The sequence below is a fragment of the Rattus norvegicus genome, chromosome 9 (assembly GCF_036323735.1).
Source record: "Rattus norvegicus strain BN/NHsdMcwi chromosome 9, GRCr8, whole genome shotgun sequence".
NCBI lineage: Eukaryota > Metazoa > Chordata > Mammalia > Rodentia > Muridae > Rattus > Rattus norvegicus.
In genome coordinates, this window is record NC_086027.1 from 113,981,114 (window position 1) to 114,053,202 (window position 72,089).

The 72,089-nt window shown below is 46.5% G+C and overlaps 1 protein-coding gene across 1 annotated transcript; it reads right to left on the bottom strand.

The window, feature by feature from the left end:
• Positions 1-8,575: 8,575 nt before the first annotated feature.
• Themis3 (thymocyte selection associated family member 3) lies at positions 8,576-46,607 on the bottom strand. The gene is made up of 4 exons (XM_003750754.5): positions 46,396-46,607; positions 45,182-45,316; positions 15,098-15,571; positions 8,576-10,446 (listed from the first exon to the last, which is right to left on the bottom strand). The coding sequence occupies exons 1-4, from the start codon at positions 46,484-46,486 to the stop codon at positions 9,425-9,427; spliced, it is 1,722 nt and encodes a 573-aa protein (XP_003750802.1). The 5' UTR covers positions 46,487-46,607; the 3' UTR covers positions 8,576-9,424.
• Positions 46,608-72,089: the final 25,482 nt, after the last annotated feature.

Consider the following 72,089-nt stretch of genomic DNA (forward strand, 5'->3'; position numbering starts at 1 on the left):
ATGCTGTGAAGTGGCGAGAGAGATTCACGAGTTCCCCATACGATGTTCTGGCTGGAAATGTTTGACCTAACTCGGATCACAAGGAAAGGGTCAGACAGGTTTAGAACACAGCATGATTTGCAGGAACTCTTCAGTGACTTCGCGAAGAGTGGCGGGGAGGAGGTGGGAGGTGTCAGAGGAGATGGGAGGTGTCAGAGGAGATGGGAGGTGTCAGAGGAGATGGGAGGTGTCAGAGGAGATGGGAGGTGTCAGAGGAGATGGGAGGTGTCAGAGGAGCGAGGAGGAGGAGAGAGAAACTGCTCAAGTGTGAACCCGTGACTCCGTCCTCAGCCAGAGCCAGAGACGAACACACAGGATATGGTTGTGGTTGTGGTTGCGGTTGTGGCTGCGAGTGGCGCTGTGCCTGCTGCCCACAGTTCGGCAGGAAGCAGCTGTGTCTGCTGTGGCAGTCGAGACTACGGCACTTGTTATTATTAGTTTGGAAATATTAAGTAAAAACAAGTAAAATAAGTGATTTAAAAAAAAAAAACAAGTGAAGAAACAAACTGAAACACGGCTTACTTTAAAATTTCAGAAACTAAACTGCTGGAAGGGTTTTGCTTTGTGGAATAAATGACCGAGGAACTCCGAAATAGAAGGGGAAGGTGGGGAGCCTGTGCTAAACAAATTATTTCACTTAAGAAACGCAAAGCCGGGTCAGAGAGATGGCTCGGCAGTTCAGAGCACTTGCTTCTCTTTCTGATGACCCAAGTTTGCTGTCCTGATCCCGAGAGAGAGCACAGAACTACCTGAAACTGTGGTTCTGGGGAATCTGATGCCCTCTTCTGGGCTCTTTGGGTAACTGCACACACATGGGGTACATAAACTCATGCTCACATGAATACACCTTTTTTAAAAAATATATTTTGATCATGTTTTTCTTTCCCCGAACTCCTCTCAGATCCTCCCTGTGGTGTTTTGGATGGGCACAGCACCCTCAGGCTCATCATGTATTTGAGAGTTTGGTCTCAGTTAATGGAACCATTTGGAAAGGATTAGGAGGTGTGGCCTTGGAGGAGGCGTGTCCCGGCGGGGAAGGGATCCTCACACTTGCACTAATCCCAGTTAGTTTTCCTTCTCTTCATGCTTATGGGTCAGATGTAAGCTCCCAGCTCCTGATCCAGTGCTATGCCTCCCTGCCCACTGCCCACCATGATCAGCATCCTCTAAAATTGTAAGCAAGCTGCAAATAAACTCTTTCTTCTGGGCGTTGCCTTGGTTATGGTGTTCTTGGCTATGGTGTTCTTCACCACGACAGAGAAGTACCTAGGGCACCCCCCACTCACTATTCACCCAACTCCATGTTCTCTCTCTCTCTGTTTGAAAGAAAAATCCACAAAACAAAAATCTAAACAAACAAACAAAAGGCCAACAAGACAAGAAATGACCCCCAAACCAAAATGTCCACCTCCCCTCACAACCAATCAACACCATAGAGTTTGATTTGTATTAGTCAATTACTCCTGGGCATGAGGTCCTGAAGTGTGATTGGTCAAATGCCCTGAGAGAAGAGAAGGGATGTTTCCCTTTGCCAGTGGGGAGCAGGTGCCCATAGCTTCTTGGTTAGGGCTGGTTGGGACCCCATGTCTCCATTTGATCTGAACCTGTGCGGATCCACAGAGCTACAGGCTCTGGAGTTCAGATGTTCATCAGTCCTCTGTTACCTGGAAGACACGTTCCCTTAGAGACACCCTTCATGATGGGCTCGTACAATCTTTCCGCTTCCTCTTCCCAGCAGAGAGATGCCTGAGCCGTGAGGGGAAGGGTTGGATGAAGACCTTCCATTTAAGACCACATGTTCCAAAGTCCACTTTCTCTGCTCATGTGTGGTTAATTTTAAAAAGTCTTTTTTTTAAAAAAAGAAACATAAAAATACTCTTTAGCTGTGAGGATGTTTGCTCAAAGATAACTGACCTTTTGCAGTCTTCATCTTCTGGGTTTTTTGTTTGTTTTTGCCTGAGACAGGGTCTCCCTCTGTATCCCTGGCTGTCCTAGAACTCACTCTGTGGACCAGGCTGACTTCTAACTCATAGAGATCCTCCTACCTCTGCCTCTCAGATGCTGGGATTAAAGCTGTGCACTGCTCACACATCTTTCTAACCCCCAACCCTGTTCTGAGGCCAGGAAGCACGGACATCTTACCTCTTCCTTACCTGATACGGACCAATTAGAGACTCATCCTGAGAAAATCCTGGCAAAACTCTAAATTTTTTTACATTACAATGGACGAAAGATTCATTTTCTAATGCTTTCACTCCCACCTTTCATAGCGAAGCTAAGCACTGCTGGATATATTTATTGGCCATTTCTCTTACAGCTCCTCTGATTTTCCCTTAACCTCCCTATCTTCCCCCACCCCATGACTCTTTGTAGTTGCCTGGATGGCATTCTATTTAATAACCTCACTGCTATCATTGGCTTGTCATAACTGTTAGTAATATTTCCCCAAATTTGGCACGCGGCTTTTCATTTTTTTCATTTTTTTTTTAGGATACATTTTGTTTTAGCAGATGTTTTCAGTGTGCTTTACTTTTAGCACATAAAAAGGCACTGATTTAGAAAAAAAAGGCAAGTATTTCTGTGCTTTTTTTTTTTGCAAAGCCAGACAACTCAGATGCACATTTCCCAGTCTAAGTAATGGGGCGTTTAAAGCGAGCCCCTAGCTTCTGGCACCGTCTTGCAAATCACAATTGAACTGGACTCCTCTGTGTGATACGGCTCTTATCAATCAGAGGGACGGGAGACAACTGGGCTGTGAACAGCAGAAAGAACAGAATGTCTTCCAAACCTCCTGTCAGATCTCTAGGACTGTGAGGTTCTGACAGATACAGAGTCGCCCAGATGCACAAGGTCTCCTGTGCTCAAGAGTTACCAAGGTCCAGGGTTAGAGTCCACTTTGAAAACAGTGAGCCGGAAGATCCAGGAATGCTTGGGCATGCCTACCATCCCATCCCTCAGGAGTCTAGGGTTCGAGGATGGACAGTTCAAGACCAACCTGGGCAGTACAGCACGTCTCCGGTCAGCCTGGAGTACGGTGAGACTCTGTCTCAAAGACAAAGTTGTCTCAGAAACACACGACTGAGGTGGAAGAAAACGACCTTTCCAGCTCAGTATCAGAAGGGAGTCAGTCAGGGTGTGAAAAATCAGGTCATTTTGTGCCACTTCTACGCATGGTCCCGTAGTATTCAAGGTCTCCCAAAAAGGCGTCCAGCTACTCCCTCTTAATCATCTGGCCAGTGCCTATGCAGAGAAGAAAACGGGTCCAGGGCCGACTCTTGTGATTTCAAATATGGGATATTTCTTTGGCTTCTCATATATCACTGTACTGGCTGGTCTTGTGTTTCCACTTGACACAAGCTGGAGTTATCACAGAGAAAGGAGCCTCCCTTAAGGAAATGCCTCCATGAGATCCAGCTATAAGGCATTTTCTCAATTAGTGATCAAGGTGGAAGGACCCAACCCATTGTGGGTGGTGCAGTCCTTGGGCTGATGGTCTTGGGTTCTATAAGAAAGCAAGATGAGGGTTGGGGATTTAGCTCAGTGGTAGAGCACTTGCCTAGGAAGCGCAAGGCCCTGGGCTCGGTCCCCAGCTGGGGGGGGGGCGGGGAAGAAAGCAAGATGAGCAAGCCAGGGGAAGCAAGCCAGGGGAAGCAAGCCAGTGACTAACATCCCTCCATGGTCTTTGCATCAGCTCCTGTTTCCTGTCCTGTGTGAGTTCCAGTCCTGACTTCCTTTGGTGATGAACAGCAATGTGGAAGTGTAAGCTGAATAAACCCTTTCCTCCCCAACTTGCCTCGTGATGTTTGTGCAGGAATGTAAACCCTGACTAAGACAGCCACTTTCCAGAACTTTAAAACCACAGGATTTTTTTTATCTCATTTTGTTTTGTTTGAAAACAGTTTCACTGTGTAACCCAGACTGTCCTTAAGCCTGAGATGCCCCTGCCTCAGGCTCCCAAGTGCTGGGATTAGAGGCATTGCTTTTGCACCCGTTTGGCACATGGGGGTTTTGCCAGAACATCGGACGCAATGTTATTCTTGCCATCTCATGTCTGGGGCATCAGCTACCTCCCTAATCCATTATCAATGTCTTACTTTGATATTCGTGTTCTCCAAGAAAATGGTCCAAGATTTCCTTTGATATTAAAAAAATGGCAACTGAAATTATAGCCCTTCATTTTAAAAGTGTGTGTGTGTGTGTGTGTGTGTGTGTGTGTGTGTGTGTGATGGCTATTCTTGGGTGTCACCTTGACTATACCTGGACCTAAAACCCAAGAATGGTGGGCACAGCTGTGAGGAATTTTTAATACATTGAGGTGGGAAGATCTACTTCTAATCCAGATCTTTGAGGTAGGAAGACACACCTTTAATCTAGATCTTTTAACCAGTAAAACCCACTTTCAATCTGGCCACACCTTCTGCTCGAACCCTATATAGCAGTGGCTCTCAACCTTCCTAACACTGTGACCCTTTCATACAGTTTCTTCAGTTACTTTTTGCTGCTTCGTAACTGTGGTTCGATGCAGGGTGTCTGAAATACGGCCCTTTGAAAGGGTGAGAACTGCTGCTATAGAAGGACATACAAGATGAAAGCTTTGCTCTTTGCCCGCTTGCTGTCTCCTTGTTAGCAAACCCATTCCTTCACTGGCCTTAGATACTAAGGCCAGTTGGGACACCCAGCCTTGTGGACTGAGCAACCACTGGGTTCTTGGACCTTCTATATGTAGGTGCCATTGCTAGATTAGCCGGACCATAACCTGTAAGTCATTCAAGTAAATCTCATAAATGAAAGAGCTGCATGAACATGATGTGCGAGGGACAAGGGACAGGAGACCACGTTTGCTTCTAGTTCCGTTGCTGGAAGGCGACCTCCCCCATTCTCTTCCAAGTCCTCATTTACATCGAGAGAGGCAGCAATATCTGCAGTTTCAGGCAGAAATTTGGGTATCCCAGCCCTGCATTCCTCATGTTGGCAAAATCCTGCTTTCCTCTTCATGCTCTCTCTGTGAAAATTTTAGACATTAGAGGTTTGAGCCAGGCAGCTCAGTGAGCAGCCAGGTTCCCAGACCCTGGGTCTAGACCCACGGCTTGTCTTTCTGACACCCTTACTTGCATGCACGGAGCTTGCTTCTATGAGTCAGCTTCTAGCACAGTCTCTGAAGCTCATCCTGGTCTCTCTGGGAGTGAAAGTACAGTGCACTCACTACACGGGGCCTGGCACGACTGTCCCCTCTCTAGAGAAGATGTTCGTAACAGGACAATCTCATTATAGACAAGCTAGTTTCCACGATCGCTCCTTCCCATGAGTGTTCACACGAAGCTACCTCCTCTGACACCACCACTGATGCCTACTCAAGATGAGCATACTTGGAGACGCTCCCCTGTAGCAAGAGCTGTCTGCGCCCTGCCTGGCTCACGCCTGCACCCACTGCTACCTAAATATGCAATTAATTTCTTACTCTAAGAACCTGTGACTCTGCGATAGGGATTTCAAGAGCGTGCCTGACCGAGGGAGAGGCAAATTAAACTCCTCAGATTTCCTAGTCATAGAGGGGTTCTTGTTCTCTGGTTGGCACAGCTCTGAAGTAGGTCCAAACCCGAGTTGGCAAGTTTTTCCTTTAAAAGGGCCACATAATAAATTTTAGGTTTGGTGGACTAAGCCTCCCTCACGAGTGTTCCTCTCTACATTATAGGGCAGAGGCAGCCATAGAACAGACATAGACAAATAAATGGTTACGCCCTGCTACAAACACAAATTCTATGGGTGTCTATTAAAATGAGAACTTTTTTTTTTTTTTTTTTTTTTTTTTTTTTTGGAGCTGGGGACCGAACCCAGGGCCTTGCGCTTCCTAGGTAAGCGCTCTACCACTGAGCTAAATCCCCAGCCCTAAAATGAGAACTTTTAAAATAACTTTCATGCCACAATGTATCTTTCTTTCTTGGAATATCTTCCAACCATTTAAAATCACAATGACCAATGGTACCTCCCGGGTCATAGGAATATGACTGCCTTGGCTCACCTGCTGTAGTTTGCTGACCCTAGTCCAAGTGGCTTCCTAGAGTTGGGCCCTGTGGCCCACAGCAGGATCTGCCAATGAGACTGTTTCTCTCTCTTCTATATCCCAGGGCCACTTGTCTCCAAAGACCTTCCAGATTCTTACTCTGTTCTCACACCAGACTGGCAAACGGGGTTTTCTGTTTCCCTTTCTGCCAACGGGAACCTCCAGCAATCACACATAGCACTAGACATAGTGACTGGCTGTGCCAACTGGATAACCCTCTCTCCCATTCACTCGTTGCAGAACTGAAGGAGACAGTCTGTAAGAGCGCAGCACAAGGCCTGTGATATATGTGGGCAGTCACTAGGCAGGTGCTCAATGACTGTGTCCCCACTGCTTCTCCATGGTGTTGGGAATGAGAAATGAAGTCCTCCACAGGCTCAGGTATTTGAGAAGTCAGAGAGGGGTTCTTGCTCTTTGGTTGTCACAACTCTGAAGCAGGGTCCAAAATAGAGTTGGGCCCTGGCTCCACACTCCCAGGTCCACCCTACCCAAGCTTCTGACTCTCATCGTACTGCCATTAAGATACTTCAGTGAAGGCCTTTGCGCTACTGACTAAGCTGGGAGTGAGTATTCATTACTTTTCTGTAGTGATAAGAGGCCACGACCAAAAGCAATCTGTGAAAGAAAGAGTTTATTTCGGTTTACGCTCCCAGAGGACTATGAGTCTGTTACAGCAGGAAAGCTTGTCAGTGAGGGTCGGCAGGAGCAGGGAGCTGAGATATCACACCTTTTACCTGTAGGCATGATGACCGGAGTGGCTGCATCTTATACTGCAAGTAGGAAACACAGGAGGCAAACGGGAAACAGGACGGGGCTCTACATTCCCAAAGTGTGCACTCAGTGACCTGCTTCCTCTGATGCTTCCTAAAGGTTCCATGATGTCTCCAAACAGTGCTATACAAACTACCTGAAACTGTGGAGGACGTTTCTCATTTCAACCACCACAGAGCACCTGTCTTGTGACTGGCCACATATACAACAGGCCTTGTGCTGTGCTCTTACAGACTGTCTCCTTCAGTTCTGCAATGATGAGACAATGGGACTCAGGGTTATCCAGTTGGCAGGGTGGACACAAAGTCCCAGAGGGATTGCTGTCACTGTGGAGGGTGTAATCATCATCTATCAAAATGATTTATTGATTTTACTTACACATATTGGTGTTCTGCCTGCATGTATGTGTGTGCGTGTGAGTGTGTCAGATACCCCGGTACTGGACTTATAGACAGTTGCAAGCGGCCACGTGGGTGCCGGGGAATTGAACCCAGGTCCTTTGGGAGAGCAGCCAGTGCTCTTAACTGCTGAGCCATCTCTCCAGCTGCCAGCACTGTCCATTCTTATCGACCGGGCTCTGATTCTGAAGCAGGCAAAGCAGAGACTAAGCTGGACTTGAAGCTCAGAGAAGTCGGTTGGAGAGATGCAGTGTACAGTGAGTGTTGGAGAATGGGCAGAAGTTACGATGCTTAAGAAAGGAGAAAGAGGGGCTGGAGAGATGGCTCAGCGGTTAAGAGCACTGCCTGCTCTTCCAGAGGTCCTGAGTTCAATTCCCAGCAACCACATGGTGGCTCACAACCATCTGTATTGAGATCCGATGCCCTCTTCTGGCCTGCAGGCCTACATGTAGGCAGAAAGCTGTATGATGTATACATAATAAATAAATATTCAAAAAAAGAGAAAATTAAAAAAAAAAAAGGAGAAAGAGAAGACAAGCCTGTGGTGTGACCGTGGGTTCAAAGTCATGCCAAGGAAATCCAGAACTTGTCTGGTATGGATGGAACTCAGAGTGACAGAGAAACAAGTTAGGGTAGGGGTCAGAGGCGAAGGTGCAGGCTACAGGACAGTGGATGGACAGACCTAGAAATTGTTCTAGATGACTGGACTTAATCCTAAGACAACAGAGACAGGTATCTCTTTGCTAAGAAAGGAGAACGGTCAGGAAAGTGGTGGGACTCGATAGACTAACAATGAAAAAGATGGGTCTGAGATGGAGCTGGGCAAAGGCGAGAGATTGAGAGGAACTGTGGAAATTGGTTGGACATGGTGACCAATTGATGAGTTGGTTGGGCAAGGGAAGGTTTTGAGCAACTGGGGGCGGGTGAGGGCACCTTCCTCACAGAGGGGCGAGGAGGGGGACACAGTACAGCGTAGCAACTAACAGATCAAAGAGCGCTTTTGGTTATTCATCCAGGAGATTTACCTGAGCGTGTACCACACGCCAGGCACTCTTACAGCGGAGGCAATGGGAGCAGGTGGCTCCAAACCTGGGGCCGTAGGATAACCACGCCTGATGGCGAGCACACGTTCCTGCCGAATAAATAGACTCTCACTTTAACTGAAGGAAGAGCGCTGTGGCCGTGCACAGTACCCGAGCCTTGCTTCCCATCCACATGGATGAAAAAGTCTGTCTCCTAGGCAGCTGTGATGGTGTCTTAGTCAGTGTTTCTATTCCTGCACAAACATCACGACCAAGAAGCAAGTTGGGGAGGAAAGGGTTTATTCAGCTTACACTTCCACATGGCTGTTCACCACCCAAGGAAGTCAGGACTGGAACTCAAGCAGGTCAGGAAGCAGGAGATGATGCAGAGGCCATGGAGGGATGTTACTTACTGGCTTGCTTCCCCTGGCTTGCTCAGCTTGCTTTCTTATAGAACCCGGGACCACCAGCACAGGGACAGCACCACCCACAATGGGCTGGGTCCTCCCCCTTGATCACTAATTGAGAAAATGCCTTACAGCTGGATCTCATGGAGACATTTCCTCAAGGGAGGCTCCTTTCTCTGTGATAACTCCAGCTTGTGTCAAGTGGACACACAAAACTACAACCAGTACAGATGGTTTTAATAGGAGTCCCCCAAAAGCTTGGTCTCTAGTGCACAGTGCTTTTGGGAGATCATGGAACCATTAAAGGTTGATGCCTTGGTGAAGGGAGTTATTTTCCTGGGGACATACAGAAAGAGCTATAGGAACCTTTCTGCTTCCTGCCAATGGTGAGGTGGGCAGCTTTGATCCACTGCATGTCCCCACCACGATGAGTCGCCATGCCACAGGCCCAAAGGCAGTGGGGCCAAGTGATCACGGACTGAAGTCTCTGAGCCCAAAAGGAACCTTTTCTCCTCATGAGTTGATTATCTCAAGCATTTTGTCACAGTGACAGAACAATAACACATCTTATAGCAAATGTTCAGGGGTGATGGAAATAGTGTCTTGTTGACACCTGTGATCCGGGCTCCCACCTCTGGGGGCTCCCTTTCAGCTCTGGAAAACTCCAAACATTCAGCTGATGATTCTGTAAACAAAGGAAGGGATGACAGTCACGTTTTTCTGTTTTTAAAACAGACTTCTGGGCTTTGGAGCAAGTGGCGGAGGACGGGGGATAACCAAGCAATTACTGAAGGCCAGAGACTTTTCGGTGACTTCCTGGATGCTCTGGAGAGGCGTGCATTTCTCTTTCTCGACATCAGCTATCCAGGAAGGCTCTTCTACCACTGAGACCTCGAAGCTTGACTTCTCAATCGGGATTGCAAATGTGGCTTCTGGACACTCCCTGTATATGTCTCCTGAGGCGATCATGTCCTCCAGTGACGGTTCATCTTTGGCTATGAGGCATCGTTCAACGACGACATTTTCAATTCTCAGCTCCTCAGTTCCGTACAGGGGGTCCTCCTCCTCCTCAGTCACGGAGGGATCTGGGCTGGCTACGCTGACGTGGCACGGCAGTTTTGTGACTTGGCATAGCTCCTGCAGGGTCCCTGGTCCAGCGCCATCGAACAGCTCCAGGAACTCTCCTACTGCGAACAAAGGCAGTTTGACCTGGTCTTTGGTGGCAATGTTCAGGCACTTGAGGACTTTCACCCTGTGCAGCTCACTGTGAAACTTGGCGAACACCACAGTCTTCTTCAGGGCCAGGAAGCACTCGTCGGCTTCGAAAGATGCGGAAGGCCCCAGGAAGGAGGTGTAGTCCCTGGAGGCCTGGAAGTAGACCTGTCCGTGTTGCATGGCAGCAGCGACATCAGAGACAGCATAAAAGTAACGACCTCTCCTATGTACCAGGCCCTGATAGGTGTACGGGATGAGAAAACGCCTCCCTTTCTTTCCTTGGGAAATCTCAGTGGCAACGAATTTCCTCACATTCTCTGTCCTGAGGATGGTTAAGAGCTGCCCACACTTCAGAGGCTTTGGGCACACCTCGTTCTCCGTCAGGACCACGCTAGTTATTTTGATTCTCACTGGGAACTTGTTTTCTTCCATGCTGAATATTTGCCTCATTGTTGTCCTGGGCTTACGATCTAAGCCGGTGATCTCAGTTACACTGATGTCCAGATCGGAGGGGATGCTAACCTGGGTCTCACCTGGGAAAGTCAAGAGGGAGGATAGCGTAAGGCTTTTGAGAAAGGCGTGAGTTTGGAAGGAATCGCCGCGCATGGAATCATGGGGGTTGTTCATGCGTCCACACTTTACAACCCTGTAACTTTCCACCCAATAGGTTTGCAGGGGATGCTAAGGTGAATCCAGCGGCAAGATGGCTCAGGCCCTTCACTGCTGTGTGTCTGGTCCTAAATGGAATGGTGAAGTTGCCTTCTTTATGAAGGACACTAGGGGTCCTTCTCCAACAGCTGAGTGTGCTGTAGCTCACGGTTCTACTCCCAAATCCATGGTCCTCACCCCAGGAAGCAAGGGAAGCTCTGCCTGTCTTTGTCTCTGGCTAGGACTTGGAGATCTAGCTCTGGGAAGAATCAAGTGCATCCCAGAATAGGACACTTGAGAAGAATTTAATACAGGATTGACAACAAGAATCCACACCGTTCTTCAGAGCTGGAAAGCACTCACTGCAAAAGGCATCTCTAGACAGAATATGGGAGACAGCCGCAGAAAAACAGTTACCCTCCCTTGTGCAATTAGCAGAACCCAGGCCAGCCTGGTTGGAGCACACAGGGCAGCAATGTGGTTGGAACTCCACTTCCTCCCTCACGTTCCTAAGTTCAATCAGAGCTACCAGTTTTTGGCTAGCTATTCTGTGAAGCAAGGAAGGTGGGTTGATACCCTCTTCACGGGTCAGACCCAGCCTCTGGGACTGGATGATGAGAGAACAGATTGGTGGGTCCTAGAGAGGGATGGGGGATGGGACTGGCCTGGAGCCAGACGGGAGGGTGCAGGCATATGTGTTTCTACATAACTGTGTTTCAAAACAATGAGGAGAAGCCCATCAGACGGTGGCTGTGGCCTTAACTCAGCACCCTTCTGCCTCGGTCTCCCGAGGGCTGGGATCACAGACTTGCAGAGATTTTAAAAAAATATTCACTTTATTTTTACTTATATGTATGAATGCTTTGGCTGCATGTATAAATATGCCCCTGTGTGGAGGCTGGAGGAGGGCATCGGGACCCCTGGGACTAGAGTTCCGGACCGTTGTGCACCACCATGTGGGTGCTGGGAGCAGAACCCTGGTCCTCAGCAAGAACAGCAAGCGCTCTTAGCGGGCTGAGCCACCTCTTCAGTCCCTTTGCTTAGATTATTGCTGAAGACGCACCTTACTGGTGTGGAAGCCTTAGTGGGACCTCCATGTATTCTTTTAAACTTTGGAGAGTCCAAGGTGGCATTGAGCAGGCAGTGAAGAGAGGCAGCATTTACACAACACAAGGAGCGAGCCTCCGCCTCTCATTTCCCTTAAAAATTAAAATGTGGAAACGACCAGAAGGTTTAACGATGTGTGCTTTGCTGCATCACCCCCAAGCCGTCTTACTGGCCTGCCAATTATTTTTGAATTTATTTATTGTTATTCTGAAGTGAATAGAAGCAAACGTGTTTATCAAACTCTCAATTGATTTCTAACACAGGCGCTTTGAGGGATCTAAAGTGGCTTACTTATTTTTATTCATGTTTGCGTGTATGTGTGCATAGACGTGTCTATACATCATGGGTGTGCGTGGCCCCGCAGAAGCCAGGTCTTGAATTCCTTGGGTCTGAAGTTCCTGGCAGCTCTAAGAGGCTTAAAGTGAACACGGGGGATCGAACTCAGTGTCCCTGGCAGGGCAGCCGGTGCTCTGAGGTTCTTCTCTCTGGCCCTCACTACCTGGTAAGTTTAATTAAATGACTGAGGTATACATAACCTTTAGCCACATTACAACCTAAGCCACAAAATCCTTATGTCGCCCTCTCCGAACCGTGATCCAGCGAAGAAGGTAATACTGGCCTTAGCCATGGTGAAAAAAACGCTAACCAAAACCAAACCAAACCAAACCAAACCAAAACAAAACAAAACAACCAGTTTCTAAGTCTGGATTTATTGCCCAGAGGTTTCTATCAGTGAGGATATCAAGTGGGGTCACTTCCAAAGGCCACAGTAAGAGCCTTGTCTTAGTCTGTGTTGAACCTGGTCCTTCTGGGACTAACTCCACAGTTAACTGTGTTGGGCCACGGCCTGGCGCATGAGTTCATGGTCACCTGGATACCTTCGTGGGTAATGTCGGTAACCCACAGGATTTAAGGGCTGGCCAAGGGCAACGTGTACTTACCGGTCAGGAACATTAACCACTTTTTACTTAAATTAAAAATATTTCGGGCTGGAGAGATGGCTCAGTGGTTAAGAGCACTGACTGCTTTTCCAGAGGTCCTGAGTTCAATTCCCAGCAACCACAGGGTGGCTCACAGCCATCTGTAGTGAGACCTGATGCCCTCTTCTGGTGTGTCTGAAGACAGCTACAGTGTACTCATCATATATATTAAATAAGTAAATAAGTCTTTTAGAAAATACTTTAAAAGATCTACTTATTTTACTTTACATGCACACACAACTGGTGCCCGCAGAGTTATAACCAGAGTTGTAGATGGTTGTGAGCAGCCCTGTGTGTGCTAGGAATTGAACCTGGATCCTGCAGAAGAGCAACCGGTGCTTTTAACTGCTGAGCCGTATCTCGAGCCCCAAAAGAATATATTATTTTTGAATTAGACTCTTACTGGTTTCCAGGCTACCCTCAAATGCCTGGGCTCAAGTGAGGCTGTTGTCTGAGGGTCCCAAGCAGTTAGGCTCAGGGGCATGTACCACTGCGCTGGGTAGAGTCGAACTTTTAATAGTGTTTTTAATAGTGTTTCGATTTAATTGACTCTTCAAAATGAGTTCCACCTTTTTTTAATTGAAAATTTTAAACAAAGTTTTATGTATATGTGCTTCGCTTGCATGAATACCTGTGTGTCGTGTGTGCAGTGCCCGCCCGCAGAAGGGAGAAGAGGGCATCAGCACTCTTGGAATTGTAGTTCGGGCTGTTATGGGTTGCCACGTGTGTACCGAAAACTGAACCCAGGTTCATTGAATGGGCACCCAGTGCTCTTAACCTCCGAGCCATCTCTGTGGCCCCTCCCACCCTCTCAGTGCTAAGGATGGGACCTAGGGCTTCATGCATGCATGCTAAGCACGTGATCTACCACTGATCCAAACCTTGGTCTTGCTTGTTATGCTTAGCCACAAGCACTTGTCACTCATCTCAGCAGAAGCTATAGGCTATAAGCCTCAGAAGGCAGAGTAAGACAAGGGGAGAAGCTGCTCGCTGAGAATCGATTGGGAAGAGGACTGAATCTTAGATGAACAGGTCACAGAGCTGTTTCTGGGGTCAGCCTCAGAACTATACACAGGTAGCACCCTCCTTACCCTGGCTCCCTCGGGACTGGGATGCTAGAACCATCCAACCCCTTCCGTCATACTCACAGCTATTGTCGTCTTGTTGCTCAAAAGACCGAGTGGATTGAGAATAAAAGACAGAGATGAGCTATGGAGACAGCGTGGAGTGGGAGTTCGGGGAACATGTCACAGTCGGTCTGAATATAGCCAATGAACAAAGTCATAGCACAACAAATTGAGGCGAGGTTTCTATTGGAAACCCAACAATGGAGATACTCATACCCAACCATGGAGCTCAATCGGTCTTTTACAAACATTGCCTACTTAAAGGGATCTTCCAGCGAGGGAAATTTTAAGGCTGCTGTAAATTCCTGCTTAATATAACCAGGCAGCATTTCTCTTCTGCCAAGGACGAGAAAGTAACGGGGTCTGTAGGAAGATGAAGGAGTGCGCTGGAGTCTGGCTTTCACGTGGACCATAAACAACACCGTAAAACTAATGGGTGGTGAGGGACTAGCTTTTATGATAACATATAAGAAAATACATCAATATTACGTTCTCTCAGAGGAGAGACTTTCTTTTTTATCTGCTTACAACTCCACCTGGCTGTCACCACGGTATGGATATTTATTAAGGGAGACAAATTAAAGCATCTTAGGTCTGCTCCAGGAATGTTTAAATATATATGGCGGTAAGAATGAGTCGACGGCGGATGGGAAGGAGTGGGTCTGAAACTCCGAGGATAAACCACCTCTCGGGGCAAGTGGGTCTCCAACATCTAATAGTTCTTCATAAATCAAGGGGCGAGGCCAGAGAGGTGAGACCTAACCAGTTTCCGAAATGGGATCTTTGCAGCAGTCTCTGGGGTTCCTCACCCCACCAATCTACAAATGTTTGTGCCTTCGCAAGTTGCCTGCCCAGCCCGAAGACAGGGCTTTTTACTCCATCACAAGTCCTCGAGGCAAATACCTTTCTATGCCTGTAGGGGGCAGTATCCTTGCTTTCATTGCCTGTGGCACCCGGGCTTGAATTTGATCTGAGCCGGTCCTGCAAGATTCCTCTTCTAAAAACCTGGTCCCTCGATGGGTGGTGATGTTAAGACACGGTGGGATCAGGGAAATTCTAGTAGCACACTGGCTAGTTCTTTTCTCAAGAGAAGCGGCTTAGGACAGCTATACTGCCTCCCTGCTGTGGCTTCCTGTCTTACCACGTGATCTTTCTCACTTGCAAAACCCCTGCGGTGACCCCACCCACCGTGAAATTCTTTCATACTCCAGAGCTGATTTATAAAACCTCATTTCTTTTTAAGTGTCCCCGCCTCAAGGATTTTTGTTCTAGGATCAGAAAACAAGACTTACACATGCTCCAAACTATTTGGCCTTACTTACCTGGCAGATATGCCATCACTGAGAAATAGGGATGCAAAACTAAATGTCCACGAAAGTGCTCTGGAACCAGGGGGCTAAGAAGCCTCAGGCGATGTCCAGCTTGCACCCTAACCCTGCGCTTCCTCCCTGCAAGCAGCTTCCACCTCACGATGGTGTCAATGGAGTAGAGCTGGTCATCCTGGCACTCCAGGAAGTGGCCCCTGCAGTCCATGGGGAGGAGCAGTTTCAGGGGGGGCGTCTTCCTCAGCACCTCGCATCGTAGCAGCCTCCTCCCCTGACTCTCTTCAAAGCCAATTAAGGACAGTGTTTCTCCTTTCCTGAGCTTCATGGGCACATCATCTGTGGAGATGGGGATTAAGTTCTGGAAGCGGGGAGGACTTCTGTGGGCCACAGGATTCTGGGGAAGTCGGACAGAATGGATTAAATCAGCCACAGTTTCAAAAGAAACCGGGTCTGCAACCAGTTGGAAGTTCCCTGCAGAGAAAATCAGAAAACAGTGCTCAGGGTCTATGATGCAGGAGAATAGTGGGATTGTGACTCCAAACCCCTCCCCGTTCGGAAGTACCCTATTGTTACCCTTTTAACACAGCTCACCCACCGGCTGGATTCCATGAACATAGAGCCCCTTCCTGAGAATCAGCCCTTCTCCATCCTACAGACTTGGTCACAAATCAGGTCTTAGATCTCCACTTGTCCTCCCCATGTTCAAACCACCTGGTATCTTCTTGTCACTCAGAGCACACCTGTCCCTAGCTCTCTGTTCCCTGCAACACTGTCTCCCATTACTGTTTGGGCAGCTGGTTCCAAACACACACTCTTCTAGCAGTTTCTCTCCAACATGCTCCCCTTCCCTCCTTTGCTTGCCTGGAACTCATTCAGTTCCCCCTGTAGGGAAGACTCTATGCCCTCCAGAGCGTACTTCTCCCCACCCAACAGTTAGACCTTTCTGGACTTACATACTACTTATCTCAACTTCGGTTTAGCTCAAATTAACAAAATGATTAGGCTTCCTGGATCCCACAGTTTTGGACCTGCACCCTCTGTCCCCGCCCTGTCTGAAGATTGCACTGTTGGCCGTCTTTGCAGAGAATGCCAGCACTTGCTGACCATGTGGCCATCTGCCTCAGCAGATCCCACAGGCACTGTAACCTGAATCAAGGTCCCACTTCTCTCTCAGTGTGTGTGTCTCATCGTGTAGCCCTGACCTGCCTGCCTCTGCCTCCTGAGTGCTGGTGTCAAAGGCCTGTGACATAATACCAGCCTTCTGACTTTCCCTTCTTAAACACACTCATTACTATTTTTGCTTTCTGAAAGATTAAGCCATGAGCACTCTTACTTCCTGGTGGCATTTCTTACTCGTTCTATTCTTGTCCTACTGTGTGCAAACATAAACCTTCTTCCTGTCTAGAAAGCTACTATCCCTCAATGCCAGATCCCATCAGATGCTTTTTTAAAAAATTTATTTGTTTTATTATATGAGTTCACTGTAGCTGCTTCAGACACACCAGAATAGGGCATCAGATCCCCTTAGAGATGGTTGTGAACCACCATGTGGTTGCTGGGAATTGAACTCAGGACCTCTGGAAGAGCAGTCAGTGCTCTTAACCACTGAGCCATCTCTCCAGTCCTCAGACGCCTTTTCTATTGGAAATTCTCATGGATGAAAAAGTCTTTATCTTATAAAAGCATAATGTTTTCATACACACACACTCACACACTCACCCACACTCACACACACACACTCACACACACACTCTCACACACAAACATTCACACACAAATGAGAAACATCCCACCAAATTTAACAGAGAATGATACCACTGAAAGAAACCAGGCACATGTAACGTGTTCACAGTGTCTAGGGCATGTTCTGTGTGTCTATGTTCTGTGTGTCTATGGGGATTCACTGCACACAAGCCATCCTCCAAGCCAGTGACCCACCAGTCAAGAGTTGTTCATTTACCAGGCAGTAGAGGCTGATTCAGAGATGGACACATGACCCGAAGAGGCCTCATCGGCTTCCCTGGGACTTGGACAACAGTATAGTAAGATAAAGCTATGCAAGGTTCTGTCTCATGACAGCTCCCGGCCCCAGCCACACAAAGGAAGTTACACACAATGCGCAGGAATGGAGCCAATAGGTAACAGGAAGTCTAAAGCAAAACCAAACCATTCAGAGAATGAGAGAGACAGATGGGAGAGTGTTTTCTCTGTCGGTGCTGTAATAAACCATGTGGTTTATAACCACGGCACACGAGACTCTATTTCTAGCTCCGGGGGCTGAGAAGTCTTAAATCAAGGTGCCAACAGACATACTGTCTAATGAGAGACTGCTTCCTGGTTCATAGGTGGTCATCTTCTCCTGATAGCTTCACTTGAAAGGCAAGGGTACTGTTTAGGCCTCTTTCATGAGGAAACAAATTACTGTCATCAGGACTCTGACTAAACACCTCTTGAAGGCGCCACCTCCCATTACTTTGAAAGCTGGGGTTTCAGCATTGGAAGTGGGGGTGGGGAAATAAACTTTCAGGTCACAGTGAAGACAGAAAAAAATGATCGAGAAGGCGTCGGGCTCCGCATTTTGGCCACACGAACCTGTAATTTCCCTTTCTGTCTGAGCCGTTATAAACTGCCTTTCTGTCATTTGGAACTGAAAGGACTCTGGAATGAGCAAGTGCTGGGATCTCGGTCTGCCTGACATGCTGACTGGTCTTACACTCAGGAGCCACAGCCACTGCTGCTTAACCCATGCCAAGAAGTGCGGTGGAAACAACGGAATGATTAGAGAACTAAGTCTGGAGAAACGATTGATTTCCCGTTATGACGTCAGGTGGTTTTGTTTTCCTGTTTGATTTTCATACATAGGGTTTTGTCCTTTGGATTTTTAAAAATTTATTTGATGTATGCATGTAGGTTTTTCTTTTTAAAAAAGATTTATTTATTTATATAAGTACACTGTAGCTGTTTTCAGATTCACCAGAACAGGGCATCTCATTACACATGGTTGTGAGCCACCAAGTAGTTGCTGGGAATTGAACTCAGGACCTCTTGAAGAACAATCAGTGCTCTTAACCACTGGGCCATCTCTCCAGCTCCCTTGTATGTATTTTTGAAACAGCTTTTCACTGTGTAGTTGTAGCTGTCCTGGAACTTGGCTATGTAGACAAGGCTACCCTCCAACTCACAGAGACCCGCCTACCTGTGTTTCCCCAGTGTGTGACTCAAACTAAAGGTATGAGCCGGGTCTCTCTGGTTTTATGAACGCAAAACAGATGCTTTTCCCACTAAATGCTCAGGCAACAGTGACGTGCAACGAACCCACACAGCAGAAAACCAACCAACCACCCCTCTCCCCACCCCCTCAACAAAAACAAAACAAAAGGGGCTTGAGAGATGGCTCAGCGATGAAGAGCACTGACTGCTCTTCCAGAGGTCCTGAGTTCATTTCCCAGCAAACACATGGTGGCTCACAACCATCTGTAATGGGATCTGGTGCCACCTTCTGGTGTGTCTGAAGACAGTGTAATTCTATACATAAAATAAATAAATAATTCTTAAAAAATATACATACCACACATACTCATACACACACACACACACACACACACACACACACACACACACACTCACTCACACACCAAACAGCACACAGAATGTACCAGTTGTTGTTGAGGATGGGGAGGGATTAATGCTTATGTTGCTGATGGGAACAAATATATGACTACCACTGGAAATCAACATGGTGATTCCTTAGATGTTAAACAGTGGCTCCCTATGCAGTCGTGATTCTACCTCTAGGTGTGGGTGGGAAGGACTCCAAACAAGAGCTTACGCAAACTTTTTTTTTTTAATACCTTATGCATTATTCACAGAAGTCAAGACAGGAGAAGCCCAAGAGAGTCTCTTTCCAGAAGAATGGATCAGGAAACTGTAGTCATAAAGACAGTGGAATGTGTTCCAGATTCAAAAAAGTTAAAAAAAAACTGTCTCTCCCAGATAACGTTTCTCAGAACGCATCTACAGAACCGGTGGATTAGTGGTTGCAGAGGGGCAGGGGATGGGGAGAGAGGTTAACAGTTAATGGAAGAGGAGGACCTTGGACTGCTAACCAAAAAGGCCTAAAACTGATTTACAGTACTGATCCTGCAGTTGAATTCTACACTGGAAATAGGCAGAATGTGCTCTTGCCAAGCTGAAAAACAGACAAAGTGAACAACTACAGTAACAATCCGATGTCAGCCATGTTTCTGGAAAAACTACTCAGGAGAAACCAGACACTCAGGGGTGCATTCAAGTCAGAGGAGGCTGGAGGTGAGGAAACTGTGTGGCCTCCCAGGCCTCAGTCCCTTGCTTGTGTTTAAAATGTCTGCTTTCCTTCTCCACATAGAGGCCAGCCAGCTGTCTACATCCTGCTGAGTACCCTTCAGAGGGGCGGATGATCGTGGAGAAAGCGGTGGAAAGCCATCTCTATGGCAAGCAGTTTCTTTTGTCACCTAGCTGCCGTCTGAGTCCCGGAAGCTGTTGACTTGACATCTCTCTCCTCGTTACCAGAAGGAGATATTCAGCTTGGCAGGTGGGAAATGCCCATCTGCAGAAAAGGCAGCACTGGATTCTGTCCACTCCATTAAACTCAGGACCTGCTGCTCTGTCCCCTTCTGTGTGGGGAAGGAGGATCGGGGGCCCTGCAGTCCCAGGCATTGCGGGGCACCATCACCCATTTCTCTTTCACTACCGCTAAGGAAAATCATATTAATGCCTAACCTTTAGCATTTAAAGGCTCTTGTAAAGCTTCCCAGACAGCAGAGGGCATGCATGAATGCCAGTCACCACTGTCTTACTTAGGGTTTCACTGCTGTGAAGAGACACCATGACCAAGGCAACTCTTACAAAGGACAGCATTTAACTGGGGCTGGCTTATGGTTTCAGAGGCTCAGTCCATCATCATGTCAGGATGTTGCAGGAGCTGAGAGTTTGTTCATCGTGATCTTCAGGCAGCAGGAGGAGACTGTGTACCACACTTGGTGTGGTTTGAACATAGGAGGCCTCAAAGCCCCTCCCCACAGTGACACACCTCTTCCAACAAGGCCACACCTCCTAATAGTGCTGCTTCCTTTGAGTCAAGCATTCAATCAAACACATGAGTCTATGGGGGCCATTCCTATTCAAGCCACCACGCCACCTTAGTGTGATCTTTATGGTTTCCTTTAATCTGTACCGGCGTGATTTCAGCTGATAGCCTTCTCTGCTGCAGGTAGGGGATGTAAGGCCCCCGAAGGTTAAGCAACGCGCTTGTCCTGTTGGGTCGCACAGTGCAGACAGAGTTGATATCCGGTTTGCTCATTGCATTACACCATTACACACTCCTTTTCCATGACAGCACATTGGCGATGTGGTCTGGGATAGGATAAGGAATTCAGAACTCTCGGAAAGCAGGATGCCAGAGCTTGTGTCCACAAAACGTCATTTGGCAGCAGGTGGCGGGTGACCAGGTGTACAGAACACTACCCTTTACACTCTCCACTGCACAGCAAGCCCGAGACTCGGGAGGCAGACAGTCAAGGAGAAAGGCAGAGCCTCCGGTTGGTCTGCCAAGAGCCAGGGTCACACCTGGCCAAGTTAGGAAGAGGCTGAGAGGGAGCCTCGAGCCTTGCCCGCTCCCAGGGTGAGCATCTCAGACAGCTCTAATTCACAGAGCAGTTGAGAAGGTGTGGGCTGAGGCAGTGAGGGCTGACGGTAGCCTCTCTCGCTCATGCTGGAACACCTCAGCCCCGATGGAGAGGGTGAGGCCACCTCCTCCATCCCATTGGTTGCCCCAGCAGCCCCACAGTTATGTTGGTGCAGGAGTTGCTAGCTGTCACGCTATAATTAAAAATGGGCACAATGGGTTCCCGTGCGTCACCATTCCACGCTGGGCCCCTGGTACTCTCAGACTTGGGCAGTTGATCCCTGGGATTAGTTCTGGCACCATAGGACCACATAGAACTGACATTAATTTATCTCAGTGGCGGCTGGCCTCAGTGTGGCACCACACCACGTTAGCCTAGCTATCTTCTGGCCCCAGTGGTCTCTCCGCTCTCATTGCTAGTCACCCTGGTCAGTCCTGGACAGCCAGGAACTCTCTGGTTCCAGCTACCCAGTAACATCAGGACTCAACAAAATGTAACCCAACAACCAGATTTATATGTTAAATATTCAATATACAATACATCCACACAATAAACTTACAACCAATTGATAAGGATATAAACTGCCCACCTAGATAAGATAAATTTGTCTACAGAAATCCATCCCAACTACCTTGACAATTCAGGACCACCTGGATCTGGGTCATCCTTCTCCGTCTCCATCTTGCTTCTCCCTCCTTCTCCTTCTCTCCCTCCTTACAAAAAACTTTGTCCCCGCCTTATTCTTTTACTGTCCAGTCATGACCTTGATCTAACTTGTGCCAGCCCTCCCCTGCATAATGACGTCAACCTACAGGGATGTAATGTCAAATGGCTCCTCCTGCCTCAGCTGATGGAGGTGGCTGGAGACCTCGGCACTGACTTGTGCTTGTGGTTGGATCCCCAAGGTCCCCCCAGACCATGCTACTCAAGTTCTCTCAGAACTGGAATGCCACAAGCACATTGTGCAAGCATCCTTCAGGCCAGCATCCTGGAGTTCTTCCATGGAAGCACAGGTGGAGACTGCACAGAGATCCCCAGCTTCAGAGCTGTTCACGCAGCTGACTTCCTGCACGAACCTTAGATTATACAGACATTGATGGAAGGCCCAGGTATGGAGATGTGAAGTTAATCTACTGGAGTCCAGTTTCTGCGTCTGTGTGGGCATGTGTCCCTGCTCATAGGGCCGTGGGGTCCAGTTCCCTCCTCGCTGGCTGGTCCTGTCTATGGGTGGGGCTGCTTTTTTTGTCCCTTTGTCTATCCAAGTCCCATAGACATGGCTTGGAACATAATGTTATCTCCTCTCGATATCTGCAGGTATTTGATTCAAGGATACTCAAGGCCTTTCTATAAAATGATTATATTAATTCTATATGACCTCTACCATCTTCCTGCTGTTTCAGATCAGCTCCGAAGATCATGTTCCTGGCATTCTGCTGTCATTTAAGGACTAACGACCCAGCACCACCGGTTTTCTTTAGAGCGTTTTTGATCCACGGTTGGTTGGTTGGATGCCTTGTATAGAAAACTCAACACACACAAAGCTGCCTACTGTAGCAGCTTAATAATGTGTCTTAAATGTGGTGTGTTCCCTATGTCATCTGAGAGGTGAAACTGAAGGTGTAGTGACTGTACCCAATTGTCACCACTACCTGCACCAAGTTCCAGAAAGTCACGAGCCACCCACTCTTAGACCTGCCCAGTCTTTCCCCATCTTTCCTTCAGAGTCCTGCTTCTCACCAGGTTCCAGTGGTTCCACACAACATATAACAGTGTGTATATATGAATATATGCTTACTGGGAAGGTAATCGCACATAAGATTTATCTATTTATTGTTTTAGAGGGAATAGGCACTCAGGAAGCATCTCCAGGTGCCCTGTGCCTGGGCCATAGTAAGTGTGAGAAGTGACAAGCAACACAGACAGGTCCCTCTTCTCATCAAGGCTATAGCAGAGTAGAAGAGACAGAGTAAGAATGTGAAATGACAGGTGTGACTGTGGGATGTAAAACCATGCCAAGAAGTTTGGTAAGGTACAGCAGGTCGAGACCCAGAGACTTGGTGGGCACACACCTGAGGCTTAGGTGACTCCCAGGTCCCTGCCACACTTTTGACTTGGAACATGTGCCATGCTTCTCATATAAAAGAAATGTCCTATGGTCACATAGGCCCAAAACAGAATTCTCCATGCTAATGAGGTATCTAGAGGCCTAGCCTATAAGGGCTTATGGGCATAGCCAATAAACTTCCCTTCCCAGACACTCCTCCCTGCAAAAGGTATTTAATCTCAGCTCACCCTGAGAAGTTGATTATGGTTTTATGCATCCATTTTCTGCCACAACAATAAACTGTTTAGAACCATGGACTGTCTGTTTTGTCATGATCCACTGTGAGGAACCTGGGGAAGGCCTTTGTCTACAGAGCTGCAGTTTTAGTCTCTTGTAGAAGGCCTCTCTGTGCTCCCAGCCACAACCTGCCTCCATCAAGCCAAGGACAATCACCCCCATGGGACAAGCCAGAGCCATCCCCCCCTCCTGCCCAGGGCTAGATGTTGTCCCCAGCCTGCAGGCCAGGACTCAGTTCTCTGCTCTCCCAAGACTCCCAGCCATGCCTGGATGTCCAAGAGTCTGAGAACCCCATGGCCCTGGTCTGGGGTCTGTTCGCAGGCCTGGGGACCACCAAACCAGCTTCAGCTTTTCCACATTTCAGACTGTGCTTTCCCGTCCTAGAGCGTTGCCTTGGTGCTTCCCTACAGCCTGGTACTGCCTCGGCAGCTTGGGGTAAGCACAGCTAAACTCCCTATGGTCTGCCTGCCCAAGCTGCCATGCCCTGTGGCAGAGAGGACCTGAGCTGACATGTTGTGGTGTAGAAAGTAACTTTCTCATGATCAGGCCAGGTCCTGATCAAAGAGATGTCCAGAGGGACAGCCAACACCAGCAGTCCAGCTTGGAACAATGGATGAGCAAAGAGGAGATTCCCACAGGAGGGTGGGGAGAAGGGGGCTGACATGGCAAGGCTAAAGCAAGGAGAGTGAGGTGGGGACAAGAGGCAATTCACAAAGGGATGCCACCCATAAGTGACTGGAATATAGTCAATCTGAAGGGTGTGCATAATACAACTTTTGGTCACTAAGTGCTTCATTACTGAACATTTTGGCTGTCTTCAATTTTTCATTAAGAACTACTGATGGGGGCTGGAGAGATGGCCCAGTGGTTAAGAGCACCGACTGTTCTTCCAGAGATCCTGAGTTCAAGTCCCAGCAACAACATGGTGGCTCACAACTAACTGTAATGCCCTCTTCTGGTGTGTCTGAAGACAGCTACAGTGTACTTACTCATATATAAAATCTTTATTAAAAAAAAAAGAGCTACTGATGGGACTTATTTGTTTATTTTGAAACTTCAAAGCCCAACCCTAGTGACACACTTCTTCCAAAGAGGCCACACCTCCTAATTTCAAGTAGTGGCACTCCTTAATGATTAAACATTCGAAAATATTAGCCTATGAAGACTATTTTTTTAAAAAGATTTATTTATTATATAAGTACACTGTAGCTGTTTACAGACACACCAGAAGAGGGTATCAGATCTCATTACAGATGATTGTGAGCCACCATGTGGTTGCTGGGATTTGAACTCAGGACCTCTGGAAGAACAGTCAGTGCTCTTAACCACTGAGCCATCTTTCCAGCCCAAGAAGACTATTTTTATTCAAACCACCACGTCATATATATATATATATATGTATATATGTATATATGTGTGTGTGTGTGTGTGTATGATTAAATAATCACACACACACATGTATTACATATGTAATAAGACAGAGTCTCGCTAGATGGCCAGGAACTCACTTTGTAGACCAGTCTAGCCTTAAAGTCACAGGGATCCACCTGCCTCTGCCTCCTGAGTGCCTGAATTAAAGGTGTGTGCTACCGAACCTGGCTCCATTAAAGTTATTTTATGGGCTGGCATAATGGATCAGTGGGTAAAGGGGCTTGCTGCACAGGCCTGAAGATCAGAGTTCAATCCCTGGAAGCCATATTAAGATGAGCAATAAATTTTCTGAAGCTGTTTATTTTCGATTTAAAATTAACTCAGCAGAGGAAGAGTAAAAATTTTCCTATTTTTTTCAACTTCTTACTGGTTTGGGAACAAATTACAAGTTTAGAACAACAATGCAGTCTCCAGGTCAGAAGGTCCAAGGTGGTACTGGTGGGGTTGAGTTTTTTTTTTTTAATATTTCATTTGAACATAGACCCCCCATATTATATATCGTGATCATGGTTCACCTCCCTCATCTCTTCCCAGACCCTCCCCACCCTCCCACCCATCCGACTCCAGTGAGTCCTCCTGTTGAGCCTTTTACACGTGGTGGATTTAAAAGGGTGTCCTGTCTGGGCTTCCTTCTGTGGGAAGGAACGCAGATTTATATGTGTTGTTTATCTCAATTGCCTTTAAAAAGTCAGCACTGAAGCTTTGAATATCCAGAACCGGTTAATTTTCCCTGGAGTTAATCTACGAGAATTAAAACATCGCATTGTTAAAATCACTACTGTTAAATACAAAGAGATAAAGGCCCCCTCTAAGCTAGGGGAAATACAACTTATACCAAAAATGGACGATATAAAAAGTTCTTACAAATGGAAAAGAAAAGTGGAAACAATCAATTTGAAAAACAAAACAAAACAAAACAAAACAGGCAGCCTGACGTGGGCACACACTCCCGTAATTTCAGAGAGGCGGAGGCTGAGGACAGTCAGTTTGCGCCGTTGCCTTAAAACATCAGGAGTGTAAATAACACGGGTGAGCAGCCAGGGCACAGGAGCGGGCGTGGGATAGGGCTGTGCCTCAAGGAACCGCTCTGAGGGATTAAACTGAGACTCCCCCATCCAGCCACGGAGTGTGCGAGGAAGTCATCCTTCCGGTTCGGAGTGTTCGAATTCTCAGAATTCACACTGAAAATGCCCTGCGCTGGTCAACAACAGATTACTCCATCTTCGGAGCATTTGCCTCGCCATTAAACTGTGGAGAGCCACAGTGGTAGGCACAGTGGGCAAATATCACTACCTATCTGTCCACTGTCAGGATGGACGCAGCCCAGAGCCTTCTGGATGAAGATGGCGAGTCCCTGCCGCGTGTCCAGCCGGCGTTTCTAAGAAGGAAGGTCACGCATCGGTGAGGGCAGGGGCTGACGGGGAATGTCTGCCCCTTCCACCCAGTTTTGCTCGGCTTTGCTTCATTTTAGGTGAAACCGCTCCACGAGTGAAAGGGAAAAATTTAAACGTGTGCAACGGTTTCCTGACACATCCGTTTCTATGTTTAGGAACGTATCCTGAGGAAGTCATTAGAGTGAAGCCAGGCGTACACAGTGCTCAGGACTCCTTCATTTGTGACCGGAAAACGTGCGCTTGGTTCGGTTACCAGAGGGAGGTTAGCAAGCACCGGTGTGGCTCTAACGTGGACTCTTGGGCCCTCTTTCAGGATCGAAGGCGGACTGGAAGATCCCAGAAGGAGCCGCTCACGGTACATTGAGAGGGAAAGACAGCAACGCGTGTCTGTGGTGGAGTTTGCATGCAGCATCAAAGGCACAGAGGCAGAGAAAAAGACTAAGAATGCGTGCCAAATGCCAACCATGCTACCGCCTGGCTACACAACCCGAGTGCGGTCGACTCAACCCGAGCGCGGCCGACACAACTCCAGCTTGTCTTCATTCTTCCGTGTTTCTCCATATTGTTCTAGTTTTGCTTTATAATAGGCTCATAACAGATTCCCTTCCCTCAATGAATAAAGCTGTCTAAGCTTTATATTTCTTTATATCTCTTGTAGTTTGTCTTGTACCAGATAAACAAGGCTATAAAAAATACCATGCAGCAAAGTTGAAGCTTTACCTTTTTTTCTTTAAAAGATTTTATGTTATGTATGCAAGTACACTGTAGCTGTCTTCAGACACACCAAAAGAGGGCATCAAATCTCATTACAGATGGTTGTGAGTTACCACGTGGTTGCTGGGAATTGAACTCAGGACCGGTAGAAAGGCAGTCTTAACTGCTGAGCCATTTCTCCAGCCCTTGGATGGCTTTTCTTAATTATTTGCAAGAGAAGCATATTGCAAAATTGTTTTTACGCAGAATTGAGGTACAACTTAATACAGAGTATTAAAAAAAACCCCTCAATTTTAGAACTTCATTTTTCAACATCACACCTGATTAGTTACAACTCATGGTACAGGACTTTCCTGGCCTCTGAGTCCCTGGGTGGTGGTTTTCAGAAACATGTAATTTGAAATCAAAACCATCTTGTTCATTTTTTGTTTATGCTGCAATTTTAAAAATTAAATTGATTAAGGGGAAACTGTTTGAGTAAGCACCATGTCTTTAAATCTGATTGTAGTTTCTAAATTCACTTTTAATATAAAAGAAGTTGGAAATTAGCCTGATACTCAGTGGGGCAGAAAACTTACTTATCTTGATAAGAAAAAGAAAGAAGTTGGGGAAACGGCCCAATCTTATAATAAGAAGTGACAGCAAATTGCTTCTTGTAGGAATGGCTTAATTTGGCCTCTCTCGCTGCTCTGATCTATGTATGCTGCGCTTTGAACACATGTGGGCAAACCTGGGACCTCATGCTCGGTGCCTCCTGAACCCGCTTTAACTCTCTCCACGTGCACGTATGCGTCCCATCACTGGCTGTTTCCTTATGTTTCAGGAACACATCACACGGTGGAATCACCCATCGGCTGGAAACCACATCTTCAGTTTCCAACGGTTTCTAAATTCCTTTTATTTTATATTCAAGATGATATCACTATGCAAGCCCAGACTGCCTCAAAAGCACAGAAGCTTGCATTCTTTTGCCTCCTGGGAAATAGACTTAAAGGCATGGACCACTACAGCCAACTGGATTTTTAATTGTTGTCATATTCATTAAATATGACAACATATTTGCTTTGTTCCAGTCAGACACACTCCACCACTAGGGGGCAAGCCTGAGTCAGTTCTACCCTCACAGGTTTTCTGTCCACCTTCCTTAGAAAGTGCCCAGGGAAGGCAAACGGTCAGCGTTTTTCTTCTCTCCCTGGACACACAAAGCAGTCGCTAACCATGTCCTTCAAGGTGTAGGCGGGCTATAAACTACCTTCTCACACTTTCTCACCAGAGGTTGCCAAAGTTCTGTTCACTCTAAATAGTATTGTCTAGAGGGTCTCCACCAGATCTGTCCTCTGAGATTCTGTAAAGACACCACCTAGACCAGGGTGTCGGCAGACAGGAGAAGTGGTGTGTGTGTGTGTGTGTGTGTGTGTGTGTGTGTGTGTGTGTGTGTGTGCACACGCTCACGTGCATGCTGTATTGAGATCATTTTCCTCAATCTGTTCCACAGATGTGGAATCTGAGACCCAATGGTTCATTGCGTCCACTTGGCACCTTCAGCCATCTTTAATCTGAAAACTGCAAACTGAAAGCCTTGACTCCCAACCTCACCCTCAAACGAGTTCTTTCCCCTCCGCCCCTTCCTTTGGAAGTAAACACGTGATTCCCCCACTTCCTCTTAAGTCAGAAGCCAGGACTCAGGCCATTATCAAACGTATCACTAAGTTCTGGGTGATCTTGAGTCCATCCATTTCTCTTTAAGGGAGCCATTTCTACCAAGTCCAGGGCAGTGTCAAGTCACTTCAGTAGGCTCTGCTCAGCCTTGTCTCACTCCACCCACTCACCGAAAATCTGCACAGGGGCTGCTATGGCTTGAATAGGTGCCCCCAAATTTCAGGTGTGGGGAACTTAACTGCTGTCTTGATCTGCGAGTGGTATTTGAAGGTTGGGCCTTTGGGAGTGATGAGGGGTGGTTGGAACCATAAGGGTGGGCTCAGTGCTGGTTTTAGCAAAGAGGGTTTTTACATGCATAAGGCTCAAATTTTGCTCTTTCTACATTATTTTCTAAGAAAGCTACTAGATGTCTCTTGACCAACTAGGGAGTAGGCCATGAAGAAACCAGGGAGAGAAGTATAGGCCTGTGAGGACAGAACCATGGAAGAGGCCTGGGTTGGGAGAGGTGTGAGGAGGGACCAGGAAAGAAGCTGGGGTTGGGAGAGGGCTTCATTACAATGAGGAGGACTAGGGAAGGAGACAAAACTTGACCAGTCTGAGGCATTTGAACAGACTGGGCATCGAAACAGCAGATAACCTGAGGATACAAAGATACAAAAGACGATACAAAGAAAACCAAAGCAAATGAGCTTGACCATCAGGCACCCTAGTACTCTAGAGGCCGAGGCAAGAGAATCATGAATTCAAGGTCAACCTGGGCTACATAATGAATTCTAGGCTAGCTTGGGATACACAGTAAGACCCTCCCGCATAAATAAATTTACAAAAGAAGAGTGATTTAACTATTCTACTACAGGCTTCAGCTGTGAGTAACTGAGTTGTAACTATGTAAATCCTGTGTGTGTGTGTGTGTGTGTGTGTGTGTGTGTGTGTGTGTGTGTGTGTATGTGTGCATGGGAGCATCCCCCTGGACTAGGGTAGGAAGATAAAGAGATCCACATCTCTGCCTTCTATAACAGAAACTATCTTGAAGTGGGACAGAAACCAAGAAGGCCAGTGTGGTGGCCCTCCATACCTGCCAGTTCCCTCTGATGACTGAGGACTCCACTGAGGACTGAACATACCTGGGAAAACATTGCATCTGTGCTGAACATGCACAGACTTTATTTCTTAATATTCCCTAAACGACACAGTGCAACTATGATTCTCAGTATTTACATTGTGTCAAGTAGTGCAAGTCACCTAGAGGCAATTTAACATATATATTATATATAATATATCCTTGTCATGTGCACTATATACAAATATATATGCAAATATATTTAATATATATATGCAAATCCTGTGCACTGTATATAAAGCACTTGGGTATCTGTAGAATTTAGTATTCACAGGGGGTCCTTGAACAAATCCAAGTGGAAACCAAAGAATGCATTTTACTTAGAAATATAGAGACAAAGCAGGAAGATCTAGTAAAGTCGTTGTTTTAAGGAGTTAGAACTGGGGTAGAGAAAGAAGTATATGTGTGTGTTTGTGTATGTGTATGTGTATGTATGTATGTGTACATATGTATGCATGTGTGTATATGTATGTATATGTGTACTTGTGTGTATGCATATATGTATGTATATGTATGTGTGTGCATGTATACATGTGTATATGTATATATGTATTGTATGTATATGTATGCATATATGTATGTGTATGTGTGTTTGTGTGTATGTGTATGTATATATGTACATGCATATGTATGTATATGTATGTATATGTATGCGTGTATGTATGCATGTATGTATATGTATGTATATATGTATGTGTGTATGTGTATGTGTGTATGTATATTTGTGCATATGTGTATGTATATATGTATGTGCATATGTATGTATATGTATGTATATGTATGTGTGTATGTGTGTGTATGTGTGTATGTGTGTATGTATGTGTGTATGTATGTATATGTATGTGTAACTGCATGGAAAGGGAAAGAAAGAGGAAGAGAGTGAGGAAGGGGAAGAAGAGAGAGCAAGGAGGATTGGTATATTAGTTCACATAAAGATAATTCAAAGCAGTTTACTGAATGCCCTTCTTTAAAGTGCTCACATCAGTTTTTCTAGCATTTTTAAAAATGTGTGGCTGTTTGCCTACACATATATCTGTGCACTGCATGTCTGCAGTGACCACTGAGGCCAGAAGAGGGCGTACTATGCTACCATGTGGGTTCTGGGAATGGAACATGGATCCTTTTTAAGAACAGCCAGTGTTCTTAACCATGGCGCCATCTTGCCTGCCCTAAACACTCACATTTTAAAATTGATCCATTCCATCTTAACTTAAAGAGACGGAATCAGTTCCTACAGAGTCAGGCTCCGAGGATTATCCAGTGCCTGGCCCGCCACAGGCTAAAAGATGGGAAATCAGACAATTAAGAGTGATTGTTGGGGCATGGCGCAGGGGAGAGAGCCTGTATGCCTAGGAAGTGAGGCCGGAGTTCCAACCTAATAGGAAAAGAAAGAAAGCAAAACCCACGCTGCTTTGTCAACCTTCAGGCCTCTGGAGACTCAGGGAAGTGTGGAAGGATGGGATCTGGCTGCGGGCAAACCTGGGCTGCCTGTGGAAGAGGATGAGGATGAGCAGGAATTAAACGGGAGACTGTTCCTGTGCTCATTGTCTTAGTGGCGCAAGGGTAAACGCCAGAGGAAGTTTAGAGATTTGAGCTTGGATGCCAGGCTCAGTGTGGAGCCCCGTCAGACAGCTTGAGCCCTGAGCACAGGCGGGGGTGGGGTGGGGTGCGCACCCAGGCTGAGGATGCAGGTGCTTTCTCAACAGCACGATGGGACTGTTGATGGGTACCTCCTTCTGGAGGGGAAGCAGAAGGCACAAGATCTCTGTGCCCTTTAGTGCAGTCGTTTTACCTCTGGGACCATGGCCCCAGGCAACAATTTGACCCTTAGGGAGAGCTCCTACAAAGGCAGGCGTAGCAGTGTTACTGATAGTGGCTGGGAAGAAGACACGGTCTTAGTTAACCCGTTGTCTTTTGGGGATCTCTCTAAAGCGATGTAAGTAGTCACATATGCCTGTGTACACTTTGTCTTTATAAAGAGTTTGGTTTGATACTATGTTGTAATGTTAGTGAGAAATAAGGTGACGTCTGCTATTCAGACCTGGATTTGACCTATTTACACCAATCCCCTTTGCCAACAGAAGACATGTTTGGGAGTAGAACCCTGGAATCGTGAACCATCAGGCAGCTTGGTATTACTGTATCAATCATCTCATAAGAAGGACACGCTTATTTCATCTCGGTGTTTGGGGTTTAGTTCATGGTTCAGGTCACTGTTGGTTTTGGCTCCATGGGAAGACAGCACAATCTAGACCCACATGACAGAAATGATTAATCACAACACCGAATGATTACAGCAGTTTACTACAAGAAGAGTTACATGGATACTGTGTCTTTCTCATGTTATATCACACACACATATGTAATATGTTTTTATATTTTTACCTTTCACTAAAAAGAAACATTTTGTAGCTTCTCATTGGCCCATTAAAGTTACTCTTGTGTTTTGAGACCATTAGGGAAATAAGGCCAGTTAAAATTCAGCACCGGGAGACTGTGACATTTAATCTGATAACTCAGGCAGCTGGTGGCTCACTAGTAGGTGGGTGACATGGCCAAGCTGGGGCTGAAAGTGATTTACATCCTGGGCAGGGATGGGAGAAGAGGTCAGCATACTACCAGGAGTCACATGCAACTTCAAAGTTAGGCACTATTTGTCTCTGGATTTTTCTAGTATATATATATATATACTATATATATATATACAATATATATATATTGTATATATATATATATACAATATATTTTATATATATACACACATATATAATAAAATATATAATATAAAATTAAATTTTAAAATAAATAAATTTTATATCATGTGTATTATATATAATTTATATCATATATCATAATCACATATAATACATACTTTAAAAATTATTTTCTCATTTTATTTATTTCATATATTTATTTTATTATTTATAATTTTATTTATAATGAATTTATTCCATTATATATGTATATATTCCATTACTTAGATATATACATGTATATACACATATAATGGAATCAATTAATTGGCTCAAAGTAGTTTACGTGCTACTGCAGAAGCAAAATCTAGGAGGGGGTAGGGTAACTAATCTACAGAAGAAACAAAACTTCCCACTAGAAACAAAGCCAAACAAATGAACAAAGGCCTGGAACCAGGCTGCAAACTCCCACCAGGAGTTTTTTTGGCAACTGCGCTATTCCAATTTTATGTAACGAACACCTGTTGCTTGTAATCAGAGTACAATGTACACTTATAGGGGAGACGAGACTGTCATAGGTCTATGCGGCCAAAGTAATGTCACTGACGTAGACCAGTCGGGGACAGCCTGTTCCCTAGGTCAGGGACACCTAACCCATCTCTAACAAGGGCGGCTGAATTTCTTTCCAGGCACTTATATCAAATGCAGAATCTTTATCAAGTTCATCAGAAGTCCTGTGACCATCGAGTCTACCCGCGGAGGTATTGCGCTTCTCAAGTTGTTCCTGGTCGTCTCTGCCGGAGAATAGGAAGCTCATTCCGTGTTTCTAGAAGTTACCATGCCTCTCCTTTGAAAGTGGATCAATAAAGCTTTTTATTAGATTTTCTCCCGGGGAACACAGCAGTCATAATTAACAAACTCAGCTGTCATTCAAACTGGAGCTCATCAAATCTAAAGGCCACAGAATGTGTCCTCAGACAGCGCGGTGTATGTCTTCCTGAAAACAAGATAATGCCGGGCAAGCGGGAGGCCTATAAATATTGCATTCAAGACACCGACATTGACCTACACTGTCTGACAGAAACATAAAGTGTGGCTCGCGCTGGCAGATTCTCTTGAGATTCCTGTTCCCAGAGGTAGCCGGCTTCAGGCTCCGAGTACCGCCGAGGACTCTAAAGGCCTTATACCCATCGCTACTGTTCTCTTACCACAAAGAAAAGGCTAGATAGCTTTTTTCCCCCAGGAGATAAATTGGTTCTGTAGAACTCAGACAGATGAACATGTCTTTCCTTAAGCCAGAGACATTTCCCAGAGTTGAAGATGCTTGTTACTTCTCAAACTCACCCTCTCCTCTCTCGCTGTAGAAGAGCCCTAGACACACTTAGACAGCACCAGCAGGAGACATGGCTTTCATAGATCACAGATTCTGAAGGCGCACGCTGAGAAGACCCTGGACAGCCACTTCCCTAATTCCGCGAAGGATCACAAGATGGCGCTGTCACCACAGCAAAGGTATGATCCATCCCTGAGGCGGAACTGGAATCTCTGGGCAGAGACTCACCTAGTGAGGTAGGAATGCTGCCCCTCCTGGTTCTGTGCTTGGGGATGGTTGTATTAAAGGGGGTATTTTCAGTTTGTGACTAGGCCACTTAAAAGTGTTAACAAACAGTACATCCACACCACAGGGAAGCCCATCTGTAAACATAGTTTTCACACTGTCCCTCTGGGTGGCATCAGATTTTTTGCTCCGTAAAGAATACATAAATAGGGAAAGTAAAACTGTACTTAAAACTTTGGAGCATTCTCTCTTTTTGTTTGTTTGTTCCATCAATTCTCCAATAGACGCTCTAATCATAATTTTCAAGGTAGGATTTTTATTTTCACTATTAACAGTTCCTCCTGTCTGATTCACCTGGAAAGCCCTTAATCAGCCTCTCAGCTTCTTTTGTCAACTTGACACGAGCTGGCTTCATCTGAGAAGAAACCTCAGTTGAGGAAATACCTCCATCAGCTTGGCCTGTAGGCAATCTGTGAGCATTTTCTTGATTGATGTCTGATAAGGGAGGACCCAGTTCCCGGTGGGCGGGGCCATCCCTGGGCTCCTGGGGCACAAGAAAGCTAACCGTGAGAGGAGTAGAAGTAAGACAGTAAGTAGGATTCCTCCATGGCCTCTGCTGCAGCTCTCGCCTGGATTTCCCTCAGTGACAGACTCCAGTTGTAAGCTGAAATTAACCATTCTTCCTCAAGCTCCTTCTGGTAAAGGTGTTCGCCATGACAGTAACACAACCAGCCCTATGGTGCACAGGCGGAGGCAGGAGCTGGGCTTTACAGTGTTCAACCTCACCATTGCCCTGCAGATATCATCCTGTTTGTTACTGATGAAGATGTGGCCCGTCATAGCAACGGTCTGCTTTTGTCCACATTCACACAGGACGTTAAGTTAGAAGACTGGACAGGGAGGAAGGGCTGGGGAGACCAGCAGCAGCCGGCAACTGAGGACAGTGTTGGCTAAGAACTCCAATTTCCAGCAACCCGGACCGAGCAGCCTGCCGGTCGAGCCGTGACCTCTATTGTGCCCCAGGCCCTCAGCAAGGTCCTAGTGAAGAAACTGGGACTCCCAGAGATTAACTTCGCGGCCGGGGAGCTGGGGTGTGGTTCTGCTATCTCTGCTCTGTGCGCCGCTCTGCTCCGTGACTCTTGCTTCCTTCCGGAACCTTCCCTCTGGGGCACACTCAGTACCTCACCCTCTTTCTCCACAACTCACCACCCTAGCAGCTGGGTACCGGTTGCGTTAGAGTTAAGACGGACTGCCAGATTTACCGGATCTAGAATCACTGAAGAGACAAGCCTCTGGGCATGTCTGTGATGGAGTTTCTAGACTGGGTTAACGGAGGTGGGGAGACCCACCCTAAATGTGGGTTGGAGTCCCAGACGGAATATAAAGGAAACAGAGCTGAGCACTCATCATGGTTTCCTAATGGTTGCCTCAAATAAACCCTCTTTGCTTCCTTGTGCAGCAAGAAAAGTAAACAATATGCCTGAAATAAAGCAGTGTCCCCAAGGGAGTAGTTCCTTTCTTTTGTAGGTCTCCAGGACGAGCATTCAGGGCCGAGGAACTACGGACCCCGGGACAATGCAGCAAAGCCCGAAACGCTGCCCCGCAAACCAGTTTTTGAACAACCACTCCTCACCCCCTAACCTTTGCTCAGAGCATCTATAATATTCTTGCTCTTCATCAACTCTATTCCAACACATCTCTGGGAAACTTGCGTCCCAACCTCCTCTTTGCCTTTGCAAGTTCCATATCATCCCGAATCGGCTCTGCACCACAGTTCCCCAGACTCCAAGTTTAGTGACTGGATTCCAAACAGCTCTCCCCGCCAACATAGTCACTTCTACCCCCAGCCCCTCCCCAAGCTCTGAATACCTTCCTTACACTTCACAATTTCTTTGAACCTGATGATTTTTCAAACCTTAGAGTATACTGGAATCTTTTAAAGGGCACAGCCAGGCACAGAAGTGTTCTGGGTGAGCAACCCGAGCTGGGCACAGGAAAGCACCATTTTTTACCGGGGAATGCTGCTGGGGGACTACACTTTAGAAGAGTGGCTTTGAGCTATGCTCAGCCCTGCCTGCTTCTTACAGTCACCTGGGGAGTCTTAGCAGCCAGCCAGGCCCAGCCCCACCTTAGCCTAATTAAATCCGGTGTTCCAGAGCGAGGCTTCCTCAGGCTTTTAGAGCCCCCCAGGGATTCTGATGCTCAGCCAAGACCATCTATTGCCCTATAGATCCCAACTTGCCCTTATTTCTTTGGTCTCCGACTGCAGGAGACCCCCTGTGTTTCCACCTTGCCTAGCAGGACCATAGGCAGACCTACGTCCAGCCACCCCTCTGCAGCGTCCACTGCTGAACTTGGGCTGCTGAGGACATATGGATTAGGGACTACGGAATCTTATCCGCAGCTGCTGTGGCACGGTGCTTGGGCGATTGCACTCCAAAGCCCCTGTTGACCTCCGCCAACTTCCTCAGGCTTCAGTGTCTCAGGTATGGTGCAAACTACACAGAGCCGTGGCCCACAGAGTTAAAGCGTGGAGCTGCTGGGTCTCTGGCCACAGCTGTTAACAAACAGCCATGGTTCCACAGCAAGGTTCCCTAAGGCTGAGATAATCATCTGTTGGGTTTGAGGTTGGAGCAAACACACGGGAAGCCCGTCTGCAGCCATTATAGTTTGAGAGCCTGTTGACCTGTTGTATGGTCAATATTACTTTTGTTTCTGAATTGCTGAATAAAAACTGCATTTATATGACATGACACAGTGCTTTTTAATATGTGTACATTGGGGAATGAACAAATCAAGCTAAAACATATTACCCCACGTGTTTACTGTTTTTTTTTTCTTAAATTTATTTATTTATTTTATATAGGTACATGGTGGCTGTCCTCAGACACACCAGAAGAGGGCATCAGATCCCATGACAGATGGTTGTGAGGCACCATGTGGTTGCTAGGAATTGAACTCAGGACCTCTGGAAGAGCAGTCAGCGCTCTTAACCGCTGAACCATCTCTCTTGCCCCTTATTTATTTATTTATTTATTTATTTATTTATTTATTTATTTATTTATTTTGTGTAGGGATTTTGCCAGAATAACAAAGCCGGTGAACTTAGGGGAAATGGATGAATATGTTATCTTTGTGTAGTCAAGGCTGGAGTTTCCTGTGCACATGATCCCATGATCCCAGGATCACATGGTCCTGTGCACGGGTGTGAGCCTGCACTCAGCGTTTGGGTATCATGAGCTTGGCATGAGTGTGCAGGAGGATGCTGCTTGCTGTTTGTCCCTTTCCCACTGGAACTCTTCATTTACGAATCAGAGATTGTTGTGCCTCTTCTCAGACTCACTTTAATTTCACTCACAAGGATTAGGTTGTGGTCTTAAAGACTTTTCTCAACCTCCCTTTGGAAGGTGTTGTAAAAGGGAAAAGCACTGTAATAACATCATCATGTGTCAGCCCCATGAACCTTAAACTGTGCACCTATGCTATTGAGGATGCTGGAGTAACTCTAAAATACGAAGAACCAAGAGACCACAAGAAACCTAGAAACCGAGTCAAGTACTAAGGTAAATCAAAGGAAGTCACCGTTACATTCTCCTTGCTAAATACGCAAGCTCTATCAGTTATACAACGACAAATACCTTCTCCATGAGGCTGGATGGCCGAATTGCTTGTGAACTTACTCACCACACTTAATCACCAGTATACCATAAGAGAATCACATGGATTTCTAATGTCTTAGCTCTGTGGGTGTCAGAGAGAGAGTGGGAATGACCTTGGTTTCCTTCTCAGGGAACTGTGAACACCATCACCCATGAGGAGACAGATAGCAACACGAGTACACGGGGAGAGTGACTTCAGTAAATGGCATAACTGTGCCTGGACAGGAAAGAGACAGTCAAGTTTGAAAGACTGATGTGGGAGCTAGAACCGTGCCCTGGGCCAGCTAGTACGGTTGGCTGTAACATGCTGTCATGATCTGGAGTGGCCCCACTGTGTGCCATCTGAGAGAAAATGGAGGCATCCTTGGCTGTACTACCTTAGCAATATCCCTGGACACTATTCACCATTTCAACCCACCAACACCCCCAAGTTCTGCCCCCTAGGAAGTTAGCAATCAAGCTCATTGTCTTCAGGATTAATCCAGAAAGTGTTTCTCCCAGGCCCTTGTTTCTTTTTCTTTGCCTCTATGGCTTCTGTCCTCTGTGGACTCAACCTGATCTTCAGCAGCAGCCAGAGCGCTCAGGGCAACAGATTTGTGTGCTTAGTTCGCCTTCTCCGGGACCACAGTCTATACAGTAGAGCCGTGTACATTCAATCTTCCTACCTTACCTAACCTCATACAGGTAGTTCCCCTCAGCCTGGCCCAGAGATATTTCTCCAAGGCTAAGATTATAGATTCCATCAAACTTAAAGTCAAGGTTAAGCATCTGCCTTCCCAACGGTCTCCTAGCAATGTCAGTCATCATCACCTGGTGCCTCTGATGAACACCCGTCCTTGTGTTCAGGGACTCAGAGAGGCAGCTGACTGAGCCCCACCTCAATACCCTGTGCTAAGTATACACTTGAAAACAAAGAGTTCAGTTCCAATAATCAAACTTCTATGATGGTTTAGTAACGGTGTCCGTTTTCCAGCTAAGAAATACCATGCATGGAAAACCTCTCTTGGCTGTAATCAGAACTGGGCTGAAGCCTGCAGGACCATGGAGAGCCTAGGCATGCCTGGTTGTTTATTATATTTTTATATCCTGACTGCAGTTTCCCCTTCCCCTTCTCCTGCAGTCCCCCCATGTACTGCCTCTCCCATCCACACCTCTCTGTCTGTTCAGAAAAAGGCAGGCCTTCCTCCCTGGATATCAACCAAACATGGCATAGCATGTATGAGGCCACTCAGTAGGAGGGGAAGGATCCCCAAAGCAGGCAAAGGTGTCAGAGACAGCCCCCGATCCCACTGTTAGGAGTCTCACAAAAAGGGTGATTTTTTTTTCTTTTTTTACTTGTTTGTGAGTTCCTGACTTAAAGCACTGCTCACAAAGAAGCAGAATTCTTCAACTTGGGAGGATGTTGGAACCTGGGGGACTGAAAAGGCTGTGGTAGACCAGAACTCTCTGGATCCTCCATCAGCTGCTGGGATGACCCTGGCGCTGAGGTGGGAGGCTCTTAACTGTTGTCTGTGGCTGCCCTCTCCAGGGTTTACAGCAACATAACAGCCTGGAAGAAGGGTTGCTGGCTTTGACCCAAGCCTCCACGTGCCTCAGTTTCTCAGCAGAGCTTGGGGTGGCTGGCTGGTGGTTTGGTTTACACGGAAGCTCAGGTTTCTTCCTTTGTTTTGGTTATGGCACCCAGAATGGAGACCAGACATGCAGCACTTGGTATACTGAAGGTTGGCAGTGAAGTTGGTGAAGCCAAGCGAACCCCCTGTCACAGAGCCCCAGCACTCCAGATGGGACCAGTCGCAGCTTTGGCAGTGGCTCCTCACCCCCAGTGCTCTATTTGTCTTATAGACCAGCAGACAGAAACGTGAGTGAGAGACAGGGACTGGGAGAACCCTCCTACGGTGTCTCCTGGGATTCAGTAGCTAGAGCGGTGGAGCCAAGGAGCGTTGCTGACTATTTCTCCCGGAAGAGCCGGCGACTCAATCAAAGCGGAGAGGATTTGATTTTTAAACCTTTTTGCTCTCTTCAATGTTGCCAGCCTACCGTGCTCCAACAGAGAGCCCCGCTGGATGGGAAGACATGCTAAATGAGGCACAGAGGAAAACACAGCTGTGATTTAGTCATTTGTCAACACGTAGGACCCTCTGTCAAGGAAGCGAACAGGGTGCTCCTGATAAAGCTTTTGTCTTTACTGCAGACTTCCACAGTGCTCGAGGCACCTGTCCTCCATTTTCCCTTTGATCTTCATTTAGCCTACCAAACGTTACTATCAACGACTTCTGATTTATTTTAATCTCTCCCCTTTGAACTTAAGTGATCAAGTCCAGCGAAGAGGAGGTCACCGGTTCTCTGTTCATCTGGATTCACCTTGACGACGTCATCGATAACACAATTCAGCTGCCACGAGACTCATAATACTAAGACATAACTCCTGGCTCTCGACGTGAGTGCCAGGCCTTGGTTCCCCACTGTGGCCTTCCTATCCTGGTTCCACAGCTGGGTTCCTGATGTACTCTCCAGGTAGGTAATGATGCCCGTCATGATGCCGATACCTGATGTGCTGAGAGGAGAGGCCATTTAGCTGCTTCCCCGCAGGGTCTCCCTTCACCTGCCGTTCTGTTTTACAGTCCACTTACATCCCATCGGCATCAAACAGACACGTAAGCGTGTTCTTTTGCAACCAGGCACGAGGTAGTCTGGAAGGTGGGTTCCCAGAGGTCCCAGGCATGGTGCATTAGGCAGTGGGCCAGCAGGTTCCCATCCCAAAAGCTCTCCATCTCATTAGTTTCTCCCTGTGCAGCAAAAAGTGCTCGGCCATCTAGGTTAGAACAATCAGGGCAGAATGGCTCGTGGTTGCAATGGGAGCTGGGCTAGATTCCTGAGGCTTTAGACAATGCTGTTCTGCGAACCGTGGCGATTTTAAAGTGGGGCTAACGGGGATGGCAAGAGCGTTCATCCCACGCCCATCTCCCTCGCTTTGCTCTGAATGAGAAGTGAGAAAGGCACGCAGGTGTCAGCCTGAGATCCTTAGCAGTCTCCAGGAAGCTCCTCTCTGGGCTCAGCAGCAAAACATAAGGCGTTCAGGGAGTAAACAGAAAATGTATCTCGCTCTGCTGCGAGTCCTGGCAGGGGCTTTGACAGTCAAATAGGATTGGAGAGCCGACGGATCTTTTTGCCTGTAAAGTTATCCAGCAGGACCCGAGACTCAGATGCTGAAATGACCAGAATAGGAGGGCACCTGTGGGTGGATAAGGGGTGAATGGACTGCATAAGGGTATTGTTGATTTTACCGTCCGTTCACTTTTCAGCAGATCTTCCATTTCCGTAATTGGGAAGGAACTTGGCAATCAAATGGGCAGATGCCAATTGGGCTCCACGGTCCTGGGCTTTGGTAATTGGTTCCTATGAATTCCCGGGTTCCGCTCCATACGGAGAATCTGCTGACTGCCAACTGCCGGCCATGGTGTTGGTCTGAGATTGGTCCCTGAAACCTCATTTGCGAGGGGTGGGAGGAAGGACACTTAACCACATCATGTTAGCCTAGAAAGAAGGATGAGGCTGGCTTCACAGCGGTCTTGGTAAGTCCAAATCCTGGTCCGAGGGCAAGGTAGAATCTGCCAGGCGAGTGTAGACTTCGCTAAGTTTGGGTCATCCACAGAGGTTCTGGTTTCCCTCTGCTGGGATGGGGCTGTACCCAGCTCATGGAATTGGATGCAGAGACCTCTGGTATTGTGTTTCAAGAAGCTGCAGGGTCTGGGATCTGGGGCTGGGAAGTGGGCTTCTGGAGAAAACTGTAGAAGGTAGAGGGAGCTATTAAGAGCTCAGGATTGTGTCTGGATGCTGTGTGCACCACACTTCTATGTGCCTGTCTTCCTCCCTGTCAGAATTCCCACCCTCGAGGATGCAATGACAAGGCTTGACATTCAAAGGCTAACCTTTCTGATGCTCAGACTACTGTTTAAATTTAAACTTTATCGCCTCTCCACCTATGTCTTGTAGATGCCTAGTAACTGCCTTTGCCCAGCTCGCAGAACAAAAGATGCTAACAAAATGGCTGGCTCGCCTTACCTGAAGGTTCTGTATCTTCAGGTGGTCAAAACATTTGGGGGAAAAAACGATTTAGGAGGGTGAGGTGGGGGATAGTGAGATCAAGGCCAACCTGGTCTACATAATTAGACTGTACAACAACAACAACGACAACAACAACAACAACAACAACAACAACGACAACAACAACAACAACAACCAAAATTATTAGTATTCAACTTGTCCAGATTAACCACTTCCATAACATGTATGTTCTGCTGGATATTATAAATAATCTAGAAATGATTTGAAATAGATGGGAGGGATACATATAAATTATATCCTAATGTGCCATTTTATAGATGGTATTTGAGTAGCTAAAGATTTTCCTCTTCATGTAGGGGAAGGATGCTGTCACCAATCCCTCCCATATTCTGTGACCTTTAGGAAGTCTTGTGCTAGACGGTGTTTGAATCTTCCTTCCTTCAACTGAATTATTTCTTTTGCTCAGAATGTGAGAGTGGGTTTGTTGTGTGCATGTGTACCATGTATGCCTGAAGAGGCCATAAGAAAAGACTCGGGTTCCCTGGGGCTGGAGTTACAGGTGATTGTAAGCCACCCAAAGTGGATGTTGGGAACTGAACTTGCACCCTGGAAGAGCAGCAAGTGTTCTTAACCACTGAACCACTTCTCTGACCTCAAACTCATGAACCTTCTGTCTCTGCTTCTTTGGCATACCCTACTGGTAGGCACAACAGACATGAATGTAGTTGTTAACCATACACTTTTTCTGTTATGCTAAGGAAAATCTCTACACATTGAAACTGGGAAGAGAAACGGTGATCACCTCTCCAGTGCACACGCAGATGCCATGTGGCTGGATCGAACACAGTGGTCCACCACCCCCACCTCTGATGTACCCAGTAAGCAGAGGGGCAAGTATTCCTTAAGAAATCTCCAGATATCGGGTTGACATGGGTGACCCCTGTTGCAGGCACGCTTAACTAAGAAGCACCAGTGTTTAGCTCAGAGTCATAAATCACATGTTGCATTATTCAGAAACTGCCCACTCGATTTTAATACCCACCACACAGCCAGCCCTCCTTCCTCCCTTCATCCTGAACATGAGAGCATTTCTGCCTTGTAGCATGGGGCTACGGACCCTGCAAGGGCTTGAGATTGTGTTTGTTCCATTCTCCAAAATGCTGTAAAAATAGTAAGGGTAGTCAATGGTGATTGATTAATATCAAAACACAGATAATGCTTGTGATTGCGATTTAAAGAGGAATGTTCTCCACTTTGATTAATCTGACCCTCTGGGCCACCCTTAACAGAGAGGCATGTTAGAATGCTAATCAGGGAATGAATGCAGACAAGGAAGCAACTCCCCAGGTGTCCAGCTCTGCCTGGCCTTCCCCAAGGCTGCCCTCTGCTCTCTGGTCCACCTTTTGCACTGAAATCTGAAACAGGCCCACGTCAGAACGGCAGTTATGAGTGCTGCTTCCTCCCTAAACTCTACTCGGTGGAGCCATTACCACGGGGCATCATCCTGACTGGCACTCGGAACACTGCCTGGGCAATATTAAAGCACCGTGTGCCCATCAGTGACTTGGTGAGCTGGCTAAGTAGTCACAAATGGATAGGTTAGTCACGTCCCGCACCTGCCCGCAAGCAGAAGGCGCAACAGAAACAAGAGTGCACTTCTGTCCTGCTCGCCAGCTGTGCCCCTCACAGGCCCAACCGGGAGAGCTCCAGGGCAGCCTCCTTGTGCCTGCTTTTCCTGGTGTGTGGCTGTGCCGGGGCTGCCTAGTCCCCGGGTGCCTCCATTTCACGCTCTCTTTGTTCGCCAGTCTCACACGCGAGCCTGCAGAGAGGGTTACCATTGCCTTCTGATAAGCTCTTTAGAGCTCAGCAGGTTCCACACCACTCTGATACCAGAGCCGCAGGTCTCTGAATCTGATTGGCCTGGACAAAGTCTGCACCCGGGAGCCAGGAGGCGTGTCTTCTGGCTGTTCATGGAGGGAGAGTCTGGTGTGTTAGGATAGTTTCTGTCCTGCTTCCTGGTGAGGCTGGGGCACAGTGCACAGCAATGGTGGAGAAGGCAAGCGGGGATTGGGTTCTGGGCAGGCCTGTTGCTTGGGGCGTGGGCGGGCATGGGTGGTGGGGTGGGTGGGAGGTGTCCAATCACCTGGCAGATGCAGCGGCTCCATCACAAAGCCTGCCCAGAGGTTTAGGTTGCCATTTTAAGCTAAAAGAATTACAGTTTTAAATAAGAACATTCTGGGCCTCAGCTGGGAAAAAGGGCTCACGGGGAAGAGAAAGGCAGGGGCTGTGTCGCCTTGCGCATGAGACCAGACTGACAACTTGGACTGCGTCAGTAGGCACAGCCAGGGAATGTGGGCTCTGGGGAACATTCCAGAAGCCTTCTTCCGTCCAGACCCCAGAAATGCTTGCCCAGAACCTCGAATAACAAAGCTGAGATTTTCGTTCCTTCTTTTCCAGGGATTCATGCTTGAACATCTTCGCTTGTGTTCTGGGAGAACTCAGAAGTGCGTGTCCACACCCAGAGATGGGGAGTGCCTGGGCCCATGGTTAGAATGGAGAGGCCACAGGCAGGATCTTGCTGCTACTAGCGTTGTCTTCCGTGGCTTAAACAATCCAACTCTTTTTTTTTTTTTTTTTGTGGATGAATGTTTTGAAAAGATTTATTTTGTTATTTTATGTGTATGGGCATTTTGCCTGCCTGTAGGTCTGTGCACTATGTGCTGTGTGGTGTCCAGGGAGGACAGAAGAGGGCACAGGATGCCCTGGAACTGGAGTTACTGATGGTTGTGAGCCACAGTGTGAGACCTGGGACTTAGCCCCTGACTCAAGGACAGCCAGTGCTCTTAACCCCTGGGCCCTCTTTCCAGCCCCGTCTTCCAATATTCAATAGATGAGGAAGCCATCATACGCGTCCAAAGATTATTGCTCAGACGTCAGCACCATCTGCTCTGACACCAGCCTCCGCACCTACTGGGCATCCTCCCCGTTTTCAAGGTCAGAGAGTGTCTGTCAGGGGCCTTAGCATCCCCAAAGTACCAGCAGAGTCACCCCTGCCTCTGTGTTGGAGGTGACAGACACAGTACCTGAGCTCTGAGCTTTTAACAGCCACACAGAGGCTCTCCATTGTCTGTACCTAAAATCCCAACCTTTCCTGCTAGAGGCTCTGCCTTCCTCTTTCTGTTGCCTGGGTGTGATGCCCTGCACCCTTCTGCTCACCACCTTCCCCTCTCTTCAATGTTTCCTAACTGACCCCACTGTGGATACGAGAGTGGTTTGTTTATCTCATATGCTCTCCTTAAATCAGGAGAGGAGTTATCTTTATCCCTCTTTCAGTATTGAAACCAAACCAAAACAGCCCCATGATCGAGCTCCGATGATCATGTCTGTGTGTGGCTTTGAGGTCTTCTCCGAAGTTTCTAAAACTGGCTTCTACTCTTACATAGGAACACTTATCAACCAGATCCAGCACAAGAGAGAACTCCCAGGATTTCCCCCACTATTCATTTCCACCAGTCGTGGAGTTGAGGTCACAGCAGGAGCTGGGGTAGAGAGCTTTGCAGGCTGGTGCAAACACCATCAGGAGAACCGAGCTCCAGGGACAGGATGATGCAGTCAGCTTTGCTGGCCTGCGTCTGGCAAACTCCCTATTGCTTCTCCACTCACCGGTGTTCAGCTGACAACCTGGCTTCCTTCTCTGACATGTGACAAATGGAGACAAAAGTGACCTTCCATGTGTTCTCTGAGGAGTCACAAGGCCGAAAAGGAAGTGTACTGTACCCCGTACCTTCGTATCCGAGAGGTATATCGACCAAGTCCAGAACTCGCTCACCGTCCTTCACTTCTGCTCTGACAAGAATCGGTTCCAGGTCAACCACCGTGATGACATCCCCTTTGGAAAACGACAGGTTTTCGAGGGACCCTGAAAGACAACAGTTGCCATGGGAAAACAAACCTCAAAGGTTGAATGTTTCTCTAGGTAAATGAAAGCTCTAAGTAAAATTAGTTAAATATGAGACGAGACGAGTGGAGGTCTCTTAATGAATACAGAAAAATGACCAAGACCGCTAATTGAGTAGTTCAATGTCTTTTACGGAGGTAGACTCTTCAGTATGTCACTATAGGAAATTCACTTTGAAGTTAAAAATATTCCAAATAATTCTTTTTCCAGGAGTAGACACCAGGATTCGTCTTGCCCAGGGGCCACTACGGCCACCTTTGTCATTTCCCGCAGTAAGCCCCGTTTTCCTGTGTTCTCACAATGCAGACTAAGAGATGGCCCTCTGCTGTACAGGCAGAATCCTCACTAACCAAGGGGAACCCCTAGAGTGTGACATGATTTTTTTTTTGTTATCATCAAACCAACAAAAGGCAATTTTTCCAGCTTGCATTTATCCCTGCCTTAGACTTCGTGTGTCAGATTGCAGTAATTTCTCAGCAGAGAGAAATATTCACCGCTCAATAACAACAGTTTCCCTCTTCCTAGGCAAGATTGGTGAATAGCTCCTTCCTTTCCCAGCCTCCTGTCAAATTCAAATAATAAATAAATAAATAAATAAATAAATAAATAAAATAACCCTTCAAGCAGCAGAAATATGCCAACATATAGCAAGGAGCATTGCTAGGTGGTATATTTCATTTTGCCCATGGCTAAGGAAAAATACTTTAGCAAGTAAATATATGCCTTCCATAAACAGAACATTTCTCTCTCTCTTTTCCAATGCTCAACCATCTTGGGAAAGAGGTTTCTTGGCCCCCCCCCCCCTTTAAGTTACGGTACGTTAAAAAGAAACAAGGGCGGGCATTGTTTTTCTTAACAGTCAGATGACTCTGGTGGAATAACGCCTGATTCCCCTTAGCCTAGCATCTCCCGACATAATCCAGATGAAACGGGACCCCCTCGCCCACTCCCATCCCTGAAGTCTTACAACCACATTTCCTCGGAATTTGGCAGACTATGTTTCTCCTGGTCCCCTCAGATGCCACCCCTCTCTCTCCTACCTGAAAAATAGTTTCCCTCGGTCACCTCCACTTGTCTGGGTAAGGAGTTCCGATTTAAGGAATTGATGTAAGAATCCCAAGTTTGCTCCATGGCACCGGAGTTATTTTCGTCTGGCAGGACATGGTCAGCAGTGCTCAAGGCAGTGAACAGGCAGCAAAAGAGGTCTCTCCTGACAAGGTGATCAGCCACCTGATCATGACTGACTGTGAGCCACGATCACAGGGGAAAGGAGGAAGTGACTAACTTGCCAGGGAGAAAGTTTATTGGCTTAATGACCAAGGGCTGGGAAGGGTAGGGCACCTGACTGTTTTGGCTGAATGGTTTTCTGAAAAGGCTCACTAGCCTTGTTGGGAGGGTCTTCTAGATTAGAGAGTCCGGGGCAGCACCACAGACATCACTGTCCTGTCACAGTGCAGGCTCTGATCCTGAAGGTGGGGTCTAGTCACCTGCATTTCTGGCGAGCCTCTAGACAGTACCTGGTGGTTCTTTTTTTTTTTTTTTTTTTTTTTTTTTTTTTTTTTTGGTTCTTTTTTTTCAGAGCTGGGGACAGAACCCAGGGCCTTGCGCTTCCTAGGCAAGCACTCTACCACTGAGCTAAATCCCCAACCCTGCGTACCTGGTGGTTCTTAAACTACTTCTTGAGGAACAAGGTACAAGGGATGTTGTGTTTTATAAAAAGAAAGAAGAGAGGGATATGTTTGGTGGAGGTGTGGTGTGGTGTGGGAAAGGGGTGCCTCTGGGGGCCCTGTTGAGGCATCCCTTCCCCCTGAGGGACCAGCCGCAGGAGGGTAGTATAAAATAGTTTATTTAGGGCATGGGGAAGGAAGTTGAGGGAGTAGAGACAGAGCGGGGGGGGGGGGAGAGGGAGAGAGAGAGAGAGAGAGAGAGAGAGAGAGAGAGAGAGAGAGAGAGAGAGAGAATAGAGGAGTATAGGCCAGCCATGAGCACATGGAGAGAGAGGGGGCCAGGTAACTGTGGGGCGGAGCTTAGACTAAATTCCAAGAAGGGACACCAGTTTTACTTGGTTTATATGTGTTAGTGACTAACTCTACATCACCAGTGACACACATGTGTCTCAGTGAGGAAGGGAAGCAAAGGACTTCCCCTTGGATGCAGAGTGAGTCTAGATTTGAGTTCTCTACTCCCATGTGTGTCTGTCTGTCTGTCTGACTGACTGACTGAATCTGTGAGTTCCTAAAGGCTGTCTGGTGAATCTGTTCCTGTATCTGCGTGTCTATCTGTCATGTGAGCTATGTGTAAGTGGTCTGTCTGTCTCTCACAAAGGGTTTTGCTCTGCCCTTATTGAAGAGCACAGAGAGCATCACAGGGGGAAGGAACAGAATACTTTACAGAGAGCTTTAACGGAGTCCTATAAGAGGTCGAGCCACTGGCTGCAATGGCTTCCTACTCATCAGATAACAGACATCATTGTTTACCTCCCAATCGACGGCCACTTTCAACCTTTAGGATGGATTTTAGGACGTTGCTTTCAATGTCTGGATTTGCTACTCGCGGTAAATGATACACCTACATTGTCTGGGTCAGGGATGTGGAAGAGACCATGACTTGAGACTACAGCTATGCATTGGCTTGGGTTGGAAAAGTTGATTGCAGGGGAAAGCCAGGCAAGTAAGCTTGGTTGCTACATTGTTCTCTTAAAAGCAGGTTAAAGAAATAGTTTGAGCGCAAGTAGGATAGCAGTCTTAATTGACCACGGGGTGAATTATTAACCCTGGCTGTGGGGTCCAGCAAAAGTTCTAGTCTCTTAGAATTGTGAGGTCTGTAGATCAGCACCAACATTGCCTGAGACACAGAATGCAGGTCAACCTATCCCAACCCCTCCCAACTTACCAAATCCCGACTCTCTAGGCCATGACCTTGGATAGACAACATCTCTAACGTCTACCAGTGTGTTGAGGATACAGGCACCATCCCAGGCACCTTGAACCAGAGTCCTCATTTAAACAAGTTTCCCAGCTGATAGGGTTCAACATTAGATGTGGGAGGTGTCGCTGAAGGAATGTTCTAGAACAGTAATGGCAGCCTTGAGTACTTGAGCATTTAAGGGGCAACACAGTTCAAGCCCCAGGGGCTGTCTACACCCCAGTTACTTAAGAGTTGAACATTGGTCAACACCCTCTGCCAGAACTGGGGTCCTAGTGGGTCACGTGCTCCACCCATCACAGCCAGGGCACCTCTTCCTTATTTGATTAAAGAGTAATATCTATTGTGAGAATAAAATTGTAAAGAAGTAATGTACGGTTCCCCACACCTTCCCTCCAAGGAGAGGCTACCTCTGATAGTTTGGAATGTTTCTTCTCTCTCTCCTTGTTTGCATCCTTCAGAAAGTTATTTTTTACTTGCTATTATCAGGGTTAAGGGAAACTCCATTCTCCCAAATTCTCACAGGTAGACAAAAGCCAGCGGTTCTCAGGAACTTGGGAAGCCAGTTCCTTCTGTCAAGAGGAGCCAGTTCCCCTATCATTGGCAGAAGGGACAAGTCGCTCTCGATGGTGTCTAAGCACACTGAAGTGGATGCTGGCCTCTAGGCTCCTTCAGTGGCCTGAGAACCTGTTACACATTTCAAAGTCCATGCTGCCATCCTGCTCTTCTCAGCTCCTCTCGTCTCTTCCACCCTAAATGTCTGCAGCTCATAGGCTTGACTCCCCATAGCTACCCCTCCCCTCTCTCTCTCCTGTTTCTGTTGGCCATGTTCAGTCCTCTACTTCCTCTCTCTGCTCTGGACTCTGTCAGATGTCTCTGGATGTTCTCTCCTTTTTAAGAAAAGATTTATTTATTTATTATATGAGTACACTGTCACTGTCTTCAGACGCACCAGAAGAGGGCATCAGATTCCTTTACAGATGGTTGTGAGCCACCATGTGGTTGCTGGGATTTGAACTCAGGACCTCTGGAAGAGCAGTCAGTGCTCTTAACCACTGAGCCATCTCTCCAGTCCAGATGTCCTCTCCTTTATATTCATAATAAAAACCATTCTTCTCAACTGTGCTATAGAGCAGTGATGTAAATCTGTTTCTACGGATATTGTTTTAGGCTTTAAAATACTTTATCAACACAATTTTAATCCCTATAAATACCTAAATACCAGCCACTAATAAACTTTTTCTTTTTGTACTAATGTTAGACAATAGGCCACTTAAAATTTTCCTTCTATATGTGCAAGTGTGTGTGTGTGTGTTGGGGGGTCTTTATATTCATCTCACTTCTTTTGGAGCAAGTCCTACCAGCGTTTAATTATAGTAATTACTGAGCTAAACGATTTTAATATTTCCAAGGCTTTTGTTATCTATTGCCGAGTTGCTTTGCAGAAGGTTTTAATAGCTGAAACTTTGACTTGTGTATCAGAGTCCCCGTCTTCCTCTCCAGCTCTGCGAAGCGCTGATTTGGGATATGCTAATGTGGTAGGAACCAGCCTGGCGAGGTTGTTACTTTCCTGTTTCCTCAGTGGCAATGGGCCTTCACTCATTACATAGCTGAGCCATTGTGGGAACTAATGGGATTGAGGGACTGAAGGTCAGTTAGCTTTCCCCACCTACATCTGTCCGGAGCTCCCCTGCCATCGGATGGACACTCATGGTCATTAACTTTTTCCAGCTCTCTGGAACATACCTTAAGACAGTTAATCCAGGTCAGATGTTATCTGATCCAGGGCAACATCTGGATGTGATAGGCAACTATGGTCTGGCCTACCTGAACTGCTCCTGGCTGCCCCCTTCTTACCTGTGGGTTTTACAGTTCAGGTGTCTAGATAAGCCTCTAGTAAACCTACAAATTGTGTGTGTGTGTGTGTGTGTGTGTGTGTGTGTGTGTGTGTGTGTGAGAGAGAGAGAGAGAGAGAGAGAGAGAGAGAGAGAGAGAGAGAGAAAGAGAGATGGGAAGGAGGGGAGGGGAAGGGGGAGGGGGAGGGGGGGTGAGAGGGAGAGAGTCTGATAGTCCCATAGCCAGGTGGACAAGCTTTGGTTGAGGAATGAGGGCTTGGCTTAGTTCCAGCCCCCTACTGGTCAGATGTCATCACCCTGCATTAACTGTTCGGTTCTAGCCACCCCCCCCCCCCCCAAATTTGGTTGCCTCTCTATGTTCTTTATGAACTTTGCACAAGATTTAATGTCACTGTAATGTTGACATTTAAACTCATTTAAACTTCCTGCGGCGTGTGCTTAATACCAGGCTCCTTGTTTCTCTCTTCAGCTAGGTTTCCTAGCTGGCAAAGGCTCCAAACGTCAGTGTCTCCTACCTCCTCTCCAATGTTGTTTATGGCCTCAGAGGTTGCGGGCTGGCCCTTTCTAGTCTGCATATCTCCTGAAAGGATTACTGTAACACCAGGGCTTGTGCAGGTCTCTGCTTTGGCCTGACAGAAGGATGAGATGCAAGGGACAGGCTGCTAGTTTAGGGAGAATAGTGAAGAGAATCTGCCTTTTGCGGATTGATTATTAGAACGATGCAGAAGTCACAGCCGTGGGGTCTAAGTGATGGTTACCTAGGAGAGGACTTCAACAGTAGGACTTCTTCCTGTTGTTAAAGATCGTTAGAAAACAGAAACGACCTCCGATGCAGCACCCCTCACTGCTGCTGACCCTCAGTCTTAAGCCTCTGAGACCAGGACAGGGATCCATGTGTCTGCAGGTTGGAAAGATGTAAGGGACCGTTTGGGCTATTTATATTCTTTTGAGACAGGGTTTCCTTTGTCAAGTTTGGCCTATGCTGAAGATGACCTTGAACTTCTGATCTTCCTGCCTCCACCTCCTGAGTGCTGAGATTATTGGCACGCAGCAACACATCCACTCAACGAAGTAGAGGGGCATTGCGCTCAGGAATTAATGTAGGGTTGTGGGGTCCTGTGTCCGCTCCACCTCAGGGCATAGCCGCTGCAGTTGGACCATGGGAGTTGACTGTGCTTACCCCATGCCATCACGGGTAGGGTGTCAGGCTGTAGGGAAACCCCAGGACACCACTCCAGGGGCAGGAGAGCACAGTCTGAGGCATGGGACAGCTGGAACTGGTTAAGGGGTCCCCGGGACCGTCTGGTTCTCAGGCTCTTGGACACCCAGGCACCAACGGAAGAGCAGAAGAGCTGAGAACAAAGTGGGGGCCCACGGGCTGGATCTGGCCAGCGCTGAGGGGGAAAAGAGGGGAGCTCCGGCTGGTTCCGAAGGGAGAGAGTCCTTGGCTTGTTGGTGGTTGGTTTGAGCTTGGCTTGGTGGTTGTGGCTGGGAGTGCAGAGAGCCTTTCTACAGGAGATCAGACTGTAGATCCCCATGGTGGATCCCGTTGAGAAGAGGCAGTCCATGGTTTTAAGGCATTTATTGTCATGGTGGAAAATGGGTGTGTAAAACTGTACTCCTCTTCTCAGGGTGGGCCTAGGATTAAATATCTTTTGCAGGGAGGAGTGTCTGGGAAGGAAAGCTTATTGGCTACGCCCCTCAGGCCTTTAGCTACCTCGTTTGTATGGAGATCTGTCTTGAGCCTACATGACCACAGGTCATGTCCTCTGCATGTGGAGGGGCTTGGGGCATTGCCCTTATGTGACTGACAGCCACAAATCTATGGGGGTCTGTGACTAGTGAACAGGCGAAGAGCCTACTCTACTGTCCCTTCAGGGTTTCCGGGGTTTCAATCCTTAACTTACCCAGGAACTGGGCTACCTTTCACGGTCCCACAGATTAAGAGCACTAGGCAAGCACCAGACCAACTGAGCTATACCCACAGTCCTAGGATTATGGCTTCGTAGCTCTATGAGTTTGTTTATAAACAAATGGCTGTGCTACTCATAGCGATCATCAAAACCAAAATCTTTTCAGCAGAGTTCTCGTTAGTTTTTCTGCACAGGCCCAAGGGCAGGGGCTGCATTGTGGTCCACTTCCTGTTGCCATAACAAAACACCCTAGACTGGGCAATTTGTAAAAAATGGAGTTTTATTTAGAGGCTGGGAAGTCCAAGGGCAAACCATCTTCGAGGATCTTGCATTCATCTAAACATGATGGAGTGCGTCTCCCAGGGAGATAGGGTCAGATGCTAGGTCAGGATCCTCTCCCTCTTCTTACAACATCACTAACATCATCCAGGAGCCTCATCCTTTTAGCTTCTTCTAATCTTAGTTGCCTCCCCAGCTAGGCCTCTCGATAACTTTGGGGATTAAGCTTCTTTAACATATAATGAGGAAAAGGTGATAACCTTCACAACAAATGACTTTTTTAAAGGCATTTTCCTTCTGGATCCTGACTTCTTAAAAGTTTCAACCTAGTCCAGGGAGGATTGTCTTAACAGAGAACTGGACTTCAACCCATGTTGAGTGTTTGCTTTGTCTCAGCTCCTTCCCATTCTCCACAAATAACATCATGGCTAAAGACTGTGCGAGAAGCTGTCTCTCTAGAAACTTCCTTAACAGCAAACACAACAGTCCACTCAAACAGCCTTGAGCATGAAATAGAAACTCAAGTTCAAAGAACCTGCCTCTTCATGGAGTGTTCAGATGAAATTAAGACCATAAAACTTAATAGGCAGAAGATCTGGTCATAGGCTAATTGTTGAGGTCACTGTATGCAAAACTATTTCTTTATACTAAGCAACTTTCAATCAAAGGGTATATAAACAAACTAATAACAAATGAACTTCGAGCTCCCTGAGTTGGCTGAGTCATACTTGGAGAGGACTTTTGTGGCTGTGGATTTCCTGAAGAACCAAATTTCAGTGCAAGGAAAACATTTGGAGCAGTGACTTTCAAGGACTTTTCCTTGTAGATATGTTTTTCTTCTTCCCCTAAAACTTTCAACAGAATCCAGGGATCAGTTTCTTATTGCCTTCATTGTGTTTTATATACTGTAGGATTTGTGGCTGATAATTATTTGGAATACTTGTGTAAATCCTTCTTTACCTAAGAGCTATATTCATCCAACACAGAGCATAGCAAGGCAACAAAGGCAGAGAGACGTGTAGACCAAAGTCACTGAATCCATTACCATAAAAGAATGTCTATGTTCTGCACAGCCCTGTTGGGTGGCCACTTACCAAAACCAGTCAGCCATGTTTGGGAGGTCAGGTGACATCTGCCCCATCCTAACCACAAAACCTCACGTATATCCTTATCAAGGTGAGAAAGTTTTGATTTGTGGAGACCCCATGGCAAATGGGGGTTGAGAAAATAAACTGGAGACAAACCCTAACACTCTGTACCGTGGGTGTAAGTCCCTGTCCACCCAGGGCAGGTAGGTGGCAAAGGGCCTCTTACAAAGTTCTCCTGGGATGGAAAGGTCTTGGTGCTCCTCAGTTCATCTGACCAAACAAAGTGCCAGATGCCCGTGCATTGGAGAAGTCCAACAGCAGAACGACCACTGGGCCTTGGTGGTAGGTCCTCCCAGAGCCATGGAGATGTTAAGATCAAGTGGGTGTGCCCTGCCACTCAGATAAGATGCTGCTCCAAGCACAGGAGGATTAGCACAAAAGAACATTCGATTCCTTAGACACTGAAGTACCCACTCATTCACACCATCTCCCTGAAATCTGGAGTAGGGGAAGCTCCTTTTCAGGTCCTTAAGCCAACTCCACCCTCACAGAGAGAATTTCTTCAATTCTTTCTGATTTTTGAATTTTCACTTTGAACATTCTGGGTTATTGTCCAGGCAGAAACCACACACTTTGGTAACCCAACACTTTGGCAATTCATGTTTTCTTTCCCCATTCTCTATGTATCTTTATTCAGTGGAGGCATAAAATGTCAATACGGTCTGTCCTAGGTACTTTTGTAGCTGAGGGTGGTCACATAATCCAGGTTAGGTCAGAGAGGCAAAGGAGAATCTGTAACAGGAGATTTGATTTCTTACTCAACAGTCACCCCTCCTTCCAACCTTGTGTGGCCACCTCATGCACCACCCGAATGAAGACAATGGGTGAGGTTAACCTTTGGCCAACCAGCGAGCCTCACAGGGCTTTCTGTTTCTCTAGGCTAAGCATTCAAGCTCAGTGATTGACCCTCTCGAGGGGTGACTGTCAGTTTTATGTGCACACATTTCCCTACACATAAAGAAGTTTGTAGAAGGAAATCAAGCCAATGGCTTCAGTTATATTGAAGGTACAGGAAGAAACTCAAGCGAAGAAGAAGAAGAAGAAGAAGAAGAAGAAGAAGAAGAAGAAGAAGAAGAAGAAGAAGAAGAAGAAGAAGAAGAAGAAGAAGAAAGAGGAGGAGGAGGAGGAGAAGAAAACTTAAGACAATTAAAAGTAGAGCTTGATGAAAGTATCTTCGGGAGAAAAGTACTTGGGAAGACCGTAAGCTGGGCACATACTCTCCTTCACTAGGGTTTTATGCTTCAAGGCACTTGTATATATTCAGCTGAAATGGTTTTGAGCTCCAAGACACAGAACTCTCTAATGAAATATTGATGAATGAACATCACTGAAGGTACATGGACGTGCATGTGCGTGTCATGGACATGCATGTGCGTGTGTGATGTTATATGTAGTCGTTTTCTGGATCTGTGGGTTCCACATCTAAGGATTCAACCCCTGAAAAAGCAAACATATTTGGGCCTGGAGAGACAGCTCAACGGTTAAGAACACTGACGGCAGAGAGGCTACACGGACCCCACCCCTAACAAGTCAATTGTTTATTGAGCTGAGGCTACTGTGTAAGGTTCTATTGCTTTCCAGGGTAGAGATTTCCAGAGTGAGGATTGGTGGGATCTGTCTGTCTATCTATCTATCTATCTATCTATCTATCTATCTATCTATCTATCTATCTATCATCTATCATCTATCACATCTATCTATCTATCTATCTATCTATCTATCTATCATCTATCATATCTATCTATCTATCTATCTATCTATCTATCTATCTATCTATCTATCTATCTATTGTAGGGCAGGGCCTGACCCCTCTCCCCCTGGTGGGAGCTCCTCATGTGGGGGCTTGTCCACTTTCCTGCCTTAAGGGTTTACAAAGTTTACAAAGGGAGTCCAAGGTGGGGCAGTCCTTCCCTGAATTTGAGTTGGTAAGAGTGGTCAACCCTATGCACACTATCAGAGGAGAAAGGTAAACATCAACACAGCTATCAAGCCTTTGGTGACCTGCCTACACGACCTGCTGCTGGTACCACAGTGACACACAAGCTGTGGAGTAACCAACCTATCTGACTAGATCTAAAGCCTGCTCCATGAGATGCATGACACTGCTTGGGTGACCAAGAACCTGGAATTGGATAGGCCGTGGGCTTAGGAGAAAACCAAATACTATTTGTGATGCTTTGTATATGCTTGGCCCAGGGAGTGGCACTGTTTGGAGTCATGGACTTGTTGGAGTAGGTGTGTCACTGTGTGTGTGTGTGTGTGTGTGTGTGTGTGTGTGTGTGTGTGTGTGTGTGTATGTGTGTGTGTGTGTGTGTGTGTATGTGTGTGTTCTTTAAGATCCTCCTCCTGTCTGGAATCGAGTCTTCCCCTAGCAGCCTTCAGATAAAGATGTAGAACTCTCAGCTCCTCCTGCACCATGCCTACCTGGATGCTGCCCTGCTCCTACCTTGATGATAATGGACTGAACCTCTGAACCTATAAGCCAGCCCCAACTAAATGCTGTCCTTGTAAGACTTGCCTTGGTCATGGTGCTGTGAACTAGCACTATCTATCTATCTATCTATCTATCTATCTATCTATCTATCTATCATCTATCTATCTATTATCTATCATCTATCTATCTATTATCTATCTATCTATCAATCATCTATCTATTATCTATCATCTATCTATCTATTATCTATCATCTATCTGTCTATCTATCTATCTATCTTCTATCTATCTATCTATCTATCTATCTATCTATCTATCTATCTACCTATCTATCTATCTATCATAGGGCAGGGCCTGGCCCCTCTCCCCCTGGTGGGAGCTCCTCGTGTCACTGTAAAGACACTATTGCACTGCTAAAGAAATGCAGCAACATAATGACGTCTAACGACATTCTGATATACTCATTGATCAGTGTTTTGGTCAGTCACCATCATGGAAAATTTCCTCCTGCAGTAGATGGGAACAAATACTGAGACCCACAACGGAATGATGTGCAGAGAGTGAAGGACCTTGGGTCACTCAATCCTAAATGGGACGTCTCCATCAAGTCCCTCCTGCAGGGCTCAGGGAACTATTCAGAAGAAGACGCAGGAGGCAGAGAGGTTGTAAGAGTCAGTGAGGCCTTCTAGACACCACAGGACTACACACATATGAACTCACAGAGACCATGGAGGTGCACATAGAGGGGCTGCACAGGTGAAGGCCAGATGGGGTCCCGGCACCAAGGGGGGAAAGTGGGCGTGGCTTTCCATCCCTAACTGAGCTATCTCCAATTGACACCTGCGTGCAAAGGAAGAACTAGTTTTCTCCAGTGGGGTCTCCCATGGTATATGAACCACACTTATGAGCAGGCCCCAGTCCCAGCAGCAAATGGCCAACTCAAAGTGAACTCAGTGGTATTTTCAGAGGTGTGTGTGTGTGTGTGTGTGTGTGTGTGTGTATGTGTGTGAGTGTGTGTTGAGTGTGTGGTGAGTGTGTGTGTGAGTGTGTGTGTGAGTGTGTGTGTGAGTGTGTGGTGAGTGTGTGTGTGTGAGTGTGTGTGTGTGTGGTCGTATCAGGTAAGACAGCCTGGGTGAATGGATATATGTAAATGATAATCTTATCCTAGTTTCTACATGGGCCTGGATTGCTTTTATAATATTGGTAACTTGGGGAGAAAGACTGCAAGAGAAAGCCTGATTTGAGGCCTGGGAAGTGAGACAGCTGGGAAGGGCCAGACTCTCCTGGGAAGCTTTGGTTCAGGGCTTATAGGAGACCCCACTTCTTCTATAAAGGGGTGAAGATTAGAATAGTCAGATTCTCACTTTCTGGTCAGATGTCAGTTCCTTAGAGAAATGCAAATGTAAGAGATTCTATTCCTGTGGGCTTTCCTCTCCTGGCCGGGGCTGCTGCAAAATCAAGAATTTTAGGCCTCAAGTTCCGTTTTCACTACCTGAGCATTGGAGGCTAAATTTAAACAGCAAGCAAGTCCGAAGCGTTGATGGCCTAAGAGCCTCAGGTGCGCTGAGAAGCCGGGAGAGTTGACCGGCACCTGCGGGCTGTCGGGATCCCGGAGGCTTCCAAAAGATCTGCAGCGGAGACCATTGCTGTCGACCAAGTGGAGACCACAGAGGACTGATCTGCCAGACGGACGCTAGCATCCCCGAAGTTCCTCTCCCTACCTATGTAACCTCAGAACCCGGGTCCGGGGCACACCTAGCCCCTAGGCCCCGGACACACGATTCCACTCCACCGTGGCCCTCGTGTTTCTTGTTGCTCTGTTTAAAAGAAAACTCTGCTTCGTTGAGGTAGGTTCATTTTCCTTTATTTCCACACCACCTCCATAACTCCCGATCTAACAAAGACAGCTTGTAACTAGAACTGGCCTGCAAACTGTGCGAACAGTGGGCTTTCTTTCCTCTCTGATGGTAGAAATGACTCTAAAATTTAGATTTGTGTATGTGGATTTCAGCACAGATTGTCAAAATAGCCTCTTTTCCTGGAGCTGGGAAACTTTGTTGAATAAAATTTGATGTCAGCTAGTTTTAACTGAAGCACAGTTTCCCTGGGTTGTTTTCTGCAGGGTTTTACTCAGGACCTATCTGTCTTTTTCTCATCTATTTCAAAACATGATTTAAAAATATTAAAGTGGTTTCTCTTCTCCTAAGACGCTTGCTTCTAAGGAGAACCTCAGCTGTCCCCCTCCCCCACACCGCCCAGCATTTAATCCGTAATTTTGTAGGTTACTGTCATTTGCAGATTTTAGAAGGAGCCTTTTATTCTCCTTGAGGTGTTAGGGTGATTCAGATTAATTGGCCTTGGAGTCTTTGATACCCATTTTAAAGACATCTTAGAATTTGCTGAAGACGATACCCTTTCACACGTGATAAGTAAAAAAAAAATCTTGGCAGAGCAAAGTCCTCTCTCATTTTCGTTTTGTCTTTTGCACAAAAGAGATTTTTTCAGAGCTGCGGAAAGACGGCAGAGGCTAGAGGAGATCTTTTTCTGTCTCTTCTCCTTTGGTGTTCTAATGGAGGCAGAGGTTAGGGGGCCAGCTCCCAAGGATGACTGGCAGGCTCTCCACAGGACACCCCCCACCCCCACCCCCACACACTTTGCATTGGACCGGCCACAATCCAAACACTTTTACCGGGCCAAATCGACCACTACAAACATCCCATCCGCAAGCTAGTGCCACTCCCTAAGAACTGATGTTCAGTAATAAAGCTAGCCACGTGGCCCCTCGTGGGTAGGGTAACTCTGGAGGTCCCTTAAAGGTAATGAGGGGGCGGGGCCTTTCTGGCCTCCACTCTAATTGGATCGCCAGCCCTGGGTCTAGCCTTTGATGCGTACTGCAAGGCAGCCTTGATCTCTCTCCTTGATTATTAGAGAAGAGTCTGCAGTCAAGGTGACAGCCTGAGGTTGGAGACCCTTCTGTCCAAATCTTGGACCCTCAGAATTCCCTAATTCACTTGAGCTTGGTGCATATTTGTGTGCATTTGGGACCATTGGCCTGAGGGGTAGAACAAAGGTTTGGTTAATAAGCTTGAGAATTACCTGGGAGCAAAGCCAAAAACACCTGTAATCCCAGTACCCGGGAGGCTGAGGCAGGAGGATGGTGAATTTCAGACTAGTCTGGACTATACAGTGACAAGCCAAGAAATCAGGCCAACAGGCATTTTTTCCCACTTCCTCAATGACTCAGTTCCCCACCTTTGGTCGAGTTACGATTTGGTGCCTGAGGGAGAGGAAGAAAAGATATTATTAAAAACCATCAAAGCTTTGCCGGAGAGATGGCTTTGGCAGTTAAGAGCACCGACTGCTCTTCCAGAGGTCCTGAGTTCAATTCCCCGCAACCATATGGTGGCTCACAACCATCTGTAATGGGATCCAATGCCCTCTTCTGGTGTGTCTGAAGACAGCTACAATGTACTCAAATCTTTAAAACAGAAAAAGCTAACAAAGCAAGCTGAGCCTGTGAAGATACCGTTGACCTATATAGGTTCAAGTCCCGGACCTCAAACAAAGGAGTAAGTAAACAATAGCAAAAGCAGGAACAACTCACAAAGTAACAGATGCCAGCACAGTGCTAAAGAGCCAGGGCCATTCAGAAGTGGAGGCACAAAGATAACTATCAGAAAGGAGCTCTGACCTAAGGATAAAAAAAAAAAAAAGCATTAAAACTGAAAGCAGAGAGACACACTACAGAGGAAGAGAAATAATACAGGATCTTTAACACACCCAGGGATCTCCTCATGGATTGGAGGCCGGCAGAGTCAATGCCAAGCACAGAGCTCCAGCCTCTCCCACTGCAACAGAAAGGATCTCTGTTTTTGGAGGGGGTGGGTTCTCAAACAGGGTTTCTCTGTGTAGCCCTGGCTGTCCTGGAACTCGATCTGTAGGGCAGGCTGGCCTCAAACTCACAAGAGATCCACCGGTCTCTGCCTCCTGAGTGTTGGGGCTAAAGGTGTGTGCCACCACTGTAGCCAGCCTTAGTTTGGGGCCAGTCTGGTCTACAGAGAATGTCTGCTTTCAGTAGCTTACTGGTGTTACTTTATTGTGGGAATCTTAGAGAACAAGCAAGAGTGTTTATTGTCCTGGCTGGTTCTGTGTGTCAACTTGACACGAGCTAGAGTTATCAGAGAGGAGGCTCAGCTGAGGAAATGCCTCTATGAGAGCCAGCTGTAAGAGATTTTCTCAGTGATCAATTCACTGTGGGCAGTGCCATCCCTGGGCTGGCGGTCCTGGGTTCTATAACAGAGTAGGCTGAAGCAAGCCACAGAGCAGCACCCTTCTGTGGCCTCTGTAATGGCTTCTGCCTCCAGGATCCTGTCCTGTGAGTGTTCCTGTGCTGACTTCCTTCACTGAACAGTGATGAGGAGGAATTAACCCTTTCCTCCCCAGCTTGCTCTTTTTGGTCATGGTGTTTTTGCCGTGGCTGTAGAAACCCTAACTAAGACACGTGTTAGCAGCTCACAATATCTCATTTTAAAAGATGATGAAATAGACCACGAGCTAGCTTAAGGAAAGAGGAAGAGCTACAGAAAATAGATGTACGAAATAGCTGGACACCGAGGACACTTACACGATAGCAGGCATACTTCACAGGGTGCCCTGCAAGCAAATTAAAACAAAACAAATCGGGGTTGGGGATTTAGCTCAGTGGTAGAGCGCTTGCCTAGCATGCGCAAGGCCCTAGGTTCGGTCCCCAGCTCCGGAAAAAAAAAAAATCACAACTTAGCTGCCCAAACTGGTGCTCTTAAAAGCAGGTGACATGTAAAGGCACCAATTTCTGCAGCAAAGAGAAAGTTGTCAAGGATACTCAACAAGACTCAGGGTTTCTGGGGAGAGTTTTACCAAACATCCAGGTACCTCTTCAACTGTAGAGCATTCAGGGACAGAGACTCTCCTCCCTGCGCACACCCGGCTCAGATTTTAGCTCTCACAAAGGGAAAATGCAAAGCTCCCATTCTGATGACTCCTGAGAATTTCCAAGGCGATAAGCGGTGCGTTACAGTGATCTTGGTCCTGGGAAACACAGGTCTATTTAGGTCACCCCAAATTCCAATGTGGAATCAGTTTCATGAAGTTTTATAGTTTTACAGAACGAGGAAAATCATTCATCAAGACAAATTTAAAATACACTGGTTATACATTGACAGGTACAGGGAGATGGGGTTGGGGAATACATGAATATATCTTAAAATATTACAAAGATAATAACCTATATAAATGTCCAAGAGTCAGAGGACGGATCACTAAGATATGCATTCACTCTAGTCTATTTCTCAGGGAGCCAAAAGGCACATCTTTGCAGCTGACAAGCAAGCTATGATATTCACACAAAGGCCTGGATTAATTTTCAAAACTTTGTTTTCATCTTTACTTATTGTACAATTGAGTCATGGATGGTATATCTCTGTGATATGGGGGGGGGGCATACATTTTATAATCGTCCAAAGGTCAGAGGTTAATAGGTAAAGAGTGGTGTTCAGAGTACTTTTTGCTAAATGGAGGTGGTAGTCTCACAGGAAGTGGAGTTCACTCAAGAAAATTAAGGTGTGGCTATAAAGCTGGGAGAAGGAAGAAAGAAAACAGTATTTTTGACCTTTATACTCCTGATTTCCCTGTCATCCCTGTCCCAGCACAGCTTAATGGGTTGCTAGTCCCTTTAGGGTGTGGCCTTTGAGTTGCTATGTCCTGGGCCTTGATAAGATCTTTCTTTGTTTCTTTGAGTAAATAAGTAGATATCTCTTTGTCCTGGGCAGGGTGCAGGCCCCATAGCATCAGGGGTAAATAGTGGGTTTCTGAGTTTCCCAGTTCTCAGGTTTATTCCACAGTCATATTGCTCTCAGCAACCAACTGACAAGGTCAAAAACAAAACAAAACAAAAATCAAACAAACAAAAACAAAGTGTTTCAGAGAGATTGAAGACTCTTCCCAGATTTGATGCAAACTTTTATCCCTAAAACTAGCTCATCCCTGTTTTCACCTTACACACTCTCTAGTTGAACTACCCAAACACATGTATACTCTAACCCCACACTTCCTCCATGTTTGACGGAAGGTGTGGTCTCTGACTCCATAATTGACTCCACCTTCTCAGTCACATCCTGCCTGAGAGGATGAAGGGCTACTCCTTTTTTTGGAAGGAAACGATGCTTGTAAAAGTCCCTTGGCCTACACCTGGTCTTTTTGCCTTTATAAACTTCATATTGCCTTATTTTGAAGTAAGAGTTCTTTGTGGTAGCAGGAGCTCGCTTTCCTCTTTGGCTTAAATAAGAGTTTTACTTGGCCCTATATTTCTGGTGGTGTGTATATTACTTGTGATGCAGTATGGTTGCGTGAGAGAAGGTATTATAGAAGTAATATGCTTTCCCAGTGAGAAATCTCTTAGCACACTTAGAGTTGAAGGACACAATTTTTAATAGCACTTGTCTGGCTGAGGCTAATGGCCAAGGAGGAGCCAACCTTGAACAGACAATTTCACAAACATACACACACTTTAGGCTTATCCATTTCCCATGTACTATCATTCTCAAATGTCTTTTAGGTCCTGACCCCAGGTTACACTTTGAACAACTTAAATAGACAGGGGACTGTAAGTCTGGCCACTTGGGCAGATGGGAGATTTACAAAGCCAAGACAGTATTATTTCTTAAGTACATTTGTGCAGTCCTCTTTGAATAGCTGTTATTCAGGGCCATCTTGTCTACCTGGCAGGATTCTGCTTCTCTTTGGTAAGAGTGTAGGGGACTTAAAGGTGGCTGTGGACTTGTGCTGCCCACCTCGAGCTGCCTCTTAGAGACATGTTTTTTTGATATGTGTATGGGTGGACCTCAGGGCAGCTGGTGGTAAGTCAGGGTTATCTCCTTTTGTTATGGAGATGAACCTGATTTGATGTCAATCTTGGTGAATGAACATTAGCAGAAACTTTCTCCGCAACCCTAAACTTCAATTAGAGTACAAACATTGTTTCTGACAGTTTCTGAGGAGCCTGGTTAGTACACTACTTTCACTCTGGTCATATCTGGTGCAGTCCTTCTTTAACTAAGCTCTTTGTATAACATAGTATTGAAAGATAAAAGTTTTAAAGTTGCCCCCCTAGACACAAAGTTTAGAGCAGAAAAAAACAAAACAAAACAAAACAAAACCAAAAAAACCCAAACAGGTTAGGCCCCAGAATTGTATGTTCCAAGAAGCCTCTCCTAGGGCTATAGAATGGATAATTACATTGGCCAGCTCAACAGCTTTCTCCCAGAAACTAGCTGACCATAAATCTTAGAGAACAATCTTGAGAAGCAGGAAACAACTTCTCCTAGGAACTAGCGGACCATGAAGTTAAACAATCTGAGAAGTAGGAGACAGCTTCTCCTAGGAAACAATCTTGGGGGACAGAGTTCTTCCTTGTGATTTTTCACTGTTATTCTATGACGCCATCCCTGCCCCCTCGGGTTGTGGTTTCTCCCTTTAAATACCTCTTCTCCCAGCCTCTCGGGGTCGAACTCCACTGCCCCTGCGTGGGATACGAGTCTCGACCCCAGTGCACTGGTTGCTATCGATAAACCTCATGTGATTACAACAAGGACGGTCTTGTGTGAGTTCTTGGGGGGTTGCGTCATCCCGAGACTTGAGTGAGGGTCTCCCCACTCCGGGGGTCTTTCAGTATTTCCTAAGCAAGTTTATTAGTAAAGTTTTTATAGCATTACATTTACAACTCAAATTTCTCCTGCATCTAAGGCATTAGTCCCTGAGTGCTTTAAACTGTCACAATCATACCAGTCCGTTGGAGCCAGCACCAAGCATCTAGGTTTAGTGAGAGTCCCTATCTCAAAAAATGAGGGGGAGATTGAATGAGGAAGGCACTTGACATTGACCTCTGGCCTCCACATCTGTGTATGCACAGGAATGGATGTATGTGCAGGCATATAACACACACAGAATGATTAATTACACTAAGGAATTGACATGAGGGGTGAAGTTGAAAGACCCCAGCTTAGCAGCAGTAACGCCATTTTGCAAGGCTGTACTTAAGATGACTGGTTCGGGAAAGGTTAGAACACTGAGTACACAGCGGCTGCCAAGCAGGATGTGTTTGGTTGAAGGCCTGGCAACAGGAGGACTGCCGTTGAACACCTGACAATGAGAAAAGCCCCGGGAGAGGTCCCACACCCTGGTGGGGGGCCGAGTCAGCCATTATGTTCCAAGAAGGTAGCTAAGAAACTTGCCCCCGGGCTGAACCCTTGGGGGGCCGAGTCAGCCGTTATGTTCCAAGAAGGTAGCTAAGAAACTTGCCCCCGGGCTGAACCCTTGCCACATTAGAATCCACCAATTATATCCCTGTAACCATGCATCTGCTTCTGTATGCTTGCTTCTGCTCCCCAAAATCCTATAAAAGCCCATCCTTGGTTCCGTGGGGCGCGCCAGTCCCCCGAGTGACTGAAGCGCCCGCAGGTGCCTGTGCCTGTGTATCCCGACAATAAACCAAATCCTCTTGCTGATTACATCCTGTGGTGTCTCGGTCTGGTCTTTGGAGTTAGAGGGTCTCCATCCCAAGGGAAAGTTCTCCCTGAGAGCTTTTCAAAGTAAACTGAACTTTAAAGAACACTTTAAGGAGTCATAGACACAGGAAATAGCTATTGCTCTGGATCTGAGTTAAGAAGTGACAACCCTCCCCCCACTACCACCACCACTCAGGCTGATCCAGACCTTAGACAGGGCAAGGTAGGGGCTCACTGTGAGAAGAGAAGGTTATTGCCTCCACCAGGTTCCATATTGTTGTTGCTGCTGTTTTGATTTTGAGGCAGGGTTTTTCTGTGTAGTTCTGGCTGTCCCGGAACTTGCTCTGTATATCAAAGCTGGCCTTGAACTCACAGAGATCTGCCTGCTTCTGCCTCCTGAGTGCTGGTATTAAAGGTGTGCACTACCACTATTTGTCTAGGTTCTACCTCTTAAGAGTACTACTACCCCTTCAAATCTTTTACATTAGGAATTAGTTTCCAGGGCATCAACCTTTGAGGGACAAGCTGTGTCATTTAACCATCTACCTGTTGAGTCAAAAGCAGAAATCGCCTTACCATTTAGTACTAGGGCCAAGAATAAATGGTGAAACCTCAACTTCCTAAGTCTGGTTCTCTCACTCACTACCTGTGATAACTTGCACACTACCTTGGATTTCTAGGCCTTAGATTTCTAGCCCTATGGAGTTCTTCAACCATGAAGTGAGGTTAATGGTAGCATCAGTGTAATAGATTTTGGAGGACCCAATAGTTAGTACAAGCAAAGACTCAGACCTAGCACATAGCTTAAGGTATTAGTGGTTGGTGTCGTGTTGGGTAGGATTGATACCCAGAGACTTTACACAGCACTTATGCATAGTGAACACACAAAGTCATAGTAAGCACACACAGGTCAACTAGGAGGTGCTCTCAGCCTACTTCCTGGCTACCACCATGTCCATCTGCATAGCACATTGAACCGGGAGACCAGATGGGATTGTCTTCTCTTCTTGCAAGATCCAAGAAGGATACTGTGGGTTGGCACCATGGGCCTGGCTTCTCACATAGCTGATGAGAACCATCTTTCTTTTCATATTTTTGCCCCTTTTCTGTTGTAATTGCACAACACTGGAATCTTCTCCTCCTACTGTATAAAGGTTCTATAAGCTCAGTTCTGTAAGCTGAAAGTCCATGTCATTCCTCTGGCAGTCTCATCACATATTCATGAGTATATGCAAATAAGGTAACGTGGTATAAGACAGGAAGCAAGAACTCAAGGCCCAGGCCAACCAAGCCGTGAAAGCGGGAACTCACAGCTCCTCCCTGGGAAGTATATTAATCTCTTCTGAAGGCCGAGATCCTGAGTCATCTAAGTACCCTACTGACCACTAGATCAGTGGTTTTCTACCTTCCTAATGCTATGACTCTTTTTTTTTCCTTTTTTCTTTTTTTCAGAGCTGGGGACCGAACCCAGGGCCTTGCCCTTTCTAGGCAAGCGCTCTACCACTGAGCCAAATCCCCAACCCCAATGCTATGACTCTTTAACACAGTTCCTCATGTGGTGGTGACCTTTAACCATAAAATTACCTTTGTTACTACCTCATACCTGTAATTTTCCTCATGAATCCTACTATAAATATCTGTGTTTTCCAATGGTCTTAGGTGAGACCTGGGAAAGTGTCATTCAACCCCCAAGGGGTTGAGAGCCATTATATTAGTCCCTTTCTCCTTTAGGGCCTATCCCCAAAGTTCAGTCACATCGGAGACTAAGCTTCTAGTAAGTAACTTCTGGGTCCATCATATTCAGCCAAAGCACCCTGAATCTACACTTTCCTTGTATCCATCCTGCCCTCCCATCATGCCGTTCATTACAAAACAAAAACCCAAACAAAGGAACAAAAACCTAGCTCTCAAAGTCCTCTTACCATGGAAAGTAGCCATCTAGAAGACCTAAAACAAACTAGAGAAAAGCAACCACAAGACAGAGGTAAATGTCAGAGGTGGCAACAGGAGAGAGAGCATCATAATGTGTCAGACAAGGTGACAGGATGAGAAGAGACAGGCAAAGGCAAAACAGCGGTCAAGAGCTGAGAAAGCCAGACTGAGCAGGAAGAGAAAGCACAAAGTAGTCATTCTGCCTGGTGGCCGGACTCCAGATTTGTGTGGTCTGCATTTGTCTGTCCTTTCTAAAGGCTTCCACTGAGCCTCCTGCCCTGTGACCTCTCAAGGGCACAGAGGACAGGCTGAGTAAGTGTGGGAACTTCTGAGAGAAGCTGTGTGGTGTGCTTTGGCTCAGCTGTACCAGAAGGGTGCCAACGAAGATGCCAACTGATGCCTGTCTTTTTAAAGATTTATTTTATTTATTTTATGTACAGCATTCTGCCTGCATATGTGACTGCAGGCCAGAAGAGGGCACCAGATCTCTCATTACAGATGGTTTGAGCCACCATGTGGTTGCTGGGATTTGAACTCAGGACCTCTGGAAGAGCAGTCAGTGCTCTTAACCGCTGAGCCATCTCTCCAGCCCCTGATGCCTGTCTTCAGAAAAACAGAGCCCCTGCTTTCCCAGAAGTCATCTTAGAAGAAGGCTGGCTCGTGGGTGCTGCTGAATGCTAAAGAATTATTTTCCTGTGTTCTTATTCTGTTTGTGCAATTTAGAATGTAATAGGATGAGCAGAACCAGAGAGATGGCTCAGTGGCTAAGGGAACCTGTTTGCAAAGCACAGGCACCTGAGTTAAAAATCCCTAGTGTTTACACCAGAAGCTGTGTGTGGCTGTGCACACCTGCAACCCAAGTGCCATGCACATCTGAGGAGGAGGACACCTAGGCTGCCTGCCAGCCTAGTTCTAGGTTCAGTGAAAGATCCAGTCTCAACAGAAAAAGGCAGAGAATGACTGAACAGATACCTGATGTCATCCTTTGGCCTCCTCCACATGTGTACACAAATGTGCACACATGCGCACACACGTGTACATGCACATGCACACACATGTGTGCACACATGTGTATACACATCTGTGTGTACTATACATATACACACTAAAAGTAAACGAGTAACCAGCATGGAATAGTATACACAATGCCCAGTGGCAGCATGTTACAAAAGCGCTTTACACATGTTAACTTCCCTTACTTTCCCCACAGTCCCAAGCAGTGAGTGACAGACACCCTCACACTGCGGAGAAAGACAGAAAGGCAGGAGAAGCAACTGGGTAGGGTCACTCAGAAAGCACCAGACCATGTCCTGGCCGGAGCCCTAACTTGGCCCAGCAATTCCTCCTGAGGGACGCAGCCCTTTGCCGTGGCCACTGTTGCTTGTTAAAACACACTGGCAGTTAATTTATTTCATACCACCATAAGCTGCCGCCGCCACTGCTTTATGGCCAGAGGGACAGTATTCCTGTGCCTCCGTCATTTAGGACCGTTACTTGTTTGATTGAGATTTAATGAGTAGACATAAAAAATGCTTTCGGTGTATAGACATTCGCAGGTAATATATATTCAAAACAGGCTAGTCAAAAGTCAAACATCTGCTAGGACACATTAATTTTTGTGGGAACATTATTGTGTCGTTCTGATACAAATTTGCTAGAAAGAAAATGTCTCCATATTTACAAATTGGCTCTGATGTTCCGGGCAGAAATCGCCCCTCTGAGCTGATGAACACATTATGTGGAATCAGTGGGCTGAGATGCCATTAGCCACGAGGAAGATATGAATTACAGCAGAGTCCCGGGTGCGATGACAGAGTCGTCAGTACGCTGGCTGTTTGCTGATAGGAGAATTTATATTAGCAACTTGTCATCCTCTGTGATTGCTCCTGTCAGGTCAGCTCCAGTTTTACCGGCTCAGGGCACCCAGCCTCCAGCTCCTCTACTCTGATTGCTCCGCCATCTTGAAAAACTAGATTTCAAACCACAGCAGTGGCTTTGTAACAATCAGGTAGGCTAGGTCTGGGATGCTGTAATTAGTCTATCAGAGTGAGGAAGGAAGGACTAAAAAGGTCCTGCTCTCTTATAGCTCATCTAAGGTTAATAAAAATTCTTTTTCTAATCAGTGGGGCTGGATAGATGTTCAGTGGTTGTGAGTTCTGGATGGTATTCTAGAGGTCCTAGGTTGAATCCTTAGCACCCACATGGTGGCTTACAGCCATCTCTAACTCCAGTTCCAGAGGATGGCACCCCCTCCTGATATCTCCAGGGAACTGAAAAACCTGTGGCACAGAAACATCCGTATAGGGAATAAAAATAAACACTCACTGATAGGTTATTTCTCTGCCAGTGAAATGAGCCAGTTCGAGCCAGATTAGAATATATTAAAGGCAGATTTACAAGGACTGAGGCTTGTGAAGTCACCATGAGAAGGGGAGCAGGGGGAAGAGAGAAAGGGCACACGTGGAGGGGAGATTGAGCAAGCAAAATGTCTGAATTATTGGGGGAAGGACAGCTTAGCCTCCAGGCTGGAAAGTTCAGGGTTGGGAGCAGGGTATGCCAGGTAGGGACTGAGGGATGCTGGGAGAACCTGGAGGCCAGTTCTGCTTTGACATATAAAATATGCACCTCAGTTCCTTGTCCTGGGGTCCAAAACCAAACACCTCTGATGTGGCAGAGCCAGACCATAGAAGATGGATGGCTTCCATCACACGAGACAGATGAATAAGAGTTGTTTTTCCCCGAGATACTGGGAGAGTGTTGAGCATTATTGAGCACAAGTAAAGTCAATGGTCAGAGACCTTGGGATACTCGGCCCTAAACATGTCTCTCCCTCACATCCCTCCCTGTGGAGCAGAGTGAATGCAACAGGGGAGTGGGCCTGGGGCAAGATGGAGGTCGCAGGGTGTCCAAATGCTGAAAGTCTCATCTTAAGACCTGCAGGAGTTAGTATCACGTGTGTGTGTGTGTGTGTGTGTGTGTGTGTGTGTGTGTGTGTGTGTGTGATTTCTTAAAGGCCTGTTTGTTTTCTAGTGAGAGATGGAAAGGCAGTAGATCCAGATGGGAGGGAGGTGGGGAGGAACTGGGAGGAGAAGAGGTAGGGGAAACTGTAATCAGGATATATCATATGAGAAGAAAAACCTATTTTCAATAAAAGGGAAAAATGTTTTCAAGTATTTCTGATATCCACTTTCTGCAAATAAACAAGGATAGCGAGGGCAGAGCAATTTCATTCTTTAGTTGGTAGCTACTGGGCTCTCCTTGTTCCCATTGAAGGAAAGGACTATCAGTCAACTAGCCAGCCAGACGACCCTTGCCAGCAGGAGCTGTCTGGAACATCTTTTGGTTGCCCTGAGGAAAACAATAGCTATCACAGCTGATTGCCCTGGCTCCCGGAGGTGCAAGCTTTAGCCAAGGCTGTCTGAAGCTTTCTGTCCCAGGGCCGTGGCTATGAGGAGCCTCTGTGAATTCTAGAAAGCTCCATAAACATCTCCATCCAGGCCAGGTAAAACGCTCTGCCACTGCAGGTCTAGCATATAGTTTCTTTTGTATTTTTAAGATCTTAGCATCATTTCCCTTTCCCTTTCGTCCCTCTCATGCACCCACTCCATGGCCTCTTTCAAATTCGTGACCTTTCTTTTGATCCATTGTCATTATATGCATATATGTATACAGGCATCTATTTCTACATATATGCTGCTCAGTTTGTGTGTTACTTGTATGCACGATTTCAGGGCGCGATCACTTGGTATTCAATAACCAATCAGTGTGTTCTTCCTTGGCACGATTATTTCTCCCAGTCTGCCTCCATTGAGATGGTCACTCAGGCATCCCATGTCTATTTACGAAGTTTAGTACATTGGTTGATTTGTGTATGTTGAACCAGCCTTGCATATCAGGGATAGAAACCAACTTGGTCAATGAGTGGAGAACAGGTTTTAATAGTGTTCCTTTATAATCTGAATTTCTTTGTGTCTGTTATGTTTTCCAATTCACTTCTGGTTCTGTTAATTTGGGTCCTCTCTTTCTTCTTTTGTTTGGTTGGGTTAAGAGTCTGTCAATCTCATCTTTTCAAAGGATGGGCACTTAGATTCTTTGTATTCTTTTCTTCGTTTCTACTTCATCCATTTCTGCTCTAATTTTTATTGTTTCTTTCCATTGACTGGGTTTGGAAGTCCAGTTTGTTTTCATTAACTTTTTGAGTTGCATTATGAAATAACTTCTTTGTGTTGTTTCTGATTTCTTAATGTAGGCATCTTAAGTTATACATTTCCACCCCAAGACTGCGTTCAATGTTTCTAGGAGGGTTATTGTGTCTCTTTTTTCATTTAGTTCCAGGAAGATCAATCTCTCTCTCTCTCTCTCTCTCTCTCTCTTTCTTTCTTTCTTTCTTTCTTTCTTTCTTTCTTTCTTTCCTTCCCAATCATTGTTCACAACAAGCCGTTTAATCACCATAATTTGGGTATTTACTAAAGTTATTTGCTGCCAATTTTAAGTTTTATTGCTTTGCGACTGTTCAGGACACAGGTGTGATTTCAATTTTTTTTTTAAGTATTTTTAAAGCATTCCAGTGGTATGCTCTCCTTTAGACAAGCTTCTGTTTGCTATTTAATAGAATGCATATTTTGGTGAGTGATTCTTTTGAATAAGAGTGGTCGCCATAGGCTTATAGGTCTGAATGCTTGGTCAACAGGGGGTAGCTCTATCAGGAGGTGTGGCCTTGTTGGAGGAAGTGTGTCGCTGGGGTAGGTGTTGAGTTTTCAGAAGCTCAAGCCAGACCCAGTGTCTCTCTCTCTCTCTTCATGACACCTGCTGATCTGGATGCAGAATTACCAGCTACCTCCTCAGCACCTTGTCTGCCTGCTTGCTACCGTGCTTCCCACCATGATGATAATGGACTAATCTTTGAAGTGTAAATGGGCTCCGATTAAATGTTTTCTTTTATAACAGTTGCCCTGACATCTCTTCACAGCAACAGAACACTAAGACCTGGCGTTTGGGTGAAATAGTCTCTTAATAGTCTTATTGGATGTATGATGTCAATTAATTCTGATGTTTCTCTGTTAATTTTTTGTCCAGATGACCCATTTTTTGGAGAAAGCAGGGTATTGAAATCACCTGCTGTTAATGGTAATCTGTGTCTTTAAATCCAGTAGGACATTTTTAAAAAAAGTGAAATTGGGTAGCCCAGAGTTTGGTACATATATGTTTAGGATAGTAATGTCTTCTTGGTTAACTGTTACTTTGATTAGAAGTATGATAGTTTGTATATGCTTGGCCCAGGGAGCGGCCCTACTAGGTGTGGCCTTGTTGGAGTGGGTGTGTCATTATGGGCATGGACTTAAGACCCTCACCCTAACTGTCTGGAAGTCAGTCTTCCATTAGCAGCCTTCAGATGAAGATGTAGAACTCTCAGCTCCTCCTGCACCATGCCTGCCTGGATGCTGCCATGTTCCTGCCTTGATGATAGTGGACTGAGCATCTGCACCTGTAAGCCAGCCTCAATTAAATGTTTTTGTAAGAGTTGCCTGGTCATGGTATCTGTTCACAGCAGTAAAACCCTAACTAAGACAGTAAGTTTTCTCCTTAATCTCTTCTGACTATTTGTAACTTGAAGTTTATTTTGTCAGATAGAATAGCAACACTTGCTTGCTTCCTGGTCCTATCTGGTTGGAATGCTTTTGCCCATCCTTTTACTCTGAGGTGGTTCC

Coding starts and splice junctions, on each gene's coding strand:
- Themis3 (XM_003750754.5), bottom strand. CDS start 46,486: ATGGAGCAAACTTGGGATTCTTACATCAATTCCTTAAATCGGAACTCC. Junction 45,317..46,395: donor CGAGGGAAACTATTTTTCAG/GTAGGAGAGAGA, acceptor GTTGTCTTTCAG/GGTCCCTCGAAAACCTGTCG. Junction 15,572..45,181: donor TATACCTCTCGGATACGAAG/GTACGGGGTACA, acceptor TTTTCTCTGCAG/GGAACTTCCAACTGGTTGCA.